This window comes from Delphinapterus leucas, chromosome 2, assembly GCF_059928025.1.
Source record: "Delphinapterus leucas isolate spDelLeu-1000000601 "Yukka" chromosome 2, BTC_Dleu_Yukka2, whole genome shotgun sequence".
NCBI lineage: Eukaryota > Metazoa > Chordata > Mammalia > Artiodactyla > Monodontidae > Delphinapterus > Delphinapterus leucas.
This window is the reverse complement of record NC_143130.1, coordinates 87,500,788-87,572,876: the sequence shown is the minus strand read 5'-3', so window position 1 is coordinate 87,572,876 and position 72,089 is coordinate 87,500,788. Positions and strand designations below refer to the sequence as shown.

Here is a 72,089-nt window from a genome sequence, read left to right as displayed (position 1 = left end):
GTTTTTATTTTTTTATTGAAATGTAATATAAAACTTGTAGAAAAAGGCACAGCTCAGTGAATTTTCACAAAGTGAATGCATATGCATTTAAGCAGCAGATCAAGAAACAGAACCTGACTGGCACCCCAGAAACCAGCTTGTGCTGTCTGCCAGTCACGACCCCAAGGGTGACCACCACCCTAACTGCTAACACCGTAGTGCCACTTGCCTTTGATCCTTATGTAAAGGCAACCACATCATCTGCATTCGTTTGTGTCTGGCTTCTTTCATTTAACATCCTGTTTGAGATTCATATTGAATGTAGCTGTAGTTTGCTCATCTCACTGCTATATGAAAATGTAATTTATTTTCCAGTCTATGAATGATAGACAGTTTGGTAGTTTCCAATTTATGGTTCCAGCATACACCCTTTGGCTCACAGAGTTACTACTGCCATTATCTGGGAAAACAAGAACATCCAAAAATTGTTTTTTACTGAGCACACATACAGCATACACATTTATTCATCCCCAGATAGAGCCTAAGGTAGGGCACCTGTGGTGAAGGACAAATTATTTTTCTTAATTTCAACCCATGATGGTCTGATACTTAAAAAATACAACAAAAATAAATTCGAAAATGAAATGAAAAACGCTTAAATCAGTCTCTGTCTCTTCACTGAGACAAGTCCTCTTGGTCATGTACTTAAATAATGTGGCTGTGTCACATTGCTGTAAAATGTTTAAAAGCTGATTCTCCATATCTGTGTTTATCTCATCGTGAACTCCAGCTTGTAAATTCTTACTTCTGGATTCTATGGAGATAAAACTAATGTTCATAGTTACAATAGAGATTGGGCTTTTTAAGGAGTTTCTACAAGGTACAAAAGAAAATTTTTAGCACTTTATTTGTCAACATCACGTTTACCAAAACACAGTCACAATAAATATGTTTGTTTATGCTGACAGCCAGGGAGCTCTGAGGAATGGTATTCAGCTCTCAGCATCACAAGAAGTATTGTTTTCCTACTTAAAGTAGAACATAGTTACAATATCAGAAAAATTGTCCAACTTTCTGTGTTCATGGCACACTTTGAACTGTTAATGCTTTCGATGGCCCATCTAAAATAATCAAAGACTCTGAACACCACTAAGGATTTAAACACTGCTTAAGATTGTTACAATAAAATTACAAGGTACAGCAGTCTCGCCTTATCAGAGGTTTTGCTTTCTGTAGGTTCAGGTACCTGCTGTCAACCAGGGTCTGAAAATATTAAATGGACAATTCCAGAAGCAAACAATTCATAAGTTTTAACTTGAGTGTCATTCTGATTGCTTGATGAGATCTCGGGTTGTCTGGCTTGGTCCCTCCCAGCACGTGAATCACCCCTTTGTCCAGCATATCCTGGCCCACTGATCACTTCACAGCTGCCTCAGTTTCCATCCACTATCATGTTATCATGATACTTGTGTTAAAATCACCCTTATTTTAAAAGGGTTTAAAATCACCCTCAATAAAGTCCCCAAGTGCAAGAGTAGCAATGCTAGCAAATCGGATATACCAAAGAAAAGATGTAAAGTGCTCCCTTCATATGAAAGTTTTCAAATTACTAAGTAAAGAAAAAAAATGCATGCTGAGGTTTCTAAGATCTATGGTAAGAAAGAATCGTCTGTCTGTGAAATTGTGAAGAAGGAAAAAGAAATTCATGCTAGTTTTGCTGTCTGATCTCAAACTGCAAAAGTTATGGCCACTTGGCTTCCCTGGTGGGGCAGTGGTTAAGAATCCACCTGCCAGTGCAGGGGATACGGGTTCGAGCCCTGGTCCGGGAAGATCCCACATGCTGTGGAGCAACTAAGCCTGTGCGCCACAACTGCTGAGCCCGTGTGCCACAACTACTAAAGCCCGTGTACCTAGAGCGCATGCTCTGCAACGAGAAGCCACCGCGATGAGAAGCCCGTGCACCACAATGAAGAGTAGCCCCCGCTCACTGCAACTAGAGAAAGCCTGTGAGCAGCAACAAAGACGCAACGCAGCCAAAAATAAAGTAACAAACAAAAAGTTACGGCCACAATGTGTGGTAAATGCTTATTAAATTGGAAAAGTCATAAAATTAGTACAAGATATTTTGAGAGAGAGAGAAAAAGGCCACATTCACATAACTCTTATTACAGGATATTATCGTATTTGTTCTATTTTATTATTAGTTACTGTTAATTTCTTACTGTGCCTAATTTATAAATTAATCTTTACCACATGTATGTATACCTAGGAAAAAAGCATTGCACATATAGGGTTCAGTACTGTCTGAGTTTTCAGGCATCCACTAGGGGTGGTGGATTGTTTCCCCAGGATAAGGGGGGAAGTAGTGTAGCTCACTGTAATTACAACTACATGGTGACGATGTTTCAGGGGAGTTGTAAAGTCATGCAAGGTTGTGGCTTTGTTCACTTAGTCACCTGGGAAACATTTGAAAAGAATTTTTGATGCCCTGATGGGGTTGATTTTTGTCAAAGAGGAAGTTTCCACACATCCCTTGTGTGTCCTGGACACAGTCCCCTGGAGTTCCCGTCTCTTCCTCTCAGAAGTGATAGCCCCTTGGGCTACACTGAATCACACTCCTACTCAGCTCAGCGTTCTGTCTGGCAGGATCACTGAAATCACATGCAGCAAAGACATTTCCCACAAATGCGACTGCTCCGTGGTGAGGGATTTGAGGCTGCAGCATAGGATGGAGCAGCACTGGCCCCAGCATCCGTAGATGAGCCTCAGACAGGAACCTTCCTCAGCACAGCATTGGGGGCACCTATTTCTTCATCATAAAGCACCAAATTCACAGATACCAGCCAAGTTTTAAAAGACTAACCACAATAGAGATATAATCTAGGTGCCACATCCAGCACCCTGGGAGGAAGTAATCAGCCTCCTGAAGGATGGAAGACCTGGTAGCTAGTGAGAACCCTTGGTCTTGAGAGACATTAATAAATGTTTTCATTATATTGTCTAATAACTTTGAGGTATAGGGAAATAATTCAAATGGAATCTTCTAGAAGAGCATAAACGGACTATAATTTTAGGATCACCCTCAAGCTATGTCAATTCATGCAAAAGCAAGAAATTCTCTGGAAAATTATGGGGAGCAAGTAATTGGAAAAATATATACTTTTTTCAAAGTCTGTCCAAGACCTCTGAGGATAACATGGTTCCCAAATAATTTCATTTGCTGTTTTATGCTCAGGCAGTCTCTATCAGGATGGACAGGGTCAGGGTTGGAATGTCCAAGTGGGCTGAGCCCACCCTCTGCTCCTGGATGCTGGGTCAATAAATTCTTCACCTTCTCATTCCTGATTCTCTGGTCAGTGAATTTCAATTCATTTTAAGGCAGCCTCTGGTCATATTTCTAGGCACTTCTTGGCACTTCCAATGCTAATACCCGTATCCAACTTTTTTATTCCTTGTTCTTAATTAAGAGGTTTAGAAGCATAATAGCTCAGGAAACACCCTCTAGCTGCAATATACAAGTTGTTTTCTAAAGGAAAGCCTCAACCTAAACAGTGATATGTCTAATAATATGTCCAGTGTAGGTGTTTCTCAGACTGTGTATAACTTTGATTGGAATTATAGCACCATTTAAAAAATAATTTGTAAGGGCAACATCTAGAAAATACTTCAAAGAGATGTGGCTGTAGTCTGAAATTTATGCCATTTAAAAAAATACAGGCTTTCATAAAGTAGAAACATTTATGGTTGAATCCAAAGATAGTCTGCTTGGGTGTCCATTATAATACTGTATTTATGGCAAAGAGTGAACCTTCCCCAGGAGGCCCTGGGGCACAAATCTGAACCTGTCCTCTTCTCTGTGTTAGAGGATTAAAAAAGAGTAAAATCATGATTCTCATGCAAACATAAAGTTGAACGCTTGTCAGAGATTTTATTTAACTCACTGATTGAGTAAGGGCACTGAGAAGACATTGTAACTGGTTCAGAGGAGAAGTCGAAAGACCACAAATTAGTATGGGGTAAAGGAATGTTGGAGTAACTTTTTATATGGATTTGAAACTTGCTTTTTAATTATTTTTAGAGGGTTCTAGAATTTATTTGCATGTCTTTAGACAAAAATTCTTTGTATTGCCATCCCTTATTTACAATTCTCAGAGTTGTAAAATAGCTCAAAGGCAATGAAAGTCATAGGGCCCTCACAGAATCAGAGAAGACTCCAGCATCCCATTGAAAGGCTATCCAGTAATCTCCTTTGCTTATTCCAAAGTCTAACATGTTTCCTCGCACTTGAATGATTTTCTTGGTCATCTTCTCTATTTCCTGGTTTCTGGGAGAGAGTTTTCCCTCTCTTTGTCAGTAAGCCTTAGATTGCGGGCTCTGGAACCAGGCATACCTGGGGTTCAGATCTCAATTCTGCATTTACTAGGCATGTGGCCTCATTGAAATCACTTTCTTCCCTGAGTCTACCTCTTTCGGTGGATGTGAGGATTAAAGTGCCTGGTACACAGATAGAACAGAACCAAACCCTTACTTGCTATTTATACTGTGTGGGACATGGATCCAAATCTAATGTAGTCAAACCTACCACCACCCCTATTTTAGAGAAGTGGAAACTGAGGCACCAGGTGTTTAAGGCACCGACCCAGGGTCATGCTGTTGGGCCATGCAGTGGAGCTGGAATTCAAACTCAGGCCACCTGGTTCTGCTGCCACACTCAACCTGCACTCAGGAAATGAAGGTGCCACAGCACTGCTTTGTTTCTTTGATCCAACCAAATCTTGACATGAGTGAGTTGGCTGACTACCCTAGGAAGCCAGCTATGGAGTTGGTGGTTACACTTCACTCCCTGGTCACTCTCTACCCCTGTTTGGCATTGGGGTGGGTGCCATATGGTGCACTGCTCTCTCTGGAACTTGCTGTGTCAAGACCCCTGGATCTGCTTGTTTTCTTGTTTGTTTTTATTGTTTTTGAAATCTAATATAAAACTTGTAGAAAAATGCACAGCTCAATGAATTTTCACGAAGTGAACATATATGCATGTAAGCAGCAGATTAAGAAACAGAACATGACGGGTACCCACAGAAAACCCCAGGACTTTTTCATTATATCCTCTAGTAACTTGAGATTTAGGGAAATAATTCAGATGGAATCTTCTAGGAAAGCATTAACTGACAATATAATTTTAAGGTCACCCTCAGGCTATGTCAAACCAGGCAGAAGTAAGAGAATCACTTGAAAATTATGTGGAGCAAATAGCTGGAAAAATATATACATTTTAAAGTCTGCCCAGGGTTCTGAGGATAACTGGGTTCCCAAATAATTCCTTTTACTGTTATATACTCGGACAGTCCTGTGGTTTATGGTTTAACTTTCCTGTGCTTGTCCATTTCGTGCAGAAGTTGGGTCAGCACCAGGTCTCAGCACACTCTGCTTCTGAGGGTCCGGGATAACCACCTTCAGCCAGCACCTCCTGGTCCTTCCTCTTTCCCATCCCATGACCCACCCTGGTCCTCTCACCAGCCTCCCCGTACTCAGTGTGTTCTCTAGGTTCTTCATCCCACACCCTCCATCTTCATAGGCTCCTTCCTCACCGTGGTCCTTTAACATCTTCTGCCCTGAGGCAAGTATTTAAATCAGACAGGTAAAGCCCTTACTAAGGAAGAAAAGCTGATGTTTGTGTTGGTTTTTCTTGAACTCTGTAGACCAGATACCAGCATTGAGAGAATTCCCCACCGGAGTCCCTTCTCTAGAAGGCCAAGTCTCTGAGCAGAGGCAGAAGAAGGAATACAATAGAAGATTATGGATTAAAAGTGGGGTTTCAACCACCTCAGCTAATTACAATGGCTACTATTAAAAAATGGAAATTAACAAGTGTTGATGAGGACGTGTAGAAATTGGAAACTGGTGCACTGCTGGTGGGAATGTAAAATAGTGCAGCCACTATGGAAAACAGTATGGCTGTCCCTCCAAAAATTAAAAATAGAATTACCATATAATCCAGCTATTTCTCTTCTGTATATATAGCCAAAAAAATTGTAAGTAGGGACATGAAGATATATTTATACACCCACTTTTTTTATAAACATCTTTATTGGAGTATAATTGCTTTACAATGGTGTCTTAGTTTCTGCTTTATAACAAAGTGAATCAGCTATACATATACATATATCCCCATATCTCCTCCCTCTTGCATATCCCTTCCACCCTCCCTATCAACCCTCTAGGTGGCCACAAAGCACTGAGCTGATCTCCCTGTTCTATTACACCCACGTTTATAGCAGCATATTCACAGTAGCCAAAAGGTGGAAGCAACCCAGGGGCCTATCAACAGATAAATGGATAAACAAAATATGGTATATTACAATGAAATATTATTGAACCTTAAAAAAGAAGGAAATGCTGACACATGCTGCAAAATGGATGAATATTGAAGACATCATGCCAACTGAAATAAGCCAGTCATAAAAGGACAAATACTGTATGATTCCACTAATATGAGGTATTAGATTCACAGGTACCAAAATCACAGAGACAGAAAGTAAAGTACCCAATCAAAAAATGGGCAGAAGACCTAAATAGACATTTCTCCAAAGAAGACATACAGATGGCCAAGAAGCACACGGAAAGATGCTCAACATCACTAATTATTACAGAAATGCAAATCAAAACTACATTGAGGTATCACCTGACACCAGTCAGAATGGCCATCATCAGAAAATCTGCAAACAACAAATGCTGGAGAGTGTGTGGAGAAAAGGGAACCCTCTTGCATTGTTGTGGGAATGTAAGTTGATACAGCTACTATGGAGGACAGTGTGGGAGTTCCTTAAAAAACTAAAAATAGAATTACCATATGACCCAGCAATCCCACTACTGGGCATATACCCAGAGAAAACCGTAATTCAAAAAGACACATGCACCCCAATGTTCATTGCAGCACTGTTTACAATAGCCAGGTCATGGAAACAATCTAAATGCCCATCGACAGACGAATGGATAAAGAAGATGTGGTACATATATACAATAGAGTAGTACTCAGCCATAAAAAGGAACGAAATTGGCTCATTTGTAGAGATGTGGATGAATCTAGAGACTGTCATACAGAGTGAAGTAAGTCAGAAACAGAAAAACAAATATCGTATATTAATGCATATATGTGGAACCTAGAAAAATGGTACAGATGAACTGGTTTGCAGGGCAGAAATAGAGACACAGATGTAGAGAACAAACGTCTGGACACCAAGGGGGGAAAGTGGCAGGGGGTGGTGGTGGTGTGATGAATTGGGAGATTGGGACTGACACATATACACTAATATGTATAAAATGGTTAACTAATAAGAACCTGCTGTATAAAAAAATAAAATTTTAAACAAAAGAAAAAAAGAAAGTAAAGTAATGGCTGTCAGAGGCTGGGGGTGGTGGAGGAAATGGGAAGTCATTGTTAATTGAGTATAGAATTTCAGGTTTGTTAGATGAAAAGAGTTCAGGAGATATTAGTGATGATTGCACTACAATGTGAATGTAATTAATATTTAATATCACTGAACTGTACAGTTAAAGATAATTAAGAAGGTAAATTTTGTGTTAAGTGTATTTACCAGAGTAAAAAAATTTTTTAAAGGAAAAGAAAAAAAGGGAGGTTTAAGCTTGTGTCTCCACATCTGTGCATCTCATCAGTGTATTAGTACCACTAGCTTGATTCCAGTTCCTTAATAACACAAGGAAGACTTGAAAACTTCATGTGCCAATTTATTTCCTCCAATTTCCCCTGTAATTAATAGAACCATAGTTCATGGGGAAAAGAATAACTAGAATATAGGCCAAGTAGACCAAGTCTGGCCCACATCCAGATGTTTTTGGAGTGAAGTGTTGAAGCAGTCAGCTGCATTCGTCAATGGGCAGAATGTCCTTTGCCATTTCTGCCTCACTTAGCACAGCCTTTCTGAGACACTGTCTTGCTTTACGCTTTAGGACCAGAGCACTGGGGTCAGGCTAGGAACAGAGGACAGGCAGATGACTCCAGGAAGTAGATGCAGTGCTGAACTGAAATTTAGACCCCCATCCCTGGGCTGGTAGTACCACCAGCGAACAGTGCAACATGCTGTGCAGAGTGTAGCCTGAGCCTTCTGGAGGGGAAAATGACAGTTGAGTGAGCATGTACTGGGCTGAGAACCAGGAGACTGAGTTCCTTCCTTGTCTTGGTGTCCATGAGTTGTGTGGCCTTAGGCAGAATTCTTAACCTCTAAGCCTTTAGGGTTTGTAGATGGTAGATCTTTTTGCTCCAGCAATAACATTCCTTAAGTCCATGAAAACAGTAAAAATCATGTAAAGAATTTCTCCTGAACCCCTGAGATATGATTAATTCCTAACAAGAAAACATGCAATTGTTTCATCCTAATGAACTTAAGTTACCTTTATTTCCATGGTCTATAATTGCAAGGTCTTTTGAAAGGGGTGGGTTGATTAACTCTTTTTTTATTTCCTTTGTTTTCTTGTGATTAACAGAGGGAAGCTTCTTTGATTGCCTTTATGGCCACTTTTAAATCACCTGCATTCATATCGTTAACAGCTAGAAGCTTTGAGAAAGTATCAGCATTGAGGGTACATCTTCCTGAGACTGAGTAAAAAGCAGGTTGTTTTATAAGAGCTGTTTCTACCCCTGCTGTTGTTAAATGCTTTTAACCCAAGTGGCCTGACAGGGAACATACTCATAAAGGTCTCAGAGAGTGCCGACCAGAACGCATATCATTGGAAACATGAGTAGCCAACTGGAAAACCGAAAATGACTTAACGGGTTGTGATGAAGGGAATGTAAAAGCTGGGGCAGCATTGGACTCAAAAGGATTAAAATGATCCTGTTTGTCGGTACCTGCATCCAGCAATTCTCTTGGAAATGTCCCAGCTCTGGTCATGTAGACCAAGTCACAGATGATTCATCCAAGAAGGCAAACGAGGCTAAGAGGAGCAGTGCAAGGGCTGATCTATACAAAAGAAGCAGCCAAAGTTCAATCTTAGTGCTCTCCAGGGTAGGAGTAAGCAATGATTGTCCTAAGTTACAATTTTTTATTAATTTTCAGTTTGTAAAAGTTTCCTGCCATTGTCATTTATTATTGGTCTCACCTGCAGTAAGAATGGCAGGACAGATTTCTGCATTCAGTGTCTCTCAGCCTTTCCATGTAGCAGAAACAACACTGGACAAGGAGCCAGTGTCCCTTGTGCTCTTTCCCTACCCATCTATCTATCATGGGGAAGCCGTTAAGCTTCTTTAGGCCTCAGTTTCCACATTGAGTAGAGTTGGGGGTGGAGACAAGGCTTGAGCCATATGCTCTTGAAGGCCCTGACTCTCTGTGGGTCTTTGAGGTTCCGATTCATTTGAGGGTCTCAATTGAGAAGCCTAACATTAATGGTCATTTTTTATTTAAGTATAGTTGATTTATAATATTGTGTTGGTTTCAGATGTATAGCAAAGTGTTTCAGTTACATATATGTTTTCAGATTAAATCCCTTTATAGGTTATTACAAGGTATTGAATATATTTACCCGTGCTATACAGTAAATTCTTGTTGCTTATCTATTTTATGTCTAATAGTTTGTATCTGTTAATCCCATACTCCTAATTTGTCCCTCCTTCCCCCCTCTCTCCTTTGGTAACCCTAAATTTGTTTTCTATGTCTATGAGTCTGTTTCTGTTTTGTATATACATTCATTTGTATTATTTTTTAGAATCTACATATAAGTGATATCATATAGTATTTGTCTTTCTCTGTCTGACTTAATTCACTAAATATAATATTCTCTAGGTCCATTCATGTTACTATAAATGTCAATATTTCATTCTTTTTTAATGGCTGAGTAATATTCCATTGTGTATTCCATATTTTCTTAAGCCAATCATCTGTTGATGGGCACTTGTTTGTTGCAATGTTTTGGCTATTATAAATAGTGCTGCTATGAACTATGGAGTGCATATATCTTGTTGAATTAGAGTTTTTGTTTTTCCAGATGTATACCCAGGAGTGGGATTGCTGGATCATATGGAAGCTCTATTTTTAGTTTTTAAAGGAAACTTGTAGTGTCCTCCATAGTGGCTGCACCAATTTACATTCTCAGCAACAGTGCAGGAGGGTTCCCTTTTCTCCACACCCTCTCGAGCATTTATTATTTGTAGACTTTTTTTTTTTTCGCTGTATGCGGGCCTCTCACTGTTGCAGCCTCTCCTGTTGTGGATCACAGGCTCCAGACGCGCAGGCCCAGCGGCCGTGGCTCACGGGCCCAGCCGCTCCATGGCATGTGGGATCTTCCCGGACCAGGGCACGAACCTGTGTACCCTGCATCGGCAGGCGGACTCTCAACCACTGCGCCACCAGGGAAGCCCTTGTAGACTTTTTGATGATGGCCATTCTGAGCAGCGTGAGGTGACACCACATTGTGGTTTTGATTTTTCCATTTATCTAATAATTACTGATGTTGAGTATCTTTTCATGTGTCTGTTGGCCATCTGTATGTCTTCTTTGGAAAAATGTCTGTTTGGGTCTTCTGCCCATTTTTTTGATTGGGTTGTTTGTTATTTTGATACTGAGTTGTATAAGCTGTTTGTATGTTTTGGATATTAACCGCTTTTTTTATTTGCATCATTTGCAAATATTTTCTTCCATTCTATATGTTGCCTTTTCATTTTGTTCATGATTTCTTTTGCTGTGCAGAGGCTTTTTTAGTTTGATTAGACTCGTCTAAGAAAATACTGCTACAATTTATGTCAGAGAATGTTTTGCCTCTATTCTCTTCTAGGACTTTTATGGTTTATATTTAGAGTTTTAATGTCTTATATTTAGGTCTTTAAGCCATTTTGAGTTTATTTTTGTATAAGGTGTGAGAGAATTTTCTAATTTCATTGATTTACAAGTAGCTGTCCATCTTTCCTAACACCACTTGTTGAAGAGACTGTTTTTTCCCCATTGTATATTCATGCCTCCTTTGTCATAGATTAATTGACCTTAGGTGCATGGGTTTACTTCTGGGCTCTCTATCTGTTCCACTGATCTCTATATGTCTGTTTCTGTGCAAATACCACACTGTTTTGAATACTGTAGCTTTGTAATATAATCTGAAATCTGGAGGGGTTATGCCTCCAGCTTTGTTCTTTTTCCTCAGGATTGCTTTGGCAATTATTGGCCCTTTGTAATTCTGTATAAATTCGAGAATCATTTGTTCTAATTCTGTGAAAAATATCATAGATATTTTGATAGGGATCGCATTAAATCTGTAGATTGCTTTGGATGGTATGGCCATTTTAACAGTATTAATTCTTTCAATCCAACAGCAAGGGATATCTTTCCATTTATTTTAATCATCTTTAGTTTCCTTTATCAATGTTTTATTGTTTTCAGCTTATTTGTCATTCATCTCCTTGGTTAAGTTTATTCCTAAGTATTTTGGGGGGGGTGTGATTTTAAATAGGATTTTTTTTTTTACTCTCTCTTTCTGACATTTCATCATTAGTGTAAAAAAATGGAACAGATTTCTGTATATAACCTTGTATCCTACTACCTTGCTGAATTCATTCATTAGTTCTAATTGTTTTTGTGTGAAGACTTTAGTTCTCTCTGTACAGTGTCATGTCATCTGCATATGGTGACAGTTTTACATTTTCCCTTCCAATTTGTGTACATTTTATTTCTTTTTCTTGTCTGATTGCTGTGGCTAGGACATGTAACACTATGTTAAATAGGACTGGTGAGAGTGGGCATACTTGTCTTGTTCCTCAATTTAGTAGGAATGCTTTCAGCTTTTAGTAGGAATGCTTTCAGCTTTTTACTGTTGAGTGTTATGTTGGCTGTGGGTTTGTCATAAATAGCTTTTATTATGTTGAGGCATGTTTCCTCTGTTCCCACACTGGTGAGAGTTTTAATCATGAATGAGTGTTGAATTTTGTCAAATGCTTTTTCTGCATCTATTGAGGTGATCATGTGGTTTTTGCCTTTTCTTTTGTTAACGTGGTGTGTCACATTGATTTTTGTATGTTGAACCATAATTGCAACACTAAAATGAATCCAACTTGATCATGGTCTATGATCCTTTTTTATGTATTGTTGGATTCAGTTTGCTAATATTTCGTTGAGGATTTTTACATCTGTATTCATCAAAGATATTGGCCTGTAATTTTCTTTCTTTCTTTCTCCCTTCCTTTCTCCCTTCCTTTCTTTCTTTCTTCCTCCCTTCCTTCCTTTATTCCTTTATTTCTTTCTTCCGTTCTTCCTTCCTTCCTTTCTCCCTTTCTCCCTTTCTCCCTTCCTTCCTTCCTTCCTTCCTTCCTTCCTTCCTTCCTTCCTTCCTTCCTTCCTTCCTTTCTTTCTTTCTTTCTTCCTTCCTTCCTTCCTTCCTTCCTTCCTTCCTTCCTTCCTTCCTTCCTTCCTTTCTTTCTTTCTCTCTTTCTTTCTTGTTTTGATATCAGGGTGATGGTGGCTTTATAGATGAACTTGGGAGTATTCCCTCCTCCTCAGGGTTTTGGAATATTTTGAGAAGGATTGGTACAAGTTCTTCTCTGTATGTTTGGTAGATTTCTCCAGTGAAGTCATCCAGTCCTGGATTTTTGTTTGCAGGGAGTTGTTTTTTTTCTTTCTCTTTTTCTTTTTAAAGATTCCATTTCACTTCAGGTGATTGGCCTTATCAAATTATCTATTTCTTCTTGACTCAGTTTTGGCAGGCTGCATGTCTCTAGAAACTTGTCCATTTCTTCTAGGTTGTCCAATTTGTTGGCATATAATTGTTCATAGTATTCTCTTATAATTATTTGTATTTCTGTGGTATCAGTTGTTATTTCTCCTCTTTCATTTCTTAGTTTGTTTGGGTCCTCTCCCTTTTCTTCTTGGTGATCCTGACTAAGGGTTTGTCAGTTTTATCTTTTCAAAAAACTAGCTCTAAGTTTTATTGATCTTTTCTATTTTTTTAATTTTAATTTTATTGGAGTATAGTTGATTTACAACATTGTGTTAGTTTCAAGTGTACAGCAAAGTGACTCAGTTATACATATGCACATATTCATTCTTTTTTAGATTCGTTTCTCTTATAGGTTATCACAGAATATTAAGTAGAGTTCCCTGTGCAATACAGTATGTCCTTGTTGGTTACCTATCTTATGTATAGTAGCGTGTGTATGTTCATCTCAAGCTCCTGATTTATCCCTCTCCCCCGTGTTTCCCCTTTGGTAACCATAAGTTTGTTTTCTATATCTATAAAAATGTTTCTGTTTTGTAAATAAGTTCATTTGTATCATTTTAAAAATTAGATTCCACATATGAGTGATATCATGTAATAATTGTCTTTCTCTGTCTGACTTATTTCACTTAGTATGATAATCTGTAGGTCCATCCATGTTGCTGCAAATGGCATTATTTCATTCTTTTTTATGGCTGAGTAATATTCCATTGTATATATGTCCATATCTTCTTTATCCATTCCTCTGTTGATGGACATTTATTGGCTATTGTAAATAGTGCTGCAGTGAACATTGGTGGCCACGTATCTTTTCAAATTATGATTTTCTCCAGATATATGCCCAGGAGTGGGATTGCTGGATCATATGGTAGTTCTATTTTTAGTTTTTTAAGGAACCTCCGTACTGTTCTCCATAGTGGCTGCACCAATTGACATTCCCACCAACAGTGCAGGAGGCTTCTCTTTTCTCCACACCATCTCCAGCATTTATGATTTGTAGACTTTTTGATGATGGTCATTCTGACTGGTGTGAGGTGGTACCTCATTGTAGTTTTGATTTGCATTTTCTAATAATTAGCAATGTTGAGCATTGTTTCATGTGCTTTTTGGTCATCTGTATGTCTTCTTTGGAGAAATATCTACTTAGATCTTCTGCCCATTTTTTGATTGCGTTCTTTATGTTTTTTAAGCTGCATGAGCTCTTTGTATATTTTGGAAATTAATCCCTTGTCAGTCACTTAGGTTGCAAATATTTTCTCCCATTCTGTGGGCTGCCTTTTCATTTTGTTTATGGTTTCCTTTGCTGTGAAGAACTTTTAAGTTAATTAGGTCGCATTTGTTTATTTTTGTTTTTATTTTCATTACTTTAGGAGGTGGATCGAAAAAGCTCTTGCTGAGATTTATGTCAAACAGTGTTCTGCCTATAATACTCTAAGAGTTCTATAGTGTCTGGCCTTACATTTAGGTCTTTAATCCATTTTGAGTTTATTTTTGTGTATCGTGTTCTAATTTCATTCTTTTACATGAAGCTGTCCCATTTTCCCAGCACCACTTACTGAAGAGGCTGTCTTTTCTCCATTGTATATTCTTGCCTCCTTTGTCATAGATTAACTGACCATAGGTGTGTGTTTTATCTCTGGGCTTTCTGTCCTGTTCCATTGATTTATATGTCTGTTTTTGTGCCAGTACCATACTGTTTTGATTACTTTAGCTTTTTAGTATAGTTTGAGGTTAGAAAGCCTGCTTCCTCCAGCTCTGTTTTTCTTTCTCAAGATTGCTTTGGCTAGAGTCTTCTGTGTTTCCACACAAATTTAAAAATTTTTTTGTTCTAGTTCTGTGAAAAATGCCGTTGGTAATTTGATAGAGATTGCATTGAATCTGTAGATTGTGGGTAGTACAGTCATTTTGACAATATTGATTTTTCCAATCCAAGAACATGCTATATCTTTCCATCTGTTTGTGTCATCTTCGATTTCTTTCATCAGTGTCTTATAGTTTTCAAAGTACAGGTCTTTTGCCTCCTTACATAGGTTTATTCCTAGGTATTTTATTCTTTTTGATGCGATGGTAAATGGGATTGTTTCCTTAATTTCTCTTTCTGATCTTTCATTGTTAGTATATAGAAATGCAACAGAGTTTTGTGTTTTAATTTTGTATCTTGCAACCTTACCGTATTCATAGATGAGCTCTAGTAGTTTTCTGGTAGCATCTTTAGGATTTTCTATGTCATGTCATCTGCAAACAGTGACAGTTTAACTTCTTTTCCAATTTGGATTCATTTTATTTCTTTTTCCTCTCTGATTTCCATGGCTGGGACTTCCAAAACTATGTTTAATAAAAGTGGCAAGAATGGACATCCCTGTCTTGCTCCTGATTTTACCAGAAATGCTTTCAGCTTTTCACCATTGAGTATGATGTTAGCTGTGTGTTTGTCATAGATGGCCTTTATCATGTTGTGGTAGGTTCCCTATATGCCCACTCTCTGGAGAGTATTTATCATAAATGAGTGTTGAATTTTTGTTGAAAGATTTTTTTGCATCTATTGAGATGATCATATGGTTTTTATTCTTCAATTTGTTAATGTGGTGTGTAACACTGATTGAGTTGCAAATATTGAAAAATCTTGCATCCCTGGGATAAATCCCACTTGATCATGATGTATGATCCTTTTAATGTATTGTTGGATTCGGATTACTAGTATTTTCTTGAGGATTTTTGTGTCTATGTTTATCAGTGATATTGGCCTCTAATTTTCTTTTTTTGTGATATCTTTGTCTGGTTTTGGTAGCAGGGTGATGGTGGCTTCATACAATGAGTTTTGGACTACTCCTTCCTCTGCAATTTTTTGGAATAGTTTGAGAAGGATAAACGTTAACTCTTCTCTAAATGTTTGATAGAATCCAGCTGTGAAGCCGTCTGGTCCTGGACTTTTTGTTGTTGTTGTTGGAAGTTTTTAAATCACAGTTTGAGTTCAGCACTTGCAATTGGTCTGTTCATATTTTCTGTTGCTTCCTGGTTAAGTCTTGGGAATCCATACGTTTCTAAGAATTTGTCCATTTCTTCTAGGTTGTCCGTTTTATTGGCATATTGTTGCTTGTAGTAGTCTCTTATGATCCTTTGTATTTCTGTGGTGTCTACTGTAACTTCTTCTTTTTCATTTCTAATTTTATTGATTTGAGCCCTTTCCCTTTTTTCTTTCTTTCTTTTTTCTTTTTTTTTGCTGTACGCGGGCCTCTCGCTGTTGTGGCCTCTCCTGTTGCGGAGCACAGGCTCCGGACGCGCAGGCTCAGCAGCCGTGGCTCACAGGCCCAGCCGCTCCGCGGCATGTGGGATCTTCCCAGACCAGGGCACGAACCCATGTCCCCTGCATCGGCAGGCGGACTCTCAACCACTGCGCCACCAGGGAAGCCCCCTTTTTTTCTTGATGATCTTAATTATTTCCTTCCTTCTGCTGACTTTGGGTTTTGTTTGTTCTTTTTCTAAATCTTTTAGGTGATAGGGTTGTTGTTGTTGTTGTTGTTGTTGAGATTTTTCTTGTTTCTTGAGGAAGGCCTGTATTGCTATGAACTTCCCTCTTAGAACTGCTTTTGCTGTGTCCCATAGATTTTGTAAGTTTGGGTTTTCATTTTCATTTGTCTTGAGGTATTTTCTGAGTTCTTCTTTGATTTCACCATTGACCCACTGGTTTTTCACTGGCATGTTTAGTTTCCTTGTGTTTGTTCTTTTCCCATTTTTCTTTTTGTGATTTATTTCTAGTTTCAGACTATTGTGGTCAGAAAAGATGCTTGAAATAATTTTTATTCTTTAAATTTGTTTAGGCTTGTTTTATGATCTAGTATGTTGCCTATCCTAGGGAACGTTCCATGTGCACTTGAAAAGAATATGTATTTTTTTGGATGTAGTGTCCTAGATAACAATTCAGTCCAACTGGTCTGTAATGTCATTTAGGACCTCTGTTGCCTTATTAATATTCTGTCTGGATGATCTGTCCCTTGATGTCAATGGGTGTTAGTGTCTCCTACTATTATTGTATTCTTATCAGTTTCTCCCTTTGTCTCTGTTAGTATTTGTTTTACATATTTAGGTGCTCCTATACTGGGTGCATATATGTTAATGGGTGTAATATTCTCTACTTGTATTGATCCCTTTGTCATCATATAATGCCCTGCTTTGTCTTTCTTTATGGTCATTGTTTTAAAGTCTATTTTGTCAGATAAGAGTATTGCTTCTCCCTGCTTTCTTGTCATTTCCCTTTGAATGAAATATCTTTTTCTATCCCTTCGCTTTCAGTCTGTGTGTGTCTTTCTCCCTCAAGTCAGTCTCTTGTAGGCAGCATATTATAGGTTCTTGGTTTGTTTTTTTAATCCAATCTGATACTTTAAGTCTTTTGATCAGAACATTTAGTCCATTGACCTTTAAAGTAATTATTGATAGGTATGTACTCTTAGCCATTTTAAATCTTGTTTTCCATTTGATTTTGTAGTTCTTCCTTGTTCATTTCTTTTTGTTTTTCCTTTTGTGGTTTGATGATTTTCTTTTGTAGTATGCTTGAGTTCCCTTCTTTTTTATTTTTGTGAGTCTTTTATATGTTTTTGATTTGTGGTTACCATGGAGTTCAAGTATGTTGACCCATAGCTGTATCTATTTGCTTTAAGCTGGTAGTCACTCAAATTCAAACCCATTCTAAAAGAGGTACATTTTTATACTTCCCCTCCCGTATTTTGTGATATTATGTCCTATTTTACACCTTTATGCTTATCCTTTTACTATTAATTGTAGTTATAATCGCTTTTACAATTTTTGTATTGTTCTTTAGTCTATGTATTGGCTTACTTAAGTGATCGTCAATCTTTTTATATATTTACCTTTCCTATTGTGATTTTCCCTTTTCCATAGTTACTTGCTTCTTTTCTATTTAGAGAAGACCTTTAAATATTTCTTTTAGCATAGGTTTAATATTGCTGAATTCTTTCAGTGTTTACTTGTCTGAGAAATTCTTTATCTCTTTTTCTATTCTAGATGTTAATCTTACTGGGTAGTGTATTCTAGGTTCAGGTATTTCCCTTTCAGGAGTTTTGAATATATCATGCCACTCCCTTCTGGCCTGCAAAGTTTCTGGAAAGAAATCAGCTGATAGCCTTATGGAGGTTCCCTTGTACCTGACTTTGCTTTTCTCTTGCTGCCTTTAGAATCCTCTCTTTAACTTTTGCCATTTTAATTATGATATGTCTTGGTGTGGATCTGTTTGAGTCCATCTTGTTTGGGACCCTCTGTTTTTCCTGTACCTAGATATGTTTCCTCCTTTAGGTTTGTGAAGTTTTCACCTATAATTTCTTCAAATACATTTTTGATCCCCTTTTCTCTGTCTTCTCCTTCTGGAACCCCTATTATGTGTAGGTCAGCATGCTTTGTATTATCTCTTACATCTCTTATGTTGCTTCTGTGAATGAAAAAATGTCTTCTGCCTATCAGTAAACAAAGGGTGTTGCAGCTGTCAAGCCCCACCCGCCCTGACGGTGACCCCTGAGGGAACTCAGGATGGAGACAAAAGGGATGCCTGCTGACAAGCCCTCAGCCACTGCAGCGACCCTCATCAGTGCACCCCGAGGAGACTCAGGATTGGAAAGAACAGGATACTGGTCCTAGATAGCTAAGGAGCGTATCAAAGAAATAGTTTCAATGAGCCCAGACTCTTGCATCTTCCCATACATAGAAAAGTCCTGAGTTTATTAACTTAAGGTATCTGTTTTGTTTTTTAATTAATACCAATCTTTTGAAGTTCTGACTACCTGGTCTTTATTTCAAGAACTCCTATATATCCTGGCTCATCCCTTACTTCTTTGGAGCAGTCCCTTAGAGCTATCTAGAGGCTGCGTCCTGGGCCTAAGTCCTCAGTTTTGTCTGCCAAATGAAACACAAGTCTCAACTTTTAGGTTGCGCATTTTTTTTTTCAGTTGACACTCATTTTCTTTCATCTGTCTTTCTGTCTGATGTTACATTTGTGTGATTTTCATTATCCTATCTTTCAGATCACTTGTTCATTCTTCTGTGTCATTTAGTCTGCTATTCATTGCTCCTAGATTGATTTTTAATCTTGGCAATTGAATTGCCTAATTTTGATTGGTCCATCTTTATAGTTTTTAGTTCCTTGTTACAGTGATCTGCTTTTCTATTGATAATCTTTCTTAATTACTTTAGCAATTTAATTACCTCTTTTTTGAACTCAGGGTTTAGTGGAATGGTGAGATCTGATTATTTGTTCTTCCAGGTGATTTTTCTTTTTCTTTTAATTGGGAGTAGTTCCTCTGTCTTTTCATTTTACTTAACTTTCTCTGTCTCTGTGAATTTAGGAGAAACAGTTATTATCGTGGTCTTGAAGTGGTGTTTTTTTGTGGGAGGATACCTGTGTAGACTGCGTGTATCTGATATTTTTGGTGTGAGGGCTGTTTTTGGTGCAGATGCCAGCCATGTCTTTCCTCAGAGTGTGCTGGCTGTTAGCCCCTTGATAGGGTATGTGGTTGATATTGTAGTATCGAGAGGCTATACGGGATGTGAGGTGGGTATTCCTCTTTGCTCCATGGTTGTCACCACCATGTCAGGGGCAGGGTCTGCTCAATAGTTGTTGGAGTAGAAGCCCTGAGGGTTGGGTTTGATCAGGCTCCATTGCCCTTGAGTGCTCCATTTGCCCTGCCCCAAAGGAGATGATTGCTGAAGCAAGTGAGGCCCACGTGGTCACAGAGGACTTATGTGCCACCTGTGTAGGCTTCTGTGGTTCCACTCAGAAGCTGCCCAAAGTCACGCCCCTTTCTGTTATGTTCATCCCAGATCTAGTACAAGGCAGTGGTGTGGAGTAAGCTGGGGCAGGGGGTCAGGGCATTGTGGCTGCAGGAATTGAGATGGCTGCGCTGCCACTTGAGATCTGGGTTGCCTCTGTGGAAGACTTCTCCCATGACCTGTCTGCTCCAGATCTAACACTAAGCCGTGTTGTGGAGTGGACAGGCACTCTGCCTGGAAAATAACCACTGCAGACTCCTTCCCAGTGCCTGTCTGCTGGAGATTTAGCACTTAGCTGATGCACATTATTGTAGTGCCACTCCGTGTGCACTGATGCTGTCCACTGCATACCCACCCACTGCCCCATACATGTGCTGACAGTGGGCTTTGCAGCTCCACCCAGATCACACCCCAGGCCCTCCAGGCTGTCTCTGCATAGCTGAACCTAATCTTTGCTCAAATCTCACATCAGGTTGTGGTGTGGAGTGAGTAGGGGCCAGGGTTTTTGCCTCTTCAGATTGGGAAGTACAGTGAGGCTGCAGCCGCCAATGCAAGGCTCTCTCTACCCTGATTGTTAGCAAACCAGCATGTACACACTCCTCATGAGTAGTGTCTAGGCTTCTCCAGCCTTTCTGTCTGTCTCAGTGGATTTCCCAGCAGGCAAGGGGGCTTGTCTCCTCCGTGCGGGATCCCAGAACTCAGATGCCCATATTGTGGCTCAACCTGCTCACTCCCCTGGGTGCCAGTCCACCTGTGTGGACCTTCTGTTCCTTACAGATCCCTCCCAAGAGCACAAGGTGCAATCCAAAGCCTTTTTATTCCATCCTACTCGGTCACATGGAGATCTTTCTTACAGCTTTGGTTGATAGGAGTGCTTCTGCCAGGTTCCAGTTAGTCTTCCATGAGAATTGTTCTACATGTAGATGTGTTTTTGATATGTTTGTGGGGGGAGGTGAGCTCTCCATCCTCCTACTCTGCCATCTTGATAATGCCCAATGGTAATTTTTTGGTGAAGAGGAGAGCTTTTTGCTGATTGACGGTTTAGGGAATTGGACACTATAACAAAAGGCAAAAGGAGCAGAGTTTCTATAGGCTCTGGAAGAGAATACTAGGTACAGACCTCATTTGTGACAATAAAATGAGCACTGGACTTGGGGTCAGAAAATCTGGATTTGAGTCCTTCTCATTGGGTCCCGTGGTTTCCACTCTTTTTCTTCATTCTTTTTAAAATGTTTTAAACTTTTTATATAATTTTTAGAGGTTAATTTCTATTTGCAGTTATTACAAAATATTGGCTATATTCTCCGTGTTGTACAGTATATCCTTGAGCCTATCTTATACCCAATAGTTTGCACCTCCCACTGCCCCCACCCCTCCCCAACTGGTAACCACTAGCTTGTTCTCTATATCTTTATGTTTCTTTTTGTTGTATTTACTAGTTTGTTATATTTTTTAGATCTCACATATAAGTGATATACAGTATTTGTCTTTCTCTGTCTGACTTATTTCACTTAGCATAATGCCCTCCAAGTCCATCCATGTTGCTGCAAGTGGCAAAATTTCATCCTTTATTTATGGCTGAGTAGCATCCTGTTGTATATACACTTACCACATCTTCTTTATCCATTCATCTGTTGATGGACACTTAGGTTGCTTCCGTATCTTGGCAATTGTAAATAATGCTTCTATGAACATTGGAGGGGGGGCGGTGCATGTATCTTTTTGACTTAGTGTTTTGGGGGATTTTTGGATATATACCCAGGAGTGAAATTGCTGGGTCCCTGGCTTCCACTCTCATCCCCCCAGAAACCATTCTCCACACAGCAGCCAGAGTGATTATTTCAAAAAGTAAATTAGATCAACTTATCTTCCTGCCTAAACCCTCTATTGACTTCCTATTGTACCTAAATTGCACATACTTCATTAGTATTTGATAACTCGTTTTCTTGGAAGGGGGTTTTGGGAGGAAAGATAAGAGCCTTGATTTGTAGCATTTGCCAGTTTCCATGTTGTAAATACTCCCATTATGGCCAATATAAACATACCAACTTGATGGTTAATAGCTCACAAAATTCCTGAAACCAGAACAATTCACTTTTATGAGCTGAAATGAGCTGGACTCAACATACCCCCTGCTTAAAACCCAGCTTCTTACTGTGGCCCTTGTGGCCCAGCATGGTCTGCTGTCTCAGCTCAATGTGCCACAGCCAAATACTACAGCCTGGGTAGCTTAAAAATCAGAAATTAATTTTCTCATGGTTATGGAGGCTCAAACTCCCAGATCAGTGTCTGGTCAATTCAGTTCTTGGTGAGGAGCCCCTTCGTGGCTTGCAGACCACTGCCTTCTCACTGTGTCCTCACGTGGTGGAACGAGCTCTCTGGTATCTCTTCTTATAATGACAGTTATAACCTCACTTAACCTTAATTACTTTGGTAAATATCCTATTGTCACATATAGTCACATTGGTGTTTAGGGCTTCAACACATGAGTTTTGGAGGGACACAATCCCATCCATAACATCTTCATTCCTCATCATTTTCACCTGTTTCATGCTCCTCTCTGATCATGAGAATACAGTCATACCACCTGTGAGCCCTCAACTACTCCAAGCTTGATCCCACCCAAGGCCTTCTTACTTGCTGTTCCCTCTATCTAGAACTTTCTTCTCCTGATCTTGACTGGTTACTCTGTCAATCTGATCTTAACTTAAATATCTCAGATGATTTACCCGACCATCTAACACTAAAATAGAGCCCCCAAACCCATTATATCTCATCACCTGGTTTATTTCCTTCTCAGCTCTTACCACTATCTGAAATGGTCTTACTCATTATCTCTTAACTTATTTTCTGTTCAACATATAGGTAAAAGGAAATAGGCACTTAGAACAGGAACTGGCTACCTAGCGTGTGCTCAGTATAAGTTTATCAAAGAAAGAAATGAGTAATAGGGCAAGAATAAATTATTTTTGTTGCAAGACGGTAGTTACTTAAGCATTAGGAAAAACTTAATTCAGTTCTGGACATCTACAAAATTGGTTTCATCGGTTTTGTTTTTAGTTGACATAGTTTAATTTTGATGTGGAAATGAGTGTAGACAGACCTCTTAGGACAAGATTAGGACCGTTTTTTCTTCAAAATGAACTATCTGAAAGACCACTGAGCCAGGAAGAGAGAAGTGGAGGAAGAAGAAGGAAAGATGCACTGGGCCATCCATTTTCCTAAGGGCCGTGGGAAGAGAGGACCAAAGGAAGAGCAAAGAAAGATCATGGACACTCTCTGAGCCCCTTCGCTGCCCCTTCCATGTGTGGTTCTATCCAGTACTCCAGTCTCTGTCTAATCAAAGGATCCTGGGAGGCATATGTTATACTCACTTTTACAAATGGGTCAAACTAGGCTCTGGGAAGTTAAGCCACTTGCCCCACAACACACAGCTGATAAATAGCAGAGCTAGGATTTTAGTCTAGGTTCAACTAAGTTCAGCCTTTGCCTGACTGTGCATGTCCAGTGGAGGGAGCAGGCTCTTTTTCAGGGAAAACTCCCTGAGCAAAGAAACCACAGAAGTGATGATGGAAGATGCCTGAGAGAAGATTTTTGTTGTGGGATCCTTTTTCTTAATATATTGGGAGGCATGAAGGGACATATCTGCATTGTCTGACTCCTTGTAAGAGTTTGCTGTGAGCATCAGAAGGGTGGAGAAAGCACGTGGAGTTGATCCCTATACCAGGAAGAAAGTCCAGGATTCCCAGGAGAGTTTTGTAGCACTTTCTCTGAGAAGGACAAGATGCCCTCTGGTAGCTTCTGTGAGTGTCACAAGTGCTGTGGCTCTTCGGAATCATACAGTGTGGTATTCACAGCCTTGGGGCAAGTGGCTGCTTGGCTTGGGCCTTCAGTGGACTGTTTGTGCAACAGAACGAGTACAGGGGAGGACGGGGTGCATTTCCTTCCAAGGCCTTCCCCTCAGGGTCCGAGGGGAGTTACAGCCACGCAGGGAACTGAAGACCTGACCAAACAGGAATGAAGACTCTATAAGCACAGGTGCAGAGTATGGTGAGTGAAGTCTTGGGAGTGAAGTAGGAATATAAAAACCTTACCTGATCAGTGCTTCTGGAATTTTAACTTGCAACCAAAGTGCTTGGGGATCATGTTGCAATGCTGATCCAGGCTCGGCAGGTCTGGGATGGGCCTGAGAGTCTTCATCCTAACAGGCTCCCAGGTGCTGCTACTGCTTCTCTATGAACCTCACTACTATACTCTTTGCTCACCTTGGACCACCTAGGTCTGCATCAGCATGACCCGGGAGCCTGTTAGAGATGCAGAATCTCAGGCTCCACCCACATCTACTGAGTCAGGATCCCACACGTACTTAGTAACAAAATCCCCAGGTGACTCAGATGTTCAAGCTTAGGAAACATTTCTCTAGAAACTGAGAAGTGCCAGTCATGTGCTGGGGAGTGGGGCATAGTGGGTTGAAAAATGGCACCCCAAATACGTTCACATCCAAATCTCTGGAACCTGTGAATCTGATCTTATTTGGAAAAAGAGTTTTTTCATATGTAATTAAGGATCTTGAGATGAGATCATCTTCGATTACCTTGGTTAACCCATATTTACAGATAGATCTGCTGAGGTTCATATTGCTGAGAAGACACCCAAATAATCTTCGAATATGCACAGCTATGAAGGGAAGTTTGGCCAGGTGATATCAAACAGCTGCTGGATTTGGAGCTGGAATCCCTGGGGGGCAATCCTAGATGTGGCACTTATGGTGTGACATTGGACAAACCATACAACCTCCATGTGGTTCAGTTTCCTCATCAGAAAAATGGGGACTTCTCTGCCTTCCTTACTTAGTGTTCGGGTGAATGGGTGCATAGGGGTACAAATGAAATGATGGATCTGAAAGGGTTTAATGTTAGAGACCGTAAATGTCATGGTCCATGGTAAGCCCTCAGAGATGGAAAGCTATTAGTTGTGGCACATTAACCATTTATAACAATTCTTTCCCCTTCACACTTGCCTCAAAAACAACACACAAAGAAATATCACCCACACCTGCATCATCACGGGCAGGGATTTCTCCAAAGTGACAGTTGATTTCTATTTGCCTGTTTTTGGTTGTTTCTAGAGCACTATGAGTAGTAAAAGCAGCCAGCTGTGTTTGGGGAAGGTGGTAAGCTTGCCTGAACGAAAGTGTTGGTGTCTAGGGAAAGTGTTAATTTCCACTGGGAAAGGAGGTACTAGTGAGCCTGATCCAGCTCATGGATGACTTTGGTTTGGGTGGCACTGTATTTTAGAACATTGAACTTCAAGGCCTTTGGGTGAGACGTGGTCCTTTTCTCCCACAGGCTCTGTTTACAGTTGGCCTGATCATAGGTGCCTCACTCTTCTAGACACCACTGTATAGGTAGCACCAGCTTCATGTGCGGGTGAAGTAGGTGCTATTATTTTAGGGGTATCTGGAAGGCAACACCTCCTCTCCTCCCTCCTCTCCTTCCACACGCCCTGCTTCCTGGTGCTTATAATTCTTTCAGGCAATGCCTTGGAAAAACAAAAACCTATGTTGGAAGGGAGGAAAACATTTTGAATATTAGCTATGCTTTATAACATGGGTAGATAAGTTTAGCAGATCAAGAAAAAAATCGGGGGGGGCAGGTTTTGATAAGAGAACTTGAGACACCAAGCCTGTGTGTTGGGGTTTGTGTGGGTAGGTTTGATAAACTCTATGAAGCAGGTAGCAAAGGAATATAAATGGATGGAAGGGCAGAATTTATCTGTAAAATGGAGGTGTACCTGCCTCACAGTATTGTTGAGAGAATTAAATGAAATGATTATGTAAAGGACTTAATATAATAAGGAAGTAAGTACAGTTACTATTGTTTTTCTTGGTCTGAAAGAATGAACACATGTCACAATAAACTGGAATGGGAAAGAGGCAGAAAAGTGAAGTGTTCTCACCTCATCCATCCAAGCTGCACTAGGCTAGAAGAGGAAGCCTCCGTGCCTGTGTCTGGCTGGGTCTCCTCCATGCCAAACACCTGGCCATTTGGAAATAACCAGATGAGAGACTGACTATTTCATTCATAGCCGACATCCTTGCCAAAAGAAGAGATTGCCTAACAGCTGTCTCCATCACAATGGGCTTCTTAGAACTTGTCAGTTTGGCCTAAATGGAGAGAATTTTATGGCCATCATGAGGTCTGGTTTGCCTCCTGTGTGTTTATAGTAAATTACTACTTTTTTCTCCACTGTCTAATTTTTTCATGCAGTACCACATCTGACATGAATTGAAATTGTGCAAAACTAGAAGTGTTCCTAGTGGTTAGGTAATAGCTTAATGGAATCTGATAACTTCCAGTTGAGGCAGCTGATGGAATCCACACGTTAATACTACCACCTTACACTAAGTGAAGTTTTACAGCACTTTCCCGTGCACTACCTCTCTTGAGAAAGAGCCTCCAAACATGCATGGAAGTGGGGAAGGCAAGTAGAATCATCCAGATTTTCTGGACGAAGTAACTAAAGTACTTCCTGACTTAGATTCCTTGGGTAATGAGGCAAGGAATGAGCAAGGCTTGAAAGGGGTTTACCCAACACCACCTGGGGGAGAGCCAGGAACCTGGGACTACACTCCTCAGCCTTCCAGCAGTGAGTCCTGCTGCAAAGAGGTGGCATGATGGAGGGGCCAAGACTTTGGGATGAGAAATGGACTAGAATCCAGTTCCTTTACTGGCTGGGTCCTTGAGGGCAAGTCTCCCCAAATCCCTGGGCCTCTGTCTTGTCATCAACAATGTGGGGCTTCCTGGGGCAGTCATACTAATGTGAGAGTTGTCATGAAGCTTAAAATGGGATCGTAATGTTGAAGCATCTGGCACATCTTCTGCTCCCTCCACTGCATGAAAAGAGGTTTCAGGGTGTCATGATCAGCCTAATTACTGAGCATCATCATTTTCAGGCCCAAGGCTTACTGAGAGGTTGCCCTATACAAGACACTGTGCTGAGAGCTCACATAAATTTATCCCTTGTAATCGCCACGTCAACCTTATGAAGAATTTATTATCCCCATTGGATTGATGAGAAAAGTGAGGTATAAAAGACTAAACAGTTTGACCAAAGCATACATTTAAGAAATGGCTGAGCCCAGATTCAAGTCTTCACCGCCTCCTTATTTACAGAGTCGTTGAGCTGAAAGGAACTTTAAAAATCATCTGGGCCACAGGCTGAACTTCCATGTCTCATAACTTAAGAACTTTGTTATAAGAAATGTTTTATTAATAAATTAAAATACTAAGGTTTGTGAATCATTTGCTTTGGCTTATAATTAGAGTAGATTTAAGGTTATTTTTGCAGTAATTCTTTTACTTATATTCTTATAATAATTTTGACTTGTACTTTGAAATGCTTTCTTGGTGGAAGAGAAAGAGGCAGGTACACCTAATGGGCGGGGCTTGATGACCAGGTTGCCTTATCTAAATGTACTCCTTTTGTCTGTTGACCTGGTGGAAACAGGGTATGGCAGTGACTCCCTAAATGTAAGCCAAAACCTGCTAAAAGCTGCAATAAGGGAATGAGTGATATCTTGTTTGCCTTGAGCCATGGAGGGTTCAGCTCTTGACTTTGCTTTTTGAGCTAAGTCCAACTGAAAGTACTGCAAATTACATTCAACTCCTTACGTTGACAAAGTTTAATTTAGCAAGTCTTTTTGCAAATACAGGTGAGAGATTCAGTCCCAGAGACCAACTAATACAGGAGATTGAGGAGGGCCCAGCTAACATTCTTTCCAGTGGGTCAATGCCACACACTTCTATGGAATATTAGCACCATGAATGGTTAGGGGTGCTGCTTAGAAATAAAAAGTGACAACTTCCAACTGGCATTTCCCATTATGTGGGATCTTTCTGAATGAGATGATTTTCCACTTGTGGGAGGGAGGAGTAAGATGTCAATGAAGGCAGAAGGGGGTTTCTAGAACATCCAAAGGCAGGAGACTACAGTTGTTCTCACAATTTGAAAATGATAGAGCCCTCATATGCATTCATTTCACTAATAATTTATACATCCTAGTTCTTTGAGAGCTGGTGAAAACAGAATACACAGCACATTCAGAGTGACAATTAAGTATTTAACAATGAGGCAAAATTTTGAAGAGAAAACAGAATTTTCAAATATATGTTCATCAGCCCACTGAAAAGTCAATGATATTCCAAATTCCTTAAGCCTGTACAAACATATGAGGTTTGTCAATACAGGGCAAACAGAGTGACAAGTTGAACAATTGCCCAGATAATTTGTTTCTGGGAGAGTTTGCTTAGATCATGCAAACTAGTACTTTCCCTCTCCCCTTCCCCCCCCCACCCCTGTTTTCTCCTAGCATATTTTTGTATCTGCATTTATCTATATACAGCTATATCCACCTTCCAATTCACTTTGACTGTATAGACAGACTGTGGCCTTGGCTACATATATGCACATTAAATACAGTAGATGTTCAAGGGAATTAGATGGATGAAGTACACTGGTCCAAAGTCTGTTTTTCTCTACTGTGCAGCTCCAGCCAAGGACAAAGTAAACTGTTTGTTAATAATCACCAAGTGAATTAACGAAGACACACTAAGTCTAAAATCCTTGCTTTTCTTTCAGGGATCTGAATTGTTTGGATACTCATCTAGACCTGACTACAGACATATCCAGATACACAGATATATTTTCACATATGTTTACATCATATAGATGATCCAGATAATTCCAATTTCAAATATTTGCTTCTTTACTAATGCCCATCCTTGAATTCTTAGGATACCTGCTTCCCCTTTACTTAGTTTCTGGGTCAGTTAGAATATCTCTGAGCCAGAGTGTCAATTCAGTGTTGATCTTGAAAGTAAATATGGGGAGAAAGAATGGGGGACGGGCGTGGATTCCAAAAGAAAGAAAAGACCTCCCACTCTCAGGAGTTTGCACTCTCATTTTATACTCAGCTGTTGCCCTATTGCAAAGCAGCAGGATAAGAAGAATATTCAAGTTGACTCAATGAAAAACATTTACATGTTTGTAAATGAGTTTAGTTTTTTAGTTTTTAAGTGGCATTCAGCAGATACACTCTTATAGTGATATCAGTATAACACAAGGAAAGTAGTATTTGGAAATTTCACTCATCTACTTGATTCGCCCTGGACAGAAAATTCCAAGGTGTGCATTTTTCCAAGGCTATATAGTGATCCAATAAACTAGATAAATGTTAGATCTCTAAGGTAACTGTTAAATCTGAGGTAGGATAAAATGTGATTGCAGGGGTTCTACCCTAGCCATGTTCTCTACTGATCTGTTGCTTTTGGCTTTTGGGGTCATGGAAAGAAAGAGAGGGGGAGAAATGTTGAGGGAGAAGGATTATGGTATATGAGGAGCACTCCTTAGAAGTTTGAACTCACTGTGTTGTAGAATTAGATATAGATTCAGAGACTTCCCTCCGCCAAATCACTGAAGCTGTGGTAAGAATTAATAGATGCCATTACCTGAAGTTATTTCTTAGTTACTGTACTCCTGGAGCTAAGCAACAATGCAAACATGAAAAAAGGAATTTTATTTTAATTTGAAATGCATTGTGTGAATTTTTTTTCCTACAGCAGATAAATGGTACTAATTATATATTTTACTCAGGCTGTTAATAAGTTACTTTGTATTACCTGAATCTACACCTATTGTATCAGAGGTAAGTGGCTGAGGAATAAATTGAGAGACTGGGAAAGGGTAGTCTTCAATTTAACTTTTGCCACAGACAAATCACATGTGGATAAACAAGAGTTAATTGAATATAATTCATAGGAAAAGTCACATGCTGAACTTGTAAGCATTTCTCCAAAGGTGTGAATATTGCGGTCCCCAACCCACCGAAAACAAAATCAAAAGCCCTTTATTCACACTAGTGGGTGTGTTTAGCCCTAGGTACCCAGTGTTGGCCTGGCCTTTGTAATTGACTTGAGTGCTTCTGCCCCTGTCATTACAAAGCTCCCATCTCAGGGCAGGACAGTGAGGAGTCGAGTGTGAGTCTTGCTGATGGCTTGTCTTTCCCAAAGCATGTTTTGTGGAACAGACCTTTAGGGCTGCAGTTTCCTGCACAAATCTTGGCCTCCGTATTTTCTCCTGCAGTCTGGTTTCTGGTTTGGATGCGCTCAGATGACCGGCGTCTCCCGGCTCGCTAACACCCCACAGGAGGTAAGTGTATAAAAGGCCAGAGGCCACAGCTGTTCATGGGAGGAGGACTACCTGGCAAAGGTGGGTGGTTTCCATGTGAAATACTGTTGAGAAGTGCTCCAGGGCAGGGACTGACCAAACTTTTTTAGTGGTCGAGGCACTTGTCTGAATTTCTTGGGATGAAAATCATTCCTAGCAGGTCGCTGGTCTCATCTGGGTGCAAGGATAAGTCATTTTTCTTCTGCATCTTTTCAACACATCGACCTTGCAGTGTCTGCACGTGGAAGCTTCTCAGAAGTGTGACCAGGGTGACCTTCATCATCACCATGGCAATGTATTTTCCCGCACAGGCCCGGGGCCCAAAGCCAAATGGCTGAAAGTACCTGTAAGGAACCTAGGAAAATGATCAGACAATTAGCCCGAGAAGTAAAGGCTAGAGTCATGCATATCTGTTTGATTCACCCTGAAAACACTGTGAGTCAGAATGCTCGGTTTCGGCGACTTGGCCATACTGCTCCTTCACGGAGAGGAATGACTATAACTCAGATAAGCCTCTTTCTCCCTCCAGTTTGATTCACCCTTTGTGATACGGACACAACTTCAAACAATCCCCTGTTTTGCTTTTCATGTAAATACTCAACTAGCTCTGTGGGAAGACCATGGCTTTACTGCTGTTCTGCCAGTCATTGAGGCAAAGATTGTTTTTGTGCCAGGGCATATAACATGATGACAAGGACAAATTTAGGCAAAGGTGTGGATTCCCTGTATATTAGTGCCAAGGATCTGAATATATTTAGTTATACAAATATTTAATGGGACACCTCTGCCTGTCTTGTCCCCATTTGGATTCACATAGTGCCTGACACTTAATACACGCTCAGTAAGTTATTTTTGACCAATTGCCAACATGGTGTGGGTTGCTTATCTAGAAATGGAATGAATTAGATAGCTGATTTTACTAAGATCATATTTCCATATGCAGATGGAAAAAGGGGACACAGAGGGAACTATCTGGATAATTCAGGTTAAAAAAATCATTGCCTAGAATTGACATAATGGAGGCAGAATCTCCAGTACACCTCAGTTACAGAAAAAGAAGCAGCTGAGGCTCTTGTAATTACAAAGTCTTATATAGAATGAGGCCTAGTGCTTGTGGGGCCATTTGAGAAACCAAAGGCCCACTGCAAAAACCAAATCTTTTCTTCTCACTTGATTTCCATCTGAAGCAGAAGTGGATTTCCTTGACTTAGATGATGCTACGGCTGAATCTACATGGTGACAAGGTGATAAGTTTAAATGGAAAAGTTAAGTTTAAATGGGTTGGTTAAAGAAAATTTGCCTCATTTTAAGCAAATTAAGGGCCTGAATTATTCATCTTTTGACCTATTGTGTGGCCTCCATGAAGACATTTCTGAGAGCTGGAGAGCCAGCCTCCTTGGCTTGAGGACAGACATGGTGGTCGTGTTCCAAGCTAGGGGAAATGTGTTTTCCTGGTGAGGTGTGAAGAGAATGAGTAAATAGAATGAAATATATCCAGTGAAAACACAGAAACAGAGAGCACTTAAGAGGTGACATTTTCAAGAGTGGCACACTCAGTTTTAAGGAAGGGCTCTTACATTCCTGGCAAAGTTTTCAAGAGTAAATTCATTGGGCTTGGGGAAAAACTCAAGTCTATGCATTCTTCCAATATTCAGGATAATGTTAGTCCCCTTTTTCACTGGGTAGCCATCGATGACATCATCCTCTAAGGCTTTGCGCATGACCAGGTCCACGACAGGCTGGTACCGCATGCTCTCATAAATAAAGCTTTCTACCACTTTTAGTTTTTGCATATCATCAATCCTTATGTCTCTTTCACCTGTAGAAGAAGATAAAAAAAAAAAACTCATGTTAGCTTTAATATACGATTGGTATTAAAAATACTGCGCTTTCCATAGAACAGTTTGCTCTTGGTTGAAAAAAAATTAATATCTATAATTCTAATATAAACCAGCAACCTGCATTAAATATGTTATGTTTGGTCCACAGAGTGTCTTATGAATATTCAGATTTGAAGTCAATTATCTTAACACCTGGGCTTTTCATATTAAAGTCTAAATTTCTAGAAAAATAGAAAAGGTAAAACGGGACCTACATTCCCACATGGCTCTGCAGTATCATGTAGACATACCCAAACTGCTTCAAACATTTATTTATCTGCCGCCTCTGTGGTTCTTGAGTTTTGTCCCCTACTCTAAATTCTAGAAGACGTTCATTCCTTCTCTAGTCAAAGTGAGATGGTGAGTTTAATCAGGTTCAAAGAAATTTTCTCTTCTGGTATCCTGTGCAGTCATTTGTCAGAAAGTATCACGGATAGTCTCTCCTCCTCACCTCATCAAGAACAACCTGGTGTGGTAGTGTGGCAAGAACCCCCTCTCCCCACCACAACAAAAGGGGTGCCTCAGATCAGCCCTGGGTGAACTGGGGATTGGCGGATCCCTCGTCTCAGCTTGGCCTCACACTTGTCAGAGAGGTTCAGATTACTCTCAGAATTGGCAAAACTTCAAAGCACCCTCAAATGGGGTATCACTTCTGCAGAATCAGAATCAACCCAGGGTCCTGAGGCAGCTCTGTCTCCTGTGCAACTATGTTATTCAGGAGTGGTCTCACTTAGAGAACTCTAACCACCCAGCCCCTCACATACTGCTCTCTGTACACTTAAGAGTTTAATGGGCTGTGTTTATCTGGGGTGGGGAGGTAGAGGGTAGATGATGGAGCAGGTAACACCAGGCATGCAGGTCTAGAGGGAACACGTACACGTGTGCTAGTGGTTGTTTGGACTTTCCATCTGTGCAGAGGTCTGTTGAAGCATCAAGGGAACATCGTGGGGCACAAGCACTTTTCACCTCTCAAGGAAATTGTATTAAAGGTTTATGATCTCAAGAGCAGTTTCCCCTGTGTTGCCTATACCCCCATCATTCTGTGACTCTCACTCCACTGAGCTTGTTTCTTGAATTCTCTTTTTCTCACGAGACTGAGAGCCCTAGGACTGCAGGGGTGGCACTGGCTTGTTCACCACGGTGCCCCTGCACCTGGCACAGGACCCATAATCTGAAAAGGGTGCTTGAGAAAACATTCCAGAATTTGAAACCCAGATGTCATTCTGACTCCTTGCTATCTACCTTCCCAGGCAGTGGCCCTTCTATGGCAACGCATCTGCAGAACCCTTTCACATATTTAATCCGTGTATGAAATTTCCCCTTGTCATCTATTTCAAGCAGCACTCAAATGGTTTTAAAGATAAATAAGATAAAAATTTTTTAATAATATGATGCCTTTATACAGCAAAATAGGTTGTTTCCCAGGGATTCTGTAAAGTCAAGAAAGAAAAATCTATATCATTACTGATACCTCTTCGCATATGTCTGAAATGTGTTCCTAAAGAGATTACTTATGTGAAGCACACTCCAAATAAGGCATTCTGTTTTCTCCAGAAAGCAATTCTGACTTCTTCTGAACGTGGCAGTGTCTCCAGGGAAGGGTGGGGATATCCAAAGCAGTGGCAGAGTGATGCTGAAGCAATGGCAGAGCAGGGAGGGGACAGAGTGGGGAAGAGCTGAGCAGAGAGCTGGAGTCTCTCCTGCAGAGGAGGAGAGGGTGGGGGAGGGAAACTGATCGCTCCCCTGCCTCTGCTATCATCACCCTTTCCTCCTCCCTCTGCCACCACCTGGAAGAACGGGCTGCTTGAAACCCAGAAACACTGCAAAAAATGATAGCCATTTCCCTGGGTGAAAAAAGCCTTTTGTCACTGATAAGGTAGCAAATCCTTGTGGATGATCCTGTGTTTTTTAAAACACAAATAAAACCGCATATAACTCTTTTTGAATTATGGTTTTCTCAGGGTATATGCCCAGTAGTGGGATTGCTGGGTCGTATGGTAATTCTATTTTTAGTTTTTTAAGGGACCTCCATACTGTTCTCCATAGTGGCTGTATCAATTTACATTCCCACCAAAGAGTCATGTACCGAAATGTTCATTGCAACTCTATTTACAGTAGCCAGGACATGGAAGCAACCTAAGTGTCCATCAACAGATGAATGGATAAAGAAGATGTGGCACATATATACAATGGAATATTACTCAGCCATAAAAAGAAACAAAATTGAGTTATTTGTAGTGAGGTGGATGGACCTAGAGTCTGTCATACAGAGTGAAAAGTCAGAAAGAGAAAAACAAATACCATATGCTAACACATATATATGGAATCTAAGGAAAGAAAAAAAAAGGTCATGAAGAACCTAGGGGTAAGATGGGAATAAAGACATAGACCTACTAGAGAATGGACTTGAGGATATGGGGAGGGGGAAGGGTAAGCTGTGACAGAGTGGCATGGACATATATACACTACCAAACGTAAAATAGATAGCTAGTGGGAATCAGCTGCATAGCACAGGGAGATCAGCTCAGTGGTCTGTGACCATCTAGAGGGGTGGGATCGGGAGGGTGGGAGGGAGACACAAGAGGGAAGAGATGGGAACATATGTATATGTATAACTGATTCACTTTGTTATAAAGCAGAAACTAACACACCATTGTAAAGCAATTATACTCCAATAAAGACGTTAAAAAAACCCCGCATATATGTGTTTATGTGCCCATCAAAAAAGACCTTGAAGAATACACATCAAAATATTAACAGTGTTTCCCCCTGGGGAATGGGAAGGAGAGTGGAAGGGATCAGGAGATACTACTTTCTGCCTTATACATCTATTATTTGAATTTTTTCAATGAGCGTGTGTTTTTTTATATCAGAAAAACACAGAAACCTGTCTGGCATAATGAAAATATGACACAGTGAACTGCTCTATTGTTCTCTGGGTGATTCTAATAAAGATTTTGACATAAGATTTTTAGGACCTAGAAGCTGATATTCAGAAGGAATTGTTTTCTAATCTCTTTTGTTTGCTTGATAAATTCTTACCAACAACAGTCTGGATTTCCTTCATTATTGCCTCTTCAACCTGGGGGTGCTTTGCAATGAGAAACAGCATGAAGAACACAGAGACGGACATGGTGTCTGGCGCTGCGATCAGCATTTCCAGTATGCACTGGTCCACATTCTCTTTTGTCAGGTCACCACGTTTCTGAACAATTGAAATGAGGAGAAACATTGGAAAAGTGAAAGGTTCAAAACAGGAGGGCGGGTGGCACTCAAGGATCAACAGACCTCAACAAAATGAAATTACAGAAATAACAAGTCTCTGGAATTGACAATGGACATTTTCATTAATAATCTTGAGCTCAAATCTGAACAATTTAGACATTTATGTATTTAGTGTCTTTGCACTCCCCTGTTTTCATATTTTATATTGTGCAGTCACAGAGAAATTTAAATCTTAAAGTTCAGTCTAATCTGATTGTCTGATAGTGGGCAGTTTGGGTTGGGCATTATAGAAATACTAAACCAAGGGCTTCCCTGGTGGCGCAGTGGTTGAGAATCTGCCTGCCAATGCAGGGGCCACGGGTTCGAGCCCCGGTCTGGGAAGATCCCACATGCCGTGGAGCAACTGGGCCCGTGAGGCACAATTACTGAGCCTGTGTGTTTGGAGCCTGTGCTCCGCAACAAGAGGCCGCGATAGTGAGAGGCCCGCGCACCGTGATGAAGAGTGGCCCCTGCTTGCCACAGCTAGAGAGAGCCCTCGCCCAGAAACGAAGACCCAACATAGCCATAAATAAATAAATTAAAAAAAAAAAGAAATACTAAACCAAATATTTAAAAACAGAAACATGCAACAATTAACAAGAGGAAATTTTAAGACACCTATACACAGTCATACATGTATGTTGTGTGGGAATTATGATTAGTGCAGGTCTGTACCTCGGCAAAAATCAACTCAGTGGCAAAATCCATACAGTCTTCCAGTTTCTCTGCTGTTGAAATCCTCTGTCTTTTTTCTTCTATCAGAATTTCCATGGCATCTTTCAAATCCTTGCTGGAAATAAAAGTAAAAATATAATCTACTTGTACTCAGTTAAGACAGCTAAAAAAATGGATTCATTTGCCATTTGTTTAAATAAAACAATCTATTTAAATTGAAGCCATTAGTTCTCATGAATAACTGAATTTATACTTAATTCTTTGCAAATATCCATAAATTACATATACATTACACTTCATATTAAGGAACCGGAGTTAGCCAACATGTCTAGGTACTGGTAGCAAAATCAAGGCTGTAACCTATAGTTAAAGGTTAAAAACTGTTACCGAAAGGCTAAATCCAATATATTTTTTAAAGTATTGGCATGATAGAGAAAGATGCATACTGTCTTTCTCACTTGTATGTGGAATCTTTCTCACTTACATGTGGAATCTTTAAAAAAGTGCAGGATCATAGATACATGGAACAGATTGTTGTTTACCAAGGCAAGAAGTTGGGGGTGGGAGCGAAATTGGTGATGGGGATTATCAAAAGGTACAAACTTCTGGCTTTAATAATAAGTCATGGGGATGTAATGTACAGTATGGTGACAATAGTTCATAATATTGTGTTGCATATTTGAAAGTTGCTAAGATCTTAAAAGTTGTCATCACAAGAAAAAGTTTTGTAACTATGTATGGTGACAGATGTTAACTAGACTTTTGTGATGATCATTTTTCAGAATATATTGATACAAATATTGAATCATGTTGTACAACCAAAACTAGTATAATTTTAAATGTCATTCATACCTTAACAAAAAAGTATTGGCACATTGCAAGGGTATTGCAAAAGAATTTCTCTAGGTCTTTACTGCTTTAGGTCATAGGAGGTATTACCTAGTTCACTAACCATTGGCAAATGTTACAGAGAGAGGAAAGTTGCTAAGATAATTTTAAAGAAACCAAAGAGAAACTGTTATACAGTCTCATGCAGTAAGTTTCTATGGGCCTGCTGACCATACAGAAGCTAATCTAATGACCAAGTTTAACTGCGGACCAATGAGACTCTTGAGACGACCACAAATTCTGACAGCAGTGAAGAGATGAACCATTTATCTTATCGATTCAAGTCACAATAAGCTCCGGTAGAAACAAAGAGAAATGTGTAAAGGACCAGGTGTCCAAGTCATCCACCTAATACTCATCATCTGCTTGAAGCAACATCAAGCTACTACCTGGAACTAGTACTACTGAACTTCAACACGCAGACAGGAGGAAGGTAGCTCTTCAGACAACTTTGGGAAATTGTAGAGATGGAGAATTTAAGGTAGTCAGGGACATCTGGGAAAGATATGAACAGAGGGGTGGGGAAAACTAACATGTTTACTGCCTACTATGTGTCATGCTTTGTGCTGATTGCCCTTCACAGAGGATCTCATTAACCTGTATTGCCACCACGGAGGGGATGTTATATTTTACTTTGAAGAACTTCCCAAGGACATTTGGTTACTAAGTGGTAGAGATAGGATACAAACCAGGTCTGTCTACCTTTAGATCCCCTGTGCTTTCCACTGGCGGTTAGAGGTGGCAAGTACAGTGGCTGGAAACTTACACTCTAAAAACCCACTGATTATCCAATAGGCCATTGGGCATTTGTCTAGTCTTCTGCTAGACTAGTCTGACACCAAAGCAAAGCCATTTAATGACAGTTTTAGGATCCCCCAAGATATAAGATGCATAACTAAACAAACAACACGTCTTAAAAAATGTTCATCATGAAAAAATTCTCTTGCAACTACTGTCAATTCTGACAAATTGAATTAAGTTAAATTCATTCAGAAGCAACACAACAATAAAATGATTTATGTTTCCATTTTTCCAGACATGCAAAGAGAATTTTGACTAATGATAAGGATAGGTTCAGCCAACCCTTCTCTTCAACTCAAAATACACAGCAGTGTCCTAGTTCCAGAGATGGAGCTCTCAGCCTCCTAGGGGAAAACTGCCCTGGGCCAAAGTCTTCCTTTCCTCTGTGGTCTGGCCACATGCTGCCAAATTGCTGTAAGAAGTGTTTCACCGGCAACTTAACAGCTCCCTTGCGGTCTGGAGAGGAGAAAGCTTGCTGAAGAGGCCAGCAATAACTAAGACACAACACAGATCAATCCAATCTCAGCAATAAATATTCCAAAATATGTTACTTACACAGACTTTTCATACTTTCTGCATAGCCAAGAAATCTTAAAGAAGATGTCTGGTTTGAGAAGGAGAGCTTGCCATGCATCAAAATAACCCTGGATTTTAACCACGATGGCCCTTTCTGGAAAAACGGAAAAAGATCAGAACAGATGAGCAAAAATGTGAGCCCAAGAATGGTACACTGCTCAGAGAAGATCCCCTGTAGACTCTCCTACCATCTGGGACTCTAAGCAGGTCAAGGTTCCACCTTCACTGGGTGTTTCAGCCAGGGGAATGCCACTAAACAAATCAACACTAATTTATTCTGCTTGGCATCTAAATTGGCCACGCTAACCAGAGATTTGCCAGTTTTCATGTTTGCGTTAGAGACACAGCCTAGAATCTCACATCTTTCTCCTTGGCTGAGCTGCCAACACCTTTTGTTTACCTGACCGTTTGAAATAAGTAATTAATGCTGTTGTGGCCTCAATTCTGGTGCCTGGAAAGGCAAAAAGCCTCCCCACTCTGTTGTTTATATTTCGGTTCAGAGGGTGGAATTCATCTTGGAATCTTCAATGCCTTGTCCTGAGTCTTGTGCACAGTCAGATCTTAATGGATGTTCTTGAATTAAGTTGAATACTAGAGAAAAGAAGACCCCTCCTTTTTTTCAACTTATACACAAGAGAAGGGAAGAGACATTTGCAGATGCAGAAACTGCAGTTCATAGAAATGAAGAAGCTTGCCCAACAAAGTAGAACCACTATGGCAAGAAGTCCCTAGGCTGGAGCCTGGTTCTATCTAACCTCAGGGCCATGTCCTTTCCTCTTTGGTGCACTGGGTCCCTCAGGCCAATTGAGAGTTTAATAATGACCCAGTGAGCAGAGGGAAATACGCATAAGTCTGTAGGGGTTATGAAGGTTCTTAGACTGCAGTCTGCATCCATAAGTTAACAGAGAGCTGTACAATTCCCTTTACTTGATCCCTCCTAAGAGTCAAGGCTAGTGGGGAACCAAAGAGCAGGGACTTCTAAAATAGGTACCTGTCATATCTTAGGAGAGATGTACGTGGAACAGGCAAACAGGACTTTCAGAGTCCCTGTGTGAAAGGGGATGAGGCAAGAGGCTGTGACTAATGTCCTCAGAGTGAATGGGGTTCCCATCCTAATGTCAATCAGATGGGGTTCCTATGACTCTGGTAAGGAATCATTAAAGAGGCAGGGAGATGATTCGAGGAGAGTGGAGCAGAGAAAGGGAGGGCTTATTGCTTGTCTGCTTGTCCAAATGTGGTCAATCAGGGAGCAGGTGTGATAGCTCAGCTGGTTTGGGCAAGTGTGAAACTCGTGCCTTGTTCTTGTGCCTGTGATGTTCTTCCTTCAGATCTGCACGTGGCACATCGTCACACTTCATCTGGGCTATTTTCAGACATCCTCTCCACAGAGGCCTTCCTGACCACCCTTTCTCTCCACAAGAGCTTCAGCCTCCCACTGACCTCCCCCTTCACTTTCTAGCCCTTTGCCCTGCTTTGTTTTTTTTTTTAAGGCACTTATCATAGCCTAATATATTATTAGATAGATAGTTTTTTACTGTCCATATACCCACTAGGATGTAAACTCTTTGAAGGCAAGGACTTCGTCTTGTCCAACTGGTCTATCTCCAGAACCTAAGCCTGGCATGAAATAGGCAATCAATAAATATTAGTTGAATGAATGTATGAATCAATGAGCATTGCTAGAAATCAAGTCAGGAGAAATTACATTAAGCTGACAGCAGCAGAATTTAGTGGATCCACATGATTAATGTTTGTTCTTTTGTTGGCCGTCGAGTTGTATGTGTTTAATATTTGTTTCTGTAATATAGTGAGGAAAGCAGTTTCTTGAGTGAGACATCTTGCAAGGATTGTTATAAATGCTAAGTGACAAAGTTTATGTGAAGCAACTTTTTATACTGCTTGGCACATAGTAGACACTAAATTAATGTTAGTTATCATCATCGTTTCCAGCAGCCTCTGTACCCTTATCACTGTATAGATAGAGTCAAAGTTTTCATACCTAGTAGCTTTGAGGGAGAGGTATGAATGTGCACTTATATGTATGTGTAGATAGATAGATAGAATGTGTATATGTGTTTGCGTATGTGTGTGTGTATATATATATATATACACACATACATACATATATACATGTATATATGTATATATCATGTACAAAAGAATGGTTGGTAATGGTTAAATATATAGGTTTGGTGGTAGGATATATTTATGACCAAATCAAATGATCACATCTGTAAAGTTTCAGCTGTGGGTAGAATCCTATTTCCTAGAGCAATGAGGCGAGATAGATACAAATGAAATAGAAGATGGCCCCTGCTATAGATATTTATGATCATATAAGTGAACAAGGCAGACATACCAGGAACAATTTTTAGGAACACTTAGAAAGGTTTAAAGAAGAGCAGTGTACAAAAGAGCATATCTTTACTTGAGTCTGTTATCCTTCTCATGCCCTGTTTAATAAAGGGCCCAATGTCAAGTCACAAGAATGAAAATTTCAGTACCGTCCAAGGGGATCCCCAGGAAGAGCTTGTTAGAGGTGTCCAGCATGATGCGCCGCATGAGGGTCAACACATCCACGTAGCCCAACTCGTTGCGGACCTCCTCCAGCCTGTCCAGATGCTTGGTGATGGAATCAGCACAGACGGTCACCATGCGCACCAGGCCGGGGCCAGACAAAGCTGAAGGGTACACGTCAGAGTGAGCCGCCTCCAACTCCAGGGCACACAAACTATCAGGCAATTTTGGCATTTTGTGTTTGAAGCTTAATTGTCCACATTTTTATTATGGGTGGAGATTTTCATATTATTCTTTATACTTTTTCTGTATTCTCTTATTTTTCTCTATAGCAGGTTATCACATTTATGGTTAAAAATGAATGAATGAATGAATAAATAAATATTTTTAAAACGAACTATTCAAAACTGAACTTTTCTTCATATGATGACATATCATTTGTGAGATTACAAATGAAGTATTTAGTACTTATGATCATAAATCACCAATCAGCGATTTTTCATATTTATTATATACCTTTCCCTCTAAAGACAGTTTGGATTTGGTCAGGGTAATATTTTATGTTTCAGTGGGTGGTAGAATATTGCTATAGAACTATTCAAATTGGATCTTACCTTTTTGATCTAAGGTGCTTCCTGTTTAATTATAGGTCATATGTGTAAAATGCTAGTCTTCTAAATTACCAAACATACCCTTCTTTTAATATCAGTTTCTCTTCAATCTACATCCAGATTTATTGTACTCAGTCAGTGTCCTAACAGCAAAACAAATCTTTGTTGTTTGAGCAGTCTTCCTCACAGGACTGGGAACTCTTTTAGGGCAGTGACAACCTGTTAGCGTTGTACTTTGAGTCTGTAGTACGTGGTAGCTCTCGATATATTATGTATTTGTCAAATAGACGAACGAATGAATGAAACCCGGTAGAGTGAACTGGCTCTGATCTCTTACTTTGCTCTCCTCCTGACCGTCTTTGCACTAGTGAGTCATGATGGTAGGTGGTCTAACATGAGTGTTAACTCTTAAAACCCTTTTTCTCCTTGTTCTAAGTTTAAGTTTTCTTTAGGAGTAATTAGTTTTTTAATGTCTTTTATTATTCAGACTTGCTGTTAGGATCCTCCAACAAAACAAATCAACTGTGCTGCAGAAGCCCCTGATGTCACACTTTGCAAATAAGAAAGGAGACCTGGTGAGTGGTCCTAGAGTCTAAGCATTTCCACACGTATAAAAAAGAAGTTTGAGTTGGCAGCATACTTTCTGACTTTAGGAAGGACTTGGAGATATGAAAGGTAGGGATGCTGTTTCCTGGGTGACTGTTACATCCAGAAGTGGGACAGATGATTCCTTCATGAATCAATCCTTTGCATGGAAGGGATGGCTTTGATTATCACTCCCAGGCTGATGTATGATTTGCCTCTATGTTCAAGAGCTTGAAGCCACATTTCAAACATATAAACAGAACGTAATATCCCTGAAAGGGTCACAGGCCAAGGAATGTGGGCAGCCTCTAGAAGCTGGAAAAGCCAAGGAAACACTTTCTCCCTAGAGCCTCCAGAAAGGAACACAGCCATATCAGTGCCTTGATTTTCGCCCCATGAGACCCATGTCAGACTTTTGACCCATCAAACTGTAAGGTAATGAATGTGTGGTTTGAAGCCACTAAGTCTGTGTCAATTTGTTAAGCAGCAATAGGAAACTAAGGTAGTGGAATCTGTGCTAGAGTTGTGCTGAGTCTTGGTGATGGGCAGCTCTGTGGAGGGGGATCACCACTAGACTGGGACAGGCGTAGTTTTTCCCCGTCTCGGCAGCCACACAGGAGGCATCTAGGTTCACTACAGAGGCTGGCTGGAGGGAAGAATATCCATGGTCCCTGGTCAGACCTACAACCCATCTAGTGCCAGATTCCATCAATGATAAGGTTTCTAGTACATGACCATCTTCTCTGATGTTAATGTCAAAGGTTGGTCATGATTATTTCCCAAAGGCTTCCATTCCAGCAGCATATAGTAAAGAGGGAAATCACTAGATAAGGAGGTTTGGGGTCCAGTTTCTGTTCATCTATATCTGGCTATGTTGCCTGGGGGAAAAATCACAAGCTCTCTAGAAATGTACTTCCTTAAGTATAAAACTCAGAGGCTGAAAGAGATGACATATACAGCCCTTCTAGTTCTAAAATTCTCTAATTTATTTGCAAATTGCTTTCTGTTAAAACATCTGGGAAGTCAGCCAATGATTCAGCAAACATGTTGGCTATGTTAAATCAAGGATATGGCTGACACACCAATTGACATACACACTAATTGAAGTGACCTTAAGTATATAGAGTGCTAATTCTTTTTTACATCCATGAAATGGATGTAAAAACAGAAAGAACAAAATTGAAGTGGTTAAATATGTGGGTTCTGGGGTTGTCTTCTTTGCTACCATTTACTAATGGTAGAAATTGGGTAAGGTACTTAACCTCTTTATCCCTCAGTTTTCTCATTTGTAAAATGTAAGTGATAAGAGTATTCACCACACGGAGTTGCTGTGGGATTAAAGTATCAAGTGTTTAAAACAGTGCCTACTATGTAGCACATGTATAATGAATGTTAGCTCTTATTATTTCAAAACTGTGAAGGAGCAGAAGTTAAAAATGATTTTAAGACAGGCATATTCATAGACAGAAGAGCAGACTATACCCAGCACCAGAATACCTTTTGTAAAGAAAGGTCGAACGGCTTTCCAGAGTGCTGGATTATTGTTAAATATGATGCCTTTCTCATGCATGCCGATGCACTGCAACCCAAGTTTGCTGCCGAATCGGGATGTGTAGTGACTGTGCTTCATTATGTGGAACATACTCGAAGACCTGCAGAGAAAGCAAACCTTGGTGTTGATTTTTAAGGGTCCAGAGAACTCACGGTAATGAGTTTGACTACCAGTTGGCTCTCATAGCAAATGCATGTTGATCTTGACAAAATGCATAAATTCTAGTGTTCAGATTAAATAAGCACCTGTGTTAGCACAAGAACCTCCTTCGGCAGTTGAAACATTTCTACCTACTAGCTCCCTGTTTGAGCATCACTAAAGATCAATACATACACACACACGCGCGCACACACACACACACACATGCACAGTTATTCATTATTTCCCCTTCTTTTTAACTCCTAATCTCTAAAATATTACCCACTACTGTGGTCAGAGCTGCAAGCCTGTAAGAAACTGAATCCTCCACACCACCATATTCCTGAGAGCCTCCAGCCTCCAAGCAGTCCCTCTCCAGACAGTGCTCCCCATGCAGAAGTGAGCCTCATAATAGGAAGTTGCTGGAATAACTGAAGTCTTACCTCTTTAGTTTTGGAAGCAGCAGTTCTGCCTTGTACCACCCGTCCCCCAGAGGCCCTAATCAGGCCTGGCCCCTCCAGGGGAGTATCATTCTAGGACTGAATGACATCTCCTGGGCACCTCTGGCCCTGGGCTTGGCTGGCTGGGCTGGGCCTGGAAGGCTCTCTGTGGTGGTGACAGCAGCTGTCTTGGGGCTCTGCGTCCATCATGATTCATCAAGGTCTCCAGGGTCACAGAGTTCTCCCAGGACATAGGACACGCTGAGCCATTAGATAGCCCTTACTGTGGCAACCCTGGGACCTTGCCAGGAACCCAGGCTTCCTTGAACTTCCTGGTTCCTCTTCCACTGCTCTGCCCTCTATTCCCACCCCCAGGCCTGGCTCTTAAGGCCTGAGCTGGGTCTTCAGAGCAACTAGGAAGGAGCAGGCAGCCCCTCCCCACCCATGTCCTCCTTCAGGTCTTGCTTCCTGCCCCAAATCCTACTCTAATTGGGGCACAATAAGGCAATGAGCATTATCACATGTTGTAAAATCCTAGCTGAAGATGTCATGGGGCCTCCATGTGTGAGGAGAATATTGTCTTCTTAGGACAGTGGTACAGAATTCTTCTGCAGAGGAGCTCACTTTGGTGTGAAGATGTTTTATTAAGACTGCTTATAAGTAAGGCTACGGCATTTGAAGGAAGAGTGGATAATTTGGATAATTGAAAGGATAGGGTTTTCTATGTATAGTATCATGTCATCTGCAAACAGTAACGGTTTTGCTTCTTTCCAGTTTGTATTCCTTTTATTTCTTTTCCTTCTTCGATTGCTGTGGCTAGGATTTCCACAACTTTGTGGAATAAAAGTGGTGAGTGGGCATCCTTGTCTTGTTCCTGATCTTAGAGGAAATGCTTTCAGCTTTTCACCATTGAGTATGGTGTTAGCTTTGTGTTTATCATATATGGCCTTTATTATGTTGAGGTAGGTTCTCTCTGTGCCCACTTTCTGATGAGTTTTTTTCATAAATGGATGTTAATTTTTACCAAATACTTTTTCTGCATCTATTGAGATGATCATATGATTTTTTAATACTTTTTAAAATGTTTTATTTATTTTTATTTATTTTTGGCTGTGTTGGGTCTTCATTGCTCTGCGCGGGCTTTCTCTAGTTGCGGCGAGCGGGGGCTACTCTTTGTTGTGGTGCGCAGGCTTCTCATTGCGGTGGCTTCCTTGTCGTGGAGCACAGGGTCTAGTTGTGCAGGCTTCAGGAGTTGTGGCTCTCGGGCTATAGAGCACAGGCTCAGTAGTTGTGGCATATGGGCTTAGTTGCTCCGCGGCATGTGGGATCTTCCGAGACCAGGGCTCGAACCCATGTCCCCTGCATTGGCAGGTGGATTCTTAACCACTGCACCACCAGGGAAGCCCATCATATGATTTTTATTCTTCAGTTTGTTAGTGTGGTATGTCACACTGATTGATTTGTAGATATTGCAAAAATACACAAACAACGAAAGATCAGAAAAAGAAATTAAGGTAAAAAGTCATTTACCATCACATCAATAAGAATAAAATACCTGGAATAAACCTACCTAAGGAGGCAGAAGATCTGTACTCTGAAAACTATTAAGACACTGACACTGATGAAAGAAATTGAAGACGACACAAATGGATGGAAAGATATACTGTGTTCTTGGACTGGAAGAATCAATATTGTTAAAATGACTATACTACCCAAGGCAATCTACAGATTCATTGCAATGGCAAATTATCAATGGCATTTTTCACAGAACTAGAATGAAAACAATTTAAGTTTGTGTGGAAACACAAAAGACCCTGAATAGCCAAAGCAATCTTAAGAAAGGAAAACGGAGCTGGAGGATCAGGCTCCGTGACTTCAGTTTATACTGCAGAGTTAACAGTAATCAAAATAGTATGGTACTGGTACAAAAACAATAATATAGATCAATGGAACAGGATAGGAAGCCCAGAAATAAACCCACGCACCTATGGTCAATTAATCTATGAGAAAGGAGGCAAGAGTATACAATGGAGAAAAGACAGTCTCTTCAATAAGTGGTGCTGGGAAAACTGGACAGCTATATGTAGAAGAATGAAATTAAAACATTCTCTAACACCATATACAAAAATAAACTCAAAATGGATTAAATACCTAAATGTATGACCGGATACTATAAAACTCCTAGAGGGAAACACAGGGAGGTCACTCTTTGACATAAATTGCAGCAATATCTTTTTAGATATGTCTCCTAGATTAATGGAAATAAAAACAAAAATAAATGGGACCAGACTTCCCTGGTGGCACAGTGGTTAAGAATCCACCTGCCAATGCAAGGGACATGGGTTCGAGCCTTGGTCCAGGAAGATACCACATGCAACGGAGCAACTAAGCCTGTGCGCCACAACTACTGAGCTTGCACGCCTATAGCCTGCAAGTGACAACTACTGAGCTCACGTGCTGCAAATACGGAAGCCCACACGCTTAGAGCCCATGCTCTGCAACAAGAGAAACCACCGCAATGAGAAGCCTGCACACAGCAATGAAGAGTAGCCCCTGCTCGCCCCAACTAGAGAAAGCCCACGCGCAGCAACAAAGACCCAAAGCAGCCAAAAATTTTAAAAAGTAAATAAATTAAAAAAAATAAACGGGACCTAATTGAACTTAAAAGCTTTTGCACAGGAAAGGAAACCATAAACAAAACAAAAAGACAACCTACAGAATGGGAGATAATATTTGCAAATGATGCGACTGACAAGGGATTAATTTACAAAATATACAAACAGCTCATACAATTCAATTTAAAAACCCAATCAAAAAATGGGCAGATGAGCTAAATAGACATTTCTCCAAAGACATACAGATGGCCAACAGGCACATGAAAAAATGCTCAACATTGCTAATTATTAGAGAACTGCAAATCAAAACTTCAATGAGGTATCACCTCACACCAGTCAGAATGGCCATCATTAAAAAGTCTGCAAATAACAAATGCTGGAGAAGGTGTGGAGGAAAAGGAACCCTCCTACACTGTTGGTGGGAGTGTAAATTGGTGCAGCCACTATGGAAAACAGTATAGAGTTTCCTTTAAAACCTAAAAATCAAGTTACCATATGATCCAGCAATCCCACTCCTGGACATATGCCCAGAGAAAACTATAATTGGAAAAGATACATGCACCCCAGTTTTCACAGCAGCACTATTTACAATAGCCAAGACATGGAAGCAACCTAAATGTCCATCGTCAGATGAATGGTTAAAGAAGATGTGGTACATATATGCAATGGAATATTACTCAGCCATTAAAAAGAATGAAATAATGCCATTTGCATCAACATGGATGGAGCTAGAGATTATCATAGTAAGTGAAGTAAGTCAAACAAAAATATATGATATCGCTTATATGTGGAATCTAAAAAAAAAAGATACAAATGAACTTATTTACAAAACAGAAAGATACAGACATAGAAAACAAACATACAGTTACCAAAGGTGAAAGGGGGTTGAGATTAATATATACACACTACTGTATATGAGATAGATAGCCATCAAGGACTTAACTGTATAGCATGGGGAACTATACTCAATATTTTGTAATAACCTATAAGGAAAAAGAATCTGAAAACGTGTGTGTGTGTGTATATATATATATATATATATATATATATATATATAAAACTGAGTATATATAACTGAATATATATAACTGAATCACTGGGCTGTACACCTGAAGCTAACAAAACATTGTAAGTCAACCCTACTTCAATAAAAAATTTTAAAAAGACTAAAGTCAAAAAAAACCCAAAACAAAACATATGGGTCTGCCTATATATATATATATATATGTATATAACTGAATCACTGTGCTGTACACCTGAAGCTAACAAAACATTGTAAGTCAACTCTACTTCAATAAAAAATTTTAAAAAGACTAAACTCAAAAACACCCCCAAAAGGTATGGGTCTGCATCCTGACCTCAATAGTTACCATATATATGACATTGGGGAAAATATTTATTCCCTTTATTTTCAATACTGACACAAATAATAACACCTATATTATAAGCTACTATAAAATGTAAAAATGCTAATAATTATAAAAGCCCCTGATTTCACATTGTTTATTTTGCTTACTTTTATTAGATCTGCCAATGTACATACGTGATAAATATGCCTTGAATAAAATTAATGAATAATATTTTAAAATAATTGAAAGCATAAATGGATAGTTATTCTCTTCAGGATAAAAGGTGGGGTGGGTTTATTAGATAGTGGATGCAAGCAGCACAGGGAAGGCTTGAGAGGAAACAGCTGAGATGAACCTATGTTTATGAGGATTTGGGGAGGAGAGAGACTCCTCATTCACTGCTCAGTAAAAGAGGGACTTTAGAAGAAAAGAATGTCTGTTGGGAACTCATGAAGTTAAGAATCAAGTGTGGGTGGTATAAACTAATTTTCATCTACCAAGAGAAAAATTAAGAAATTCTGCAGGTGACTGCATTTCCTGTGGAAAGGGGCTGAGGTTGGAAAAGGTTCATGCAGGGCCTAGACAGAAGCAGGCTACCTGGGTGAGGGCTAAGTGGTGTCTATGACCATGATGAGCACTGCTTAGGAAGCTGGAAGTCCAAAATGTCCTTGTTAATAAGCTATGTGGTTGACCCTCCTTATGATGAGTGAGATGGAGGGGGTATGAACACAGACGGGATGGAGTTTATCAGAGCATAGGAAGATATAAGCAGGACATGTGGTGTTTGTATGTCCATTTTTTTCATAAGTGCCAGTTGTTTGTGTTATAGGCGAAGACTGAACACCAAACACCCCTTGGAGAAATCAAACGAGATTATCTAAAGGTAACGAGGAAAGTCAGTTCAGTGAGGATACACGGCAGACAGACCAGGGCAGAAGGAGGTGCAGACAGCCACCCCAAAATCCTTACCCACAGGGGCACCTAGATATGGTGAGGGAGGGAGGAAAGAGAAGTCATGTCTCAGCCACCTCCCTCCAAGTTCCAGCCTTTTTACCTATGACCCTGGTAATGCCACCTCTGAGGTGTGGGGCCCTCGACTGACTCTGCTGCTGAGTAGACAATAGGACCACAGGGTTTGTGCTCAGGCACAGACAAGGTCTCATGTATCACCCTCCACCTCCCCATGCTGGCAAAGCTATTCCAAGCACGTTATCCAGACTCCTCTGTGGGGCAGGACAACAGGCTCTTCAGATTACAGGGTTTATGTCATAGTGTTTATACATGGACCACACGGCCAAGTGCAAATTCCCCTTAGTAACATGTAAGCATGGCAGTTCTGCAACTTCAAAAAATTTCCACTCGAGTAGCTTTAAATTGATAGGCATTTTTCTTGGAGATAATCAGAAAAAGAAAGTGGAGTTTGGGAATTAAAAAGAGTGGAGAGCAGAGAAGGAGTAGAGGTTTTCTGCAGTGCAGCTACAGGAGACATGAAGAAAGCCAATGCATTAGTCTGTGTTTTGGCCATGTTTACAGGGCAGGAGCCAGAAAGTATATAAAAGTTGCCCATCCTGTGTGCTCTGGTGAGGAGCTGCCATAGGCAGAGCTAAAGTGATTGAACCCTTAACTTCGGGGCTCGAGAGCTAACCTGTTCAGGTCTGCTAGGGAAGTTAAAATAGATCTTCCAGAACTTTCCCACACGAGGATTACCCATTATCCCATGTCTCCAAGGCCAGAGTGGAGTTCAGAGACACAAATCATGACATCAGAAAGGAACCAAACATTTGGGCAGAGGAATAAACAGAAAATATGTATATTATAGCAGGAAAGTAAAATATATTTATAAATATCTTTTTGATAACTGCAAATGAGGGAGAATCTGGTGTGCAGGGGATAGAAGATGGAAGGAATTGCACAGTGCTCAACTGTGCAAATTCAAGATGCATAACATATTTCTGGTGTTAGCTTTATTTTAGTTGTTATTTTTTCCCTTATTTTGGTGAAGTAAATATTGTACACGTTTTCGTGTGTTCACTACAACTTTAGTTCTTCCTCGCCACTTCTGTACTAAAATTCTGTTTCTCAACTGCAAATTCTCCTACTGTGGGTGTCTTCTGAACACATAACCCTCAAAGATGGGGAGTAGCTACTATAACCTACATAACTGTTCTTGCACTGGGCTAGGGTGGCCATCTTCTCACTAGCTCCTCTCTATCCAAATTGCAACTGGCTCCTAAACGGATGACTTTGCCTTAATGAGGTTGTTCAGTAAATGCCTGTGAGGACATATTGCCATAGGAGACCCTGGGCTAAAAGAGCTCAGCTCTGGCTGAGTAGATAATGCTGTGGGCTAAGTACTAGCCAAACCCACACATTTGTGATGGATTCCAAGGTCCCACTTAAACTTTAAAAGAAAGGCCCTGAAATAATGGCAGTTCTGTGAAATGAAGACAGAATTATTATATGAATAAATTATTTACTTGATATATATTTCAGGAAGAAAATCTTATTTTCAAATCAAAATACTTTCTACTAAGTCAAATATACTTTTGATATAATTCCAGATAATATTCAAATTACCCTAAGTTTTGGACAAGTTTTTATCTTCCTAGCAACTATAAAAGCAAAAAACAAAAATCCAGATGCTTCTATTTGTATTCCAGGGAATTAATTTGACCAACTAGCCAAAATTTTGTCCTGTATGGAAACACCATGCTATACAAAAGACTGAAATTCTTATTAATTAATAGATTTCAGGCCTCTAGCTTTCTTACCTTCCACTACCTCATTCTATAATTAAAGCAGAAAGTAATTTGTATACTCTTTACTCACAAACTCAGATCTACAACTTTTAAGTGATTAGTTGACAAACAGAATACTATTTTTCTGCTCTGACCTTTAGAGCTTTTGAGTATATCATAAAACACATTGGTCTGTCCATATGTTTTGAGGAATTACTGGTCAATTAAAAACTTGAACCCAAATTTAAACTAAGTTAAATGTTAGTTAATAAAGAGCTACCATTTAAAATCGATGTGTTCTTTAGGGGGCGCCAACATCTCAGTTATCCTGAGATAGAGGCTCTGACTTGGCAAAGAACAAAATAGGCAGGACAGAAGTGATATACACAGCAAGCCAAGTGTGACTAAGAACAAGCAATTTAAAACAAGATCACTTACGAAAATTACGCTTTATCTAACTGGAGTAAATCAGGAAAGTGAAGAAGGGAAGGTTGGTGATGAACTAGGGATGCCAGCCCAGAGCTCTCCTGACATTAAGGAGAATAGTAGAGACCTCCTTCCCACAATGCGGGCCGGCCTGTAACACCATGTGAGGGAGATGTTACATTGACTGACTGACTGACTGACTGACTGACTGGCTGACTGGGAGAGTGAGGACTTCTTACCACTGAGGAGAGACCAAGTGAGTTCCCAGGCTCAGAAGGAACAGTGGGTAGTATAAGATGCCTGATCCCTGGGGGTCATTATTCTTCTTGAAATGTGACTGAGGTCAAAAGACATCTCCAACGATGGCAAACCTATTGTCTCTTCAAAATGAAAAGTAGCCAGGAAGTAAGTCCTTAGGTGGTAAAGAAAAAGCCACCCTCCCATTCTGAGTTTAAAGAACTCAGACACCTGTGGTCAGATTCAAGATTGATGAGTACTAGGAATACAAGGGAGACAATCAATGGAATATTTGGTACCAAAATTTTATAAACACTTGCCTTGTGTAGACCTGTTCTGTGCTTGTGACTTACACTCCATCAATCTTACCACATTTTCCCTGTCCTTTGCCCTCTAATATCCTTACCCAGGTTTGATACTGAGGTCACTGCAAGAGAAAAAGAATCTTTGTAACAGAGAGATCTGACTGTAACCACCCTAAGCTGACCAAATTTAGTATCTCTAATATGGGAACACCTTCCCTGGTCTCTTGATGTGATGCAATGTGAAGTGCCTAGGACTAACAGGAACGTATTATTACACAACAATTAACCTGAATCGAATAGAGCCTATAGACCTAGTGTTCAGTTTATAAGCAATACCGTGAATAGAAGAATATGTTCAATGACACCATAATGAGACAGTAAGAGAGATTTGGAATGTGGGACATCCTGTAAGGCAACTGATGTGGTCTTTTCAGAAGGTCAAGGTCATGGGGAAAAAGGGGGGAGGACTGCTCTTCTAACTTTCCTGTTCATTTGAACTTTTCTTACTAGAAAGTTGGAAAACTATTTTCTTGTCGATCATTAGAGTCTCTCCCTTCCGTGCATCCTCAAGTCCCTTGACCCTCTGCTTACTTTGTCCTAATTGCCTGGTAAAACCTCAACCCTGGCTAAATCCAGCTCTCAGTTTAGCTTACTCTGTGCTTGCACCTGGCAGTTGAATGGGGCCAGGGAAAAAACCATACATGCACATGGACACACACACACACACACACACACACTGGCAGGTCTCAGTTAAATTCAAGTGAGCCCTTAGTGCAGCTGGCAATTCTACTACATTTCCCAAGTCCAGTCACTCTCTCGCTTTCCTGGATGACTGTTATATCCTGTCTCCTCTGTCCCCCAGTGTTGTACTTCTCACCTTTATTTCAACTACAGACTTCATTTCCTATTTTGTTGAGAAAACAGAAGCAACTGGAACCTCTGCAAGTCCAACCACCAGGATCAGTGCCCATATATTCAGCCTTCCCTCCTGTTACTGTGGATGAACTTGCGTGTCCCTTTTCAAGGCCACGTCCACTTGTTACCTGGACCCCCTTGTCATCTCACCTGGCACACTCCTTTTGTGTGCTGCATCAACACTTTCGTCTGTAACTCATCATTTCCATCAAAACACACATGTCATAATATCTTGTATCTTAACAAATAAAAACTCCTTGGACCAAACATCCCTTTCAGCTCTGTTCCATTTCTCTGCCTCCTTTATGGCAAACTCCTGGAAAGAGTGTCTATACCTGCTGCCTCCAATTCTTCTCTCCCCATTCTCTACAGTGGTCAGACTTTTGCTCCCAGAACTCCATTGAAACTGCCCTTATCAAGGTCACCCATGACCTCCCTGGTGCTAAATGCAATGCTCACATCTCTGTCCAGTCATGTGGCACTATCTGGAGAGTTGACAATTCCATCCTCCCTGACATGCATTCTCGCCTGGCTTTCAGACCACCACACTCTCCTGGTTTTCCCTTCTCTGTGTGGCTGTCCTTCTCAGCCTCCTTTGCTAGTTTCTGACCTTCCTTCTTAACTTCCCGTTCGGCGGTACTAGGCAAGTCAAGTCAAAATATCTGAAATGGAATCCTGATTTCTCCCCATCGCAAAGTTGCTCCACCCACCTTATCTTCTGTATAGCCCATATCTACCTGCTAGTAGTGTGGACAACCATCCTGGTCTATCTGAGTTTTAGATTAAAAATCCCACAACGTGGGAAATCCTCTGGTCCCAAGTAAACCAAGACAGTCATTCACCCTACTGCTATACTATGTTTTACCCTGTTATTGTCGGTGTATTAACACTGTAACAATATATTCCTCTACAAGGGCAGGGATTTGGGGCTGATTTGTTCATGATAACCTGCTGTACATAATAAGTTCTTAATAAATATTTATTTAATGAATTAATGGAGAGCCAATAATGACTATGATAGATTAGGATCATCCAGTGCTTAGTATAAATTCTCAATAGTGGATGCTTACAAAATAAATGAATGAATTCCCTGTAAATTTACTTGAAAGTTGGGGCATAATCTCAGCACAGTTGTAATGACTACACATGTCAAACTTTTCAAAAGAGAAAAAATCTGGCAAACTATTCAAAGAAAAAGAAGAGGCTTTCTGAGGTCCAATGGAGTCTTTTCAAGAGGTACCAGTAGTTCTGGAAGGACCTGAAGAGCAGACAAGGGAAGGAGATGGGGACAAACATGTCCTATTCCCGTGGGGAGCTCAGCCCTTAACAACAAAATTGAGCGGCTCAGAGGCAATTATAGAGAACACAGACTCCAACCAGAGAAAAGCCTATGAGGACAGAACAGGGAAAGAACTGGGAGAGCTGGGGGAAGGGCAGGGTGGGTTATTGTCCAGCTCCTCAGCGTGAATCAGCACCTGACCCTGTCAGGGTGGCTAAGGTCACTTCCCTAACTAAGATAGCAGAGTGATCAGATGCCACCTGTGCTGTAACGAGGGTCCTGTTTCAGGAATTGCCTTTGGGGTTTCTGGGAATTTATCTGGTGATCTAAGTACCTAGTGTCTAAGAGCAATTTCTGTCCTGGTCCTCTGGTCCTTTCTCACGTGCTTCATTCTTCCCTCCAGGTCTAGTCTTGCACTCCCAGCACCTGAGCTACACTTAGGGATAAGAAAATTACACAAAACCCCTCCAACCTGCTTAGGTGTTTCCCCAACCCCAGGGAAAGGCCCCCTGCCCCAGAAGCTCCTTACCTTCTCTCCTCCCTCAAGCTCTGCAGCACATTGGAATCACCTGGGGCTCTAAACACTACCGATGCCTGGGTCTACCCCATCAAGAGACTGTAACAGTTGGGTTGTGGCCTGGGCAGTGGGGTTTTGAACAGCTCCTTGGGTGACTTTAATGTGCAGCCTGGGTGAGAAGCGCTGCTCTAGATACTGAGCTGCAGGCGTGATCCTTTTGGATGAATATCCTGCAGGTCCCTTTGCCTGTATCTGAGGGAAAGCGGTGACAGGGAAGGCAGACACTGACTTGAGGAGGGCTGGAAAGCAACTTGCTGTGCTGGGGGATCAAAGAGCAGAAGGCAGTGTCCCAGTCCTCCAAGCCCAATCGCCATCTGTTCCAGAACATTTTTGAGGCTCTAGTCAGTTGCACAAGTGAGTAAAGTGTTGATTTTGAAAATGAGAGCATATCAAATTCACTTAAATTTGGCTAGGCAGAGCTCCATAGACCAAGAGAAGTAAAATCCAAGAGTAACTCTGGCCTTGCCATTAGAGCAGTGGATCTGAAACTGAAGTGTGCCTCAGAATCACCTGGAGGGCTCGTGGAAACAGATCGCTGGGCCCCGCCCCCAGATTTTCTTATTTAGTGGGTCAGGGTGGGACCCAAGAATGGGCATTTCTCACAAGTTCCCAGATACGTGGATGCTGCTGGTTGGGGGCCACTGTCTGAGAACCGCTGCACTGGGGTGTTTCACTGTGAACCCAATGAAATGACATTTCCACCTGAAGCTATTTATGGTTAGATGTGTAACATGGTCTGCCTTAGCTACTCTTCAAACTTTTACACCACCAAACTGAGTGAAATGAAAAAAAAAAACAGGCAAAACCCGAGATATTAGTTTGGTTGAAAATAACATTCTTGGATAGGTAGAAATATTTGGAAGGATAACATGTTTTTTCTCCCCTGCTCCCTTCTTTCAAGTATTTGGTTCAAAGAATTGGGCTTTGAGTTCACCATGGTAGTTTCAGAAATGATGTATATCATCATGGCCTGAAAAAAAAATCAATGCAGTTTCCAGAAATGCTTCACTTACTTCTGGGCAATAGTCTGTGTATCTGAAGAAACAATTCTAATAAATCAGTAAAATACCCTGGTCAGTCTTAGTTTGTGGGTAAATCTCTGTCAGGGATTATAAATGTAAAAACTCATTAATGAGACATTTTGGCAGATAGCTTTGCTAAAAATCTAGCAAAGATAGCTGAACATCTATGATATGTGCTCTCTTATAAACTCTTCATTTTCCATGATCAATCAGTAAGAAAACTAATATTTCACAAAGCTAGTTCTTTAGTCAATGCATATTTTGTTAACCCTGGAGTAAATTCAGTCTGCTAAAGTTATCTGGAAAATATTAAGTGTATGGGGAGCAGGAGAATACCATTTCTTTTAATAGGCAATATTGTTCCTAATTTATGTAAAATCACTCAGCAAGGACACTGGCACACAGTCACCAATAGGAGAGCAGAGTATGAATGACTTCTTCATCTGCTGTCTGTCCTCCCAGAGTTTCTCAGTAGCCTGGCATTAGAAACACATCAGCTAATTGATACAGTCAGAATTTTTTTCCTCAGGTGTTTTTTGTTGTTGTTGCTATTATTGCTTGTTTGTTTGTTTTGATGCTTACTTGTACAGCTAAGACCAAAATCTTAGGAAATAGGAAAGCATAAAAGATAATACCTCTCCCTCAAGTGTGTTTTGTCAGAACCAAATCACCTGTATTCTAAGTTTCCACATTCACTGCTCAGAGAGATTTTGAATAATTTTCAGTCTTCCCAGAGTTCTTTATATGTACCTCTGGCTTCAAACAAGACCCAATTATTCTACTTGTCTCAAATGTTAGATTTTTACCTGGGAATCACTCACCTTTATTTAAGTAATGAAAACATAACTTTGGAAACAAAGATGGCAAAATATCAAAATAAGTTTGATTTTTAATAGGAAATATCCCAGCCTTGATTTTTAAAATATGTCACTGATTATTAACAGACTTACTTGCTAATAATGAGGGTTTCCTCTCCACATATCCAGACTCTCACGAATTCACCATACGTCTTGTTGTAGTAATTGCAGGCACTGCCGATCCCCATCCAGAGGAACCTGCAGTGGGAAATGAGGGGCCCAATTCCCAGAAAATAGCCAGGACCTAGGAAAGTCATCAGATTACAATCAGTATTTCCGTAACACCAAAAAGACAGAGTACTTTAAATTACTGTTGTTCTTATTCCTTTATATCTACATGTCCTTTTACATCTTCTGATGTATAGAGGTGAATCACATACACAAAATGATTAAAACCACAACACAAGTTAACATGAGGCTCTTCACAGCTCCATGAGTAAAAAGTTGTCCAGTTGACACCACACCAGTTCCATCTGGTCTCAATCACTTCTGTCTGAACAAACTGGAATAGGTGTCTAGTCTATTCTTGCTGTGTTAAACGGTGTCTATGGGTTTCAAATACAAGTCGATCAGTCCCTCTGGTAACAGGCATGGAAGCCAGGACAAGTGACAAGTTGACAGATCTGTCTGGCTGCTAGTTTTGTCTGAAAACTGGGTTTGAAAGCACCAGTCAGTGGAGTGGGTGGATTTGAGTTAATTTGTGGTTTTGGTGCCATCTTTTTAACTGTGAGAAACATGGCCTGCAAAGACAATGTCCAAACAAAAAGCATGCATTCCTGGGGCTTCCCTGGTGGCACAGTGGTTGAGAATCTGCCTGCTAATGCAGGGAACACGGGTTCAAGCCCTGGTCTGGGAGGATCCCACATGCCGCGGAGCAACTAGGCCCGTGAGCCACAACTACTGAGCCTGCGCATCTGGAGCCTGTGCTCTGCAACAAGAGAGGCCGTGATAGTGAGAGGCCCGCATGTTGCGATGAAGAGTGGCTCCCGCTTGCCACAACTAGAGAAAGCCCTCGCACAGAAACGAAGACCCAACACAGCTAAAAATAAATAAGTAAACAAATGTGGGGTTTAAAAAATAAAAAGCATGCATTCCTTTTTTATTTCCTTCAAAAAGCGTTTGGTTTAAGAAGAGAATCTTAAGCTAAATCTCATTAGACGAAATAAAGCTAAGCACTGAGGAATGAGGCAGTGTGTCTGATCTGTGTCTAGACCAGAGTCTGAGTCCAGTGATGTGGTTTTAGTGAAGAGCCGTGGCCCTTACACCCTTGCTGACGTAGGCAATGACAGAATTGTGAGGAGTGTGAATCTGGTGAGCAGCCAGGGGAGTTGCTGTTGCTTGTATCAGAGAACAAACTTGGTAGTTTGATTTTAGTGGTGGTGGTGAAAAGTTCGTCAGAAGCTTGTTGGAATGGTTTTAGGAGTTTCATTGTAAAGTTATACCATTTCTGTATCTTACTCCTTTAATTCCATTCTGTCAGTGAAATAGTCCTGGAGCCAAAACTCACACAACTGTCTGAGACAGTACAGTGCTATAATAATTTAGATAATCTAAGTTTTTGTTTTGTTTTGTTTTCTTTGGCTGTACAGCATGGCTTGCAGGATCTCAGTTCCCTGACTGAACGTGGGCCATGGCAGTGAAAGCTAGGGATCCTAACCATTAGGCCACCAGTGAACTCCTTAGATAATCTGACTTTTTGCATGACTCATCTAAAGTGGAAGTTCAGTCCCAAATTTGGCAAACAGGGTTTACTCCATAACTTTGCATTAGCAGGATTAATGTAGCAAATACTACCAGGTTCTTTTGTCTTTAAAGTTCTTTGTTAATGTCTATAGAACCAATATAAGAATTTGAGTTCTTTGGATCAAGGGTTCTTAATCTTAAGATTGTTCTCATAACACTACATTATACAGTTATATAGTCAGATGACTTTATATTAAACTAATTTCATTGAGTTCTCAAAAAGAAATAAGCTGATTTGATTGTATACATATTTCCTTAAAATTTAATCAGACATACTGACCTTTTATCAATACAAATATGCATAATAACAAAACACTTTGTATTTACAGCTTGAAACATTGTAGATCCTCAATAAATGTTTCCTGAATGAATTTTTACAATTTATTAGACTTGTGTAAAGAATGAAGTTTTAAATGTCATCCTTATTTAGAATATTTTAGGTGTATTTACATTTTGATAAAAATGGAAAAATATATCTCATACATTTAATCCATGTGAAGTCAAACACCAGTCTATTTGGGAATAGACTTTTTCAACAAAGATTTACTTCATATACTATGGCCATGAGGCACAAAGACATACAAATGAAAGGCTGCACTTTCCATGTTTTATCTAAATGTTTGTTGCTATGTGGAAAGTCTTAGTATTTGGAAACCGCCAATCAAATTTAGAATATGACAGTGAAGAGCTGTATCTATTGAAAAAGGGAGATTGTGATGAACTCTGCTAAGGCTGAGAACCGGTGTGTTTTAACCATAAGAGAATCAGAGTTTGAGTCTTCAGCAGTCAATCGTATTTCAACTTAATTCATCCAACAAACCCTGAAATCTTACTAGGTATAGACACTAGCTCCAAGTTAGGGACCTGTGATGGTATGGTAAGTATAACTAGGTCCCCATCAGATCCTGGGCAGGGAAAAGGAATGTGAAAAAAAGCACAAAATCACATAATTATCACACAATATGATCCTTTCAGTTAACGTGTATATCTTATACCTTCCGGTTGGAGAGAAGAATGCCCCGGGGGGGGGGGAGAAATTTTGGTAGAATATTAGGGAAATACTCTGGTTGTGTCCACATTACACTGCTCTCTGCTTCTCAGATTTGGGAATGCTCATCTAGGCATGTGTGAGTACAGGAGTCTCTTGCACACCCTCAGAGGAGCAGTAAATACTTCACTGCATTTTTGTGCAGAGATGGCCTCCAAGAAGCCAACAGCTGGGGCCTCCCACCCTCTGTCCTAATCAAGAAGCTGTTACGTTCCATGCTGGGTATACACCCTAGAGAGTCCAATGCACAGGAATGTTCATAGCAGCGCTGTTCACAATAGCCCCAAGCTGGAGACACCCTAAATGTCCATCAACAGTAGAATGGGAGATTAAACCATGGGGTGTTCATATAACTGCATACCATATGAACTGCAGCTGCGTGCCACAACCTGGATGAAACCCACAGGCAAAAAAGTGAGCAAAAAAGCAAGACAGAAGAATAATGTAGGATTCTATTGCTAAAGCATGTAAAACCAGGCAAAACTAAAGTATGTTGTTTGGAATATGAAATTAGGTGAAAAATCTATAAAAAAAAAAAAGCAGGGGAGCAATCGTTAAGAAATAGAAGGTTATTTACTTCTGGAAATGAGAGAGGGTATGATTGAAAAGGCACAAGAGGAGTTTCCAGGATGCTGCTAACATCCTACTTCTTGTCCTGTCTGTGATGACATGTTTATTTGTGCATTTTCTGTATTTTTAATGAGCAAAAGGAGACTATTGCCATGTCCTTTTTTTCCAGTGCTCCCATAAAGAATGTGGTGCCCAGGGCAGAGAGGGCCTCTGGGGGAGAGGACCCACGTGCAAGGTTGGGCATTGCCCTGTATCAATGGGGAAGGGAGAGCTGCCAGGTGCCAGGTAACTGTAGTCCTGGCAGAGATCAGTGAACTGGGTCAGTTTCCCCAAATTGAAGCTTACAAAACCCCCAAATAGGAATGATTCTTTCCTCTCCGAACCCTCACGGCCCTCGCTGGCACTAAGTCCTCTGCCTATGTGTGTCACCTTTGCACACTCCTTGACCCCCCTGTCCCCATCACCTGATAATGCAGGGCCTCTCAGGAGCTTAGATTTGAGTCCCAGTTTCATCACTTACTAGTTATGGACACCTAGCCTCTTTAAGTCTCAGTTTCTTCATCTGTAAGATAGGCATCAACACACTCAACTCACCAGAGTGCCCAGAGGTTCACAAGAGAAAGTGGGTGTGAAACTGCTTTGAAAACTGTAGCTTACTAGAGGGCTTTGGCTCATTGTACCCTCTCAACTCTTTGGCTTCACTGACCCTGAGATTCCCCATATGTATAAAGCTAAGAACCCAGAGAGCCAGTGATTGGAGGAATCTGGCAAAAGGAGTTCAGAAGTATTGGTCAGCAAGACCCATCCAACAAGGCCAGTGTCCTCACCTTCCCTTCCCCAACCAGGAGTCGCAGGATCTCAGCCTGGGCCAGAGGTTTCTAGAACTAGAAGGTTCTGACCAGACCTCACATTTTCCCAAGGAAAGCATGGAACTAGAAGCTCCCTGGTAGCAAAATGATCATCTACCTGGGATTTAGGTCTTCCTGGTGGTTCCCCTGCTCCCCCTATTGCCACTTTCCTTCCAGTTGAGATGCTGGCAAGCCATCTCCCTTCTGTGGCTTTAACCCCTCCCCCATGAAATGAGGAGTTTGAACTCCACAGTTACTCATACTTGTCACAATGGTTTGCCTGGGCAAGGCAGAGCCCTTCTCTGAGGCTCAGTTTCCCCTTCTGTCAAATGAATGGGTTGGGCTCCATTCTGTGGCTCTCAACCCTGACTGCTCAGGAAAGCCACCTGGGAAGATGTTAAAAGAACAAAAACCCACATGGGGATCCTCCTCAGGCAGGGCTGAGAACCACAGGACTATGTGATAGTGTCATAGACTATCAGTGTATGACAGCATGATGTCCCCAGCCCAGAGGTGGTGGACAGAGTGAGCTACCACCTAGGCTCCTGGTCCAGGGCTTCAAGGATGCCAGTTCTTGTGTTTGCCCCTCCCCAAAGGTCCAAGGGAGTTCTACCATCACCTGCAACATAAACATCTGGGGGGAGTTGTTAAAAAATACCTCCTCCCTCACCTCCACCTTTCATCGACCCTGACTTGGGTGCCCACTGGGGGAGGAGAAATCCAGTGAGGAAGGAGCAGTGGTGGGGAAGGGGTTCAACTTAAAAGACTGTGGAACAGTCTTCCTTCAGACCCCTATCAGGAGTAGAGAACAAAACAAACTAAACATTCCATTCCATTGGGCCTTAAAGTAAACTAAAATACCAGGCTGAATTGGGCAGAGAGACAGTCAGTTCTCTGGAAAACAATAGAGAATCCAGACCCAGGGCACTTTGCAGCAGCGCCACACTCCCACTCGACATCACTCTGTGAAGAGGCCCACGACGCTTGAAAGTGTGTAATGACTCTGCTCTTGAAATAAAGCCTTATCGGATATCTTATGGATGTCTTATGGAACTGGGGACAGATGCCTGCTATGAGGAGTTTTCCCTGAAAACTAAAAATCCGTCTGATATTTCTGAGAATTCTGAGTTAATCTGGTAGTGTGGAGTGATGGGGTTTCTACTGGAATTATCTGGATAATTATATTATACTCTACTTTTGATTGATCCACAGAGCTTGTGGAAGTTTTTTTTAGGTTTTCAAGGGAACTATAGTGGTCCCCAATTTTCTCCCGCTGTCCAGGTCCCATCCAGCCCTCATGGTGGCACCAACATCACCACCATGCCCAAGAATAAAAGAAAAATGAAGAATGGGATAAAGAGAAGGAATAAGTTCAAAAAAGAGAAAGGGCAGAGGACATGGATGAGGTAAAGTGGGAGGGAGACAGAAATCTGTACAGAAGGCATTCCAGAGACTTTTTCACCTTTAGAGCAAAACTGGAATGAATTTGAATCAAAAGAAAAAAAAAACAATCCTGGAATTTTACCTTGCTCCACTCCATCTTAAACTTACTTTAAAGGATACTAGTGCCAAGTCTATTCTACCAAAGCAAAGTGGAGACTGGAAGGGATTATGTAAGATATTGTTTTAATGTTTTCAAAAAACATGTGCAGATAATTCGCTAAAATTTTTTCACCTGAGTCCTCATTTGCTTATGTGCCGTGGGCTTCAGCCATCTTCCCAAGTTTGCTCTTCATCGTTTTGCAAAATTTCCTTTACCCTCATGGATCAAAAGCCCAAGAAAACAATCTTCTTAGGTACAGAAATAAATGACTGACTTACCTGGTATTGAGGATGTGTCCTCATAATTCCAAACCAAGAGAAGAAAGCCAGTGAGCAGCAGGATTGCAATGCTGGCAACAGGCGCAACTTCGGTCACCATGCTGGTGATGTTATAATGCCTTGGGTTCAGCACTTCCAAAACCATCTTGCGTTGCTTGAACTCAGGGGAAGCAACTTAAAGTCCTGTGGAAATCAGAGGGTCAGAAAAATTAGAGAATGCCCCAAAATGTACATTTACGACTCCTCTTACTTCAGAGGATGCTGTACTGTAGAGATGGACGTTCTGTTTTATAATGTGATTGGACACTTAGACAAGACAAATTTATAGTTACAAGTCAAAACAAGCAAGCCCAAGACAGATCTTTTGGCTTGAAGTGCAGCATTTCTGACCTTGGTAGAGTCTCAGGTTCGTTTAGACGCTTGGTCTGATAGAACCTTATCATCTTGCCCTTGAGTGGGTAGAGTGACTGAATTCCCAATTGAGAGCCAAATTTCTTACCAAAATACATGAAACTGAAGCTCATTCCAGAGGTGGAGTCATTCTATGACCTCATCAGCAGATTTTGTTTAGGCAATCTTTTTCCCTTCAAGCCAAATAAATTTTTTAAAAAAGCATTCCCCAATATTCTTCCTTGCTCAAAATTACTTCCCCCAAAGGGTAAGCTTCTTCAGTAAGAAGGTGTTTCACGGGCATCACTGAGGCATTCTCAGGTTGTCTATTGAATTCAACATGATTCACTCAGGACAGTCTTTTCCTATTGGCTTTGACGAAGCTTAAATCTTGCACCATGGACTTGATGAAGCAGTACACATGGGCCTATGACAGAGGTAGTAGGAAAGAAGAATAGGAGAGGAAGAATAAAAGGAGAGGAAGAAAAAAGAAGTGGGGAAGCAGGAGGAAAAGAGAGGACATAGTTGATGCCACCAGCAGTAGGCTCAGGTGCCACTCAGCAACCGAGCTCCCTACGACAGCTGGTCTCCTGTGCAGGACAATTTTCAGTTTGATTTGCTGATTCTGATGTGGTTTTCTCTTCTTTTTTATTTTTCTTGGAAAGCATATTTTTTTCTGCTTTATTTAGATGTAATTGACATACAGCAGTGTATAAGTTTAAGGTGTACAACATAATGATTTGACTTACATACATCCTGAAATGATTATCAAAATAGATTTAGTGAGCATCCATCATCTCATACAGATATAACATTAAAGAAATAGAAAAAAATATTTTTTCTTGTGATGAGAACACTTAGGATTTACTCTCTTAACAGTTATCACGTATAAGATGCAGCAGTGTTAATTATCTTTTTTTAAACATCTTTATTGGCATATAATTGCTTTACAATGGTGTGTTAATTTCTGCTTTATAACAAAGTGAATCAGCTATACGTATACATATATCCCCATATCTCCTCCCTCTTGCGTCTCCCTCCCAGTTATCTTTATCGTATTGTACTTTATCATCCCTAGTACTTATTTATCTTATAACCGGAAGTTTGTACCTTTTCACCACCTTCATTTAATTCCGCATCCCTCCACCCCCTGCCTCTGGTAGCCACAAGTTTGATTTCTTTTTCTATGAGTTTGTTTGTTTTTGAGGTATAATTGACCTACAACACTATGTTGGTTCCTGGTACACAGCATAGTGATTTGATATTTTTATACATTTCAAAATAATCACCATGGTAAATCTAGTTGTTATTTGTCACCATAGAAAGATATTACATAATTATTGACTATATTCCCACACTGTACATTTCATACCCATAATTCACTTACTTGTACCTCTTAATCTCCTTCACCTATATTTTTCCTCCCCCAGACCCCTCCGCTCTGGCAATCACCTGTCTTTTCTCTGTACCTATGACTTTCTTTCTGCTTAGTTATATTTGTTTTGGTTTTTAAATTCCGCATATAAGTGAAATCATATAGTATTTGTGTTTCTCTGTCAAACTTATTTCACTTAGCATAATGCCCTCTAGGTCCATCTATGTTGTCACCAATGGTAATAGTTCATTCTTCTTTATGGCTGAGTAATATTCCATTTTATACACACACACACACACACACACACACACACACACAGACACCACATCTTCTTTATCCGTTCATCTGTTGATGAGCCCTTAGGTTGCTTCCATATCTTGGCTATTGTAAGTAATTCAGCAATAAACATACGGGTGCATATATCTTTTTGAATTAGTGTTTTCATTTTCTTCCATAAATACCCAGAAGTGGAATTGCTGGATCACAGGTATTTCTATTTTTAATTTTTTGAGGAACCCTCATACTTTTTTCCATAGTGGCTGCAACAATTTACATTCCCACCAACAGTGCACGAGGGTTCCTTTTTCTCCACATCCCCACCAATACTTATTTGTTCTCTTTTTGATGATAGCCATTCTGACTGGTGTGAGGTGATATCTCATTGTGATTTTGATTTGTATTTCCTGGATTATTAGAGATGTTGAGCATCTTTTCATGTGCCTGTTGGCCATCTGTATGTTTTCTTTGGAAAAATGTCTATTCAGGTCCTCTGTCCATTTTAAAATTGGGTTGTTTGTGTTTTTGATGTTGAATTGTATGTGTTCTTTGTATATTTTGAAGATTAACCTTTGTTGGATATGTCATTTGAAAATATCTTCTTCCATTCAGTAGGTGATCATTTTGCTGATAGTTTCCTTAGCTGCACCAAAGATTTTTTGCCGTAGTCCCATTTATTGATGTTTGCTCTTGTTTTCCTTGCCTGAGGAGACATATCCCCCCAAATACTGCTAAAACTGATGTAAAAGAGTTTATTGTCTGTGTTTTCTTCTAAAAGTTTTATGGTTTCAGGTCTTACTTTGAAGTCTTTAATCCATTTAAATTTATTTTTATATATGGTGTGAGAAAGTAGTCCAGTTTGATTCTTTTGCATGTAGCTGTCTGGTTTTCTCAATACCATTTATTGAAGAGGCTGTCTTTTCCCCCATTGTATATTCTTTGCTCTTTGTTGTAGCTTAATTGCCCATATGAGTGTGAGTCATTTCTGCACTCTCCATTCTGTTCCATTGATCTATGTGTCTGTTTTTTGTACCAGTACCATACTAGTTTGATGACTATAGCTTTGTAGTATAGTTTCAAATCAGGGAGTGGGATACCTCCTGTTTTGTTCTTCTTTCTTAAGATAGATAGTCTTGGCTATTCTGGGTCTTTTTTGTTTCCATACAAATTTTAGAATTACTTGTTCTTGTTCTTTGAAGAATGTTATGGGTGTGGTTTATTTTGTTTTTTAAGTTATTTTTTATTATTTTATTTTTAACAATTTATTGGAGTATAATTGTTTTACAATGGTGTGTTAGTTTCTGCTTTATAACAAAGTGAATCAGTTATACATATACATATATCCTCATATCTCTTCCCTCTTGTATCTCCCTCCCTCCCACCCTCCCTATCCCCCCCTTCTAGCTGGTATTGAATCTGTAGATTGCCTTGGGTAGTATGATCATTTTAACATTATTAGTTCTTCCAATCCATGAGCACAATATAGCTTTCCATCTGTTTGTGTCATCTTCAGTTCCTTTCATTGGTGTCTTATACTTTTCCAAGTATAGGTCTTTTACCTCCTTAGTCAGATTTATTCCCAGGTATTTTATTCTTTTTGATGTGATTGTGAATGGGATTGCTTTTTAAATTTTCTCTTTCTGTTAGTTTCATTTTAGTATATAGATGTGCAACAGATTTCTGCAGATTTCTAGCAGAAGTCTCCTGCAACTTCACTGAATTCATTGTTGAGCCCTAGTTTTTTTTTTGGTTTTTTTTGGTTTTTTGGTGGTGTCTTTAGGATTTTCTATGTGTAGTGTCAAGTCATCAGCAAACGGTGACAGTCTTACTTCTCCCACTCTAATGTGGATTCCTTTTATTTCTTTTTCTTCTCTGATTGCTGTGGCTAGGGCTTCCAAAACTATATTGAATAAAAGTGGTAAGAGTGGGCATCCTTGTCTTGTTCCTGATCTTAGAGAAGAATATTTCAGCTTTTCAACACTGAGTATGTTGTTAGCTGTGGGCTTGTCATATATGGCCTATTATGTTGAGTTATGGTCCCTCTATTCTCACTTTGTTGAGAGTTTTTATTATAAATGGATGTTGAATTCTGTCAGAAGATTTTTTGCTTCTATGGAGATGATCTTATGATTTTTATTCTTCAGTTTGGTAAGGTGGTGAATCAAATGGATTGATCTGCAGATATGGAACCATCTTTACATCCCTGGGATAAATCCCAATTGATCATGACATACGATCCTTTTAATGTATTGTTGACTTTGGTTTGCCAATATTTTGTTGAGGATTTTTACATCTATGTTCATCAGTGATATTGGACTGTAATATTCTTTTTGTGTGTTATCTTTATCTGGTTTTGATATCAGGGTGTTGCTGGCCTTGTAGAATGAGTTTGGAAGTGTTTCTTCCTCTGAAAAGTTTTGGAATAATTTGAGAAGAATGAGTGTTAACTATCTTCTAACTCTTTGGTAGAATTCACCTATGAAGCCATCTGGTCCTGGACTTTTGTTTGTTGGGAGGTTTTTTTTTTTCTGATTCAATTTCATTAATGGTAATTGGTCTGCTCATATTTTTTATTTCTTCCTGATTCACTCTTGGGAGATTGTACATTTCTAGGAATTTGTTAATTTCTTCTAGGTTGTCTATCTTACTGACATATAATTGTTGGTAGTAATCTCTTATGTTCCTGTGTATTTCTGTGGTGTCGGTTGTAACTTCTTTTTATGATTTATTGATTTGGGCCCTCTTTGTTCTTGATGAGTCTGGCTAAAGATTTTCCAATTTTGTTTATCTTTTCAAAGAACCAGCTCTTAGTTTTATTGATATTTTCTTTTTTTTTTTAGTCTCTATTTCTTTCATTTCTGCTCTGTTTTCATGATTTCTTTCTGTTTTCATTTTCCTTTGTTTCCAGGTATTTTTTAAATTTCCTCTTTGATTTCTTCAGTGACCCATTGGTTGTTTAGTAGCATATTGTTTAGCCTCTGTATTGTGGTGTTTTTTTTGTTTGTTTTGTTTTTTGCGGTACGTGGGCCTCTCACTGTTGTGGCCTCTCCCATTGCGGAGCACAGGCTCCGGACGCACAGGCTCAGCGGCCATGGCTCACGGGCCCAGCCGGTCCGTGGCATGTGGGATCCTCCCGGACCGGGGCACGAACCCGTGTCCCCTGCATCGGCAGGCGGACTCTCAACCACTGCACCACCAGGGAAGCCCTATATTGTTTTCTTTGTAGTTTTTTCTTTGTAGTTGATTTCTATTCTTATAGCTTTGTGGTGGGAAAAGATACATGATTTGATTTCAATCTTCTTAAATTTACTGAGACTTTGTTTTGTAGCCTAGGATGTGATCTATCCTAGAGAATGATTCACATGAACTAGAAAAGAATGTGTGTTCTGCTGCTTTTTGATGGACTGTTCTATATATCTGTTGAGTTATTCTGGTGTAATGTGTCATTTATAGCCAGTGTTTCCTTATTGATTTTCTGTCTAGATGATCTGTCCATTGATGTAAGTGGGGTGTTAAAGTCCACTACTATTATTGTATTACTGTCAGTTTCTCTCTTTATGTCTGTTAATATTTCACTTTATGTATTTAGGTGCTCCCATGTTGGGTACATATACATCTCTAATTGTTATGACTTATTGTTAGATTGATTCCTTGATCATTATGTAATGTCCTTCTTTGTCTCTTGTAACTGTCTTTATTTTAAAGTCTATATTGTCTGATATAAGCACTCGCTTTCTTTTTCTTTCCCATTTGCATGAAATATCTTTTTCCATCCCCTCACTTTCAGTCTGTGTGTTTCTTTAGATCTGAAATGAGTTTCTTGTAGGCAGCATATATATGGGTCTTGTTTTCACATCCACTCAGCCATTCTGTGTCTTTTGATTGGAGCAGTTAGTCGACTTACATTTGAAGTAATTATTAAAAAAAAAAAGGGGACTTCCCTGGCGGTCCAGTGGTTAAGACTCCGTGCTTCCACTGCTGGGGTCAAAGGTTTGATCCCTGGTTGGAGAACTAAGATCCCACATACTGCGCAGCACAGCCAAAAAAAATAATTATTTATTGGTATGTACTTATTGCTATTTTGTTAATTCTCTTTGGCTTGTTTTGTGAGGTTTTTTTTTGTTTTGTTTTTTTTGGCTCCTTTCTTCTTTTGCTCTATTCCCTTGTGATTTAATGGCTAATTTTAGTGTTATGTGTGGATACCTTCCTCTTTTTTCTGTGTGTATCTGTTATAGATGTTTAGTTTGTGGTTACGAAAAGGTTTGTATATGGTTATATATATATATATATATATAGTCATTTTAAGTTGCTGATTTTTTTTTTTTTTTTTTTTTTTTGCGGTACACAGGCCTCTTACTGCTGTGGCCTCTCCCGTTGCGGAGCACAGGCTCTGGACGCGCAGGCTCAGCGGCCACGGCTCACTGGCCCAGCCACTCCGCGGCATGTGGGATCTTCCCGGACCAGGGCATGAACCCGTTTCCCCTGCATCGGCAGGCGGACTCTCAACCACTGCGCCACCAGGGAAGCCCTAAGTTGCTGATTTTTTAAAGGCTTGAATGCCTTTTAACAACTCTGCATTTTCTCCCTCCCCTCAAAATTTATTGTTTTTGACATATATTTTATAGCCAAATCCTGACATGGCTGGCTGAGGGGCTCAAGGTGACCTGGAGCTGCTGTAGGTCTGCTGTTGGCCAGGGCCAGGGCCCGGGGCATCCTAAGGTGGTGCCTGCCTGCTGGTGGGTAGGCTGGGTCTTGACATGGCTGGCTGTGGGGCTGCTGTGATCCTGGAGTTGTTGTTTTGCCAGCTGGTGGGTGGGGCTCAGGCACAAGGTTTCCCAGGGCTGGTGCCCACCCACTAGTGAGGCCAGGTCCTGGAGCTACTGCCATCCCACTGATGGGCAGAGCCAGGTCCTGGGTTCTCTGGCTATAGGCCCAGGGGTCCCATAGCTGGTGTTGGCCCCTTGGTGAGTACACTGGATCCTGACACAGCTGGCTTCAGGGCCTTGGTGGTCCCAGGGCTGTGGCCCAGGGGGTCCTAAGGCTGCTGTCCACCCACTGGTGGGTGAAGCCAGGTCCTGAGTTACTGCCAGCTCACTGGTGGGCAGAGATGGGTTCTGGGGTCTCTAGCTGCAGGGCCCCAGGGGTCCCAGAGTTGATGTTGGCCTGTAGATGGGCAGGGCTGGGGCCCAAGGGATCCCAGGGCTGGTGCCTCCCCGATGAGTGAAGCTGGGTCCAGGGCTAGTGCCAGCTCATTTGTGGGTAGGGCCAGATCCCAGGGTGGCTAGAGGCTCAGGGGTTCCTAGGGCTGCCGAACTGCTGGTAGGTGAGGCTGTGTCCCCACCCAGCTAGCTTCCTGGCCTGGGAGGTTCCAGGACTAGTGCCAATGCGCTAGTGGGGATGGGCCAGGTCCTGGTGCTAATAAGCTAGAGAGAGGATTCCAAAACTGTGCTTACCAGCACCAGCGTCCTTGTGGTGGGATGTGCTCCCCAAAATGGCTGCTGCTGGTTGTCTTCACCCCCAGATTGAGGTTCAGTTGCCTCCTGCCTTTCTAGGAGGCTCTCCAAGATCAGCCATTGGGTCTGACCCAAGCTCCTTTCAAATTACTGCTTCTGCCCTTGGTCCTGGGGCATGCGAGGCTTTGTGTGCACTCTTTAAGAGTGGAGTCTCTATTTCCCACAGCCCTCTGGGTCTCCTGAAAGCAAGCCCTACTTGCCTTCAAAGCCAAATGTTCTGGAGGCTTGTCTTCCCAGCGTAGGACCTCCACCCCCACCCCAGGCTGGGGAGTCCAGTGTGAGCCCCAGACCACTGGTTTATTGGGGGGCACCTCTGCAATTGTAATTATCCTCCTGTTGGTGGGTCACCTACCTGGTGGTATGGGTCTTGACTATACTCCATATATGCCCCTCTTACCTGTCCTATTATAGTTCCTTCTTTATATCTTTAGCTGTAGAGATCTTTTCTACTAGCCTTCAGATCACTTTCATGGATAGTTGCTCTATAAATATTTACAATTTTGGAGTGCCCATGGAAGGAGGTGAGCTCAGGGTCTTCCTACTCTGTCAAGCTTGGCCACTCCCCTCTGCTGTGTTTTTCCACAACGGAATGTTGAGTCTTTATTTTCAGTAAGGTTTTCCAATACCTATACTCTCAGAAGAGAGTTTCAGGGATGGTGGTTTGTTGAAGAGACTTAGAACGAATAGCCTTGTGTAAAGGAAAGAGCAACCATTCCATTCAGTTCCTGGTCCCAGGTGACCACTCCAAGGATTACCTTCTCTTGGAAAGTGCTCTAAGTTCCCAAGACTTGCAATGTCTCTGCAACAGACTTTGGCTGGGTTTTATGTAGTAATAGAGTTCTAGATTCTTAACCAGGACTTCTAAGTGGATTTCGGGGGCTCTGTGAACTCCCTGAAATGCTGCGTAAAATGTTGTATCTGCTCAGCTGCACTTTTATGGGGGAAAGAAGCCATAACTTTCATCAGGTTCCTGAAGAATATATAATTACATTTCTCTTCTGATTTATATGAGATCTTAGATACACAATCAAAGATCCATTTCTGGCAAGTACAGAAATTTCATGACATAGTTGAATTCATTCAGTTGCTTGATTCATTGTATTGATTCATCCTATTATTCTACCATTTAAATAATCATTAACAGTTAAGTGCAAGGCACTAAAACTGCCTGCACATATGTTGGGCAGTTTTTTTCTTTTTTAAAATATATATAAGTTGAGACTGAAATGTCAGCAATGTGTCTGCTATCATCTGGTTCCTTTGTTAATGAACAGCTTCTTTGAACAGGTTGAGTTTTTAGGTTTTGAATTTCCAGAGAGGAATTCTACATCATTCTGAGTAAGCTCCTTGTGACTTTCTGCCAGTCAGGACCCTCACTGTTTCTGTTTATATTGATGAAACCTGAAACCAGTGTTAAAAGCTTAGGTGAAGAAAGTGGTTGTGACAAAAAGGAGGAAGATGTCCTAGAGGAAGTGATGCGGGCAAAAACTTCACGTTTAACAAACTCTCAGAGAGATGTTACAATGTTGAAAGCACAAAGTATAAAATGTTGGAAGCTGATGCAACTTTATAAAGGAGTATGACTGTTCACCAAGGCATAGAAAAGATGTTCCCTCAGTGTTCTAAGTTCTACAAAAAGAAGGCAGCAAGAACTGTTCAAATACTCTAGCTGAGTTTTTTTTACAAAGAAAAAAAAAACCACTAAGAATTGCAATGTTTCTAATGTTTTAAATTACAGTGTATTAAAATATTGGTTTTACTATTTTTTTCACTTCCATATACGCTTAAAACCTATACTAAGAGAGTTTTTCATGTTTCAACAAAATTTTTAAAGGTCACAGTACAGTTGTATTTTTTTTCTTGATTTTTAAGATTACCTTGCATAGTTTCAGTTTGTATGGTCATTTTTACTGTCCTGCACTACTGTGCAAAGTTAGCACTGCCTGTATTTCGAAAAGTTTGATGGGGCAAAGAAGCCTTGTTCCTCATCTTGCTCAAAAGTATGTCATAAAGATGCCTAAAAGAGCAGTATTTAAAGACCAAAAAGAATGTTTTTTTTTAACGCTTACATAGCATTTGCTGTGTGTCAGACATTGTTCCCAGCACTTTACAAATATTAAGTCATTCATCCTCAAAACAACCCTGTGAGCTAAGTATGATGGTACCCATTTTACAAATGAGGAAACTGGAGTGTGGGTACGTATTTTGCCCTTGGGCACCGAGCTTGTTTGTTGTGGAGATGGGATTGGAATCCATGGAGTCTGTCTCCAGAGCCCGTGCTCTGAATCATGCCATTTGGTGCCTGTTATGGGATTCATTTGGTCTCAACATTCAGGGACTTTTCAGTCATTTATGTTCATTTCCAGGCTATTCAGAATGACTCCCTTTAAAGGAGTTAGATTTTCAGATCTCTGAATGCACAGCTGGAGAGATCCTTAAAGATTCTCTCCTCCTTTCACATTGGTTTTCCTGTCCAGTAGAACATTCCAGTGGGTCACACAGACAGGTTGAACATAGGCCTTTGAGGTGTGGTACAGGAATGGAGGAAGGTCCTAGAACTTCAGAGA

The 72,089-nt window shown here is 40.5% G+C and overlaps 1 protein-coding gene across 1 annotated transcript; it reads right to left on the bottom strand.

Annotated features, from left to right (window-relative positions):
* Nucleotides 1–29,403: 29,403 nt before the first annotated feature.
* Nucleotides 29,404–62,146, bottom strand: CYP19A1 (cytochrome P450 family 19 subfamily A member 1). The gene is made up of 9 exons (XM_022566434.2): nt 61,969–62,146; nt 56,032–56,182; nt 42,986–43,140; nt 40,280–40,456; nt 37,755–37,869; nt 35,511–35,625; nt 34,614–34,776; nt 31,269–31,510; nt 29,404–30,046 (listed from the first exon to the last, which is right to left on the bottom strand). Exons 1-9 carry the CDS (start codon nt 62,111–62,113, stop codon nt 29,798–29,800), a joined length of 1,512 nt encoding a protein of 503 aa, XP_022422142.1. The 5' UTR covers nt 62,114–62,146; the 3' UTR covers nt 29,404–29,797.
* Between the last annotated feature and the right edge of the window lie 9,943 nt (nt 62,147–72,089).

Coding starts and splice junctions, on each gene's coding strand:
- CYP19A1 (XM_022566434.2), bottom strand. CDS start 62,113: ATGGTTTTGGAAGTGCTGAACCCAAGGCATTATAACATCACCAGCATG. Junction 56,183..61,968: donor GGACACATCCTCAATACCAG/GTAAGTCAGTCA, acceptor TGACTTTCCTAG/GTCCTGGCTATTTTCTGGGA. Junction 40,457..42,985: donor TCGACCTTTCTTTACAAAAG/GTATTCTGGTGC, acceptor TGTACCCTTCAG/CTTTGTCTGGCCCCGGCCTG.